The 72,089-nt window shown below is 33.5% G+C and overlaps 4 protein-coding genes and 2 long non-coding RNA genes across 6 annotated transcripts; 4 read left to right on the forward strand and 2 right to left on the reverse strand.

Annotated features, from left to right (window-relative positions):
- Positions 1-5,969: 5,969 nt before the first annotated feature.
- LOC107947407 (uncharacterized) lies at positions 5,970-7,243 on the forward strand. Its single transcript, XR_001697106.2, has 2 exons — positions 5,970-6,059; positions 6,988-7,243. It is a non-coding gene; the product is annotated as an uncharacterized lncRNA (long non-coding RNA).
- Positions 7,244-12,686: 5,443 nt separating this feature from the next.
- On the forward strand, positions 12,687-14,058 carry LOC121224641 (uncharacterized). Its single transcript, XR_005922261.1, has 2 exons — positions 12,687-12,851; positions 13,803-14,058. It is a non-coding gene; the product is annotated as an uncharacterized lncRNA (long non-coding RNA).
- Positions 14,059-34,154: 20,096 nt separating this feature from the next.
- LOC107945085 (coiled-coil domain-containing protein 124) lies at positions 34,155-35,581 on the forward strand. Its single transcript, XM_016878933.2, has 3 exons — positions 34,155-34,914; positions 35,049-35,168; positions 35,308-35,581. Exons 1-3 carry the CDS (start codon positions 34,357-34,359, stop codon positions 35,317-35,319), a joined length of 690 nt encoding a protein of 229 aa, XP_016734422.2. The 5' UTR covers positions 34,155-34,356; the 3' UTR covers positions 35,320-35,581.
- Positions 35,582-41,446: 5,865 nt separating this feature from the next.
- LOC107945086 (PTI1-like tyrosine-protein kinase 2) lies at positions 41,447-44,680 on the forward strand. Its single transcript, XM_016878934.2, has 6 exons — positions 41,447-42,356; positions 42,426-42,535; positions 42,615-43,509; positions 43,710-43,943; positions 44,024-44,173; positions 44,316-44,680. Exons 1-6 carry the CDS (start codon positions 42,114-42,116, stop codon positions 44,466-44,468), a joined length of 1,785 nt encoding a protein of 594 aa, XP_016734423.1. The 5' UTR covers positions 41,447-42,113; the 3' UTR covers positions 44,469-44,680.
- Positions 44,681-44,685: 5 nt separating this feature from the next.
- Positions 44,686-46,583, reverse strand: LOC107945087 (GDSL esterase/lipase At5g55050). Its single transcript, XM_016878935.2, has 5 exons — positions 46,308-46,583; positions 46,053-46,192; positions 45,730-45,963; positions 45,225-45,474; positions 44,686-45,134 (listed from the first exon to the last, which is right to left on the reverse strand). Exons 1-5 carry the CDS (start codon positions 46,540-46,542, stop codon positions 44,914-44,916), a joined length of 1,080 nt encoding a protein of 359 aa, XP_016734424.2. The 5' UTR covers positions 46,543-46,583; the 3' UTR covers positions 44,686-44,913.
- Positions 46,584-47,774: 1,191 nt separating this feature from the next.
- LOC107945088 (L-ascorbate oxidase homolog) lies at positions 47,775-50,371 on the reverse strand. The gene is made up of 8 exons (XM_041108296.1): positions 50,068-50,371; positions 49,881-49,990; positions 49,523-49,793; positions 49,332-49,434; positions 48,891-49,236; positions 48,436-48,801; positions 48,263-48,341; positions 47,775-48,176 (listed from the first exon to the last, which is right to left on the reverse strand). The coding sequence occupies exons 1-8, from the start codon at positions 50,209-50,211 to the stop codon at positions 47,964-47,966; spliced, it is 1,632 nt and encodes a 543-aa protein (XP_040964230.1). The 5' UTR covers positions 50,212-50,371; the 3' UTR covers positions 47,775-47,963.
- Positions 50,372-72,089: the final 21,718 nt, after the last annotated feature.

The following is a 72,089-nucleotide window of genomic DNA, read 5'->3' on the forward strand; positions in this document are numbered from 1 at the left end:
GACATTATTATGATCGGGACAACCAACTACATCTGGGAAAAGATTTTTCCATCAGATGTTTTAGACATTAGCTCCATGCATTCGGGCCTTTCCCTATTATAAGTCACTTGTGTAGGTTGATGGGACCTGGCTGTACGAGAAATATACGTAAATCCTTCTTATTGTTGTTGAACAAGACAAGAACCATAACTTGTTACCCATGGTGTTTGCCATCGTGGAGTTGGAGAACATGGAATCGTGGCAATTTTTCCTGATGAACTTGCGAAGGTATGTTGTTACACAAGACAAAATTTGTATCATTTTTTATAGATCAAAAGGGCTAGTTGTCGCGGTTAGGCATTCGGGTGTTCCGAAGAGATCTGCCTACTGCATTTGTCACGTTATGGTGAACTTTCACAAAGAATTCAACAATGTGGATTGGCACAAACAATTCATGAAAATGATTAATTATCAATTTCATTTTTTTAATATAGTTAAAGTTTGTGTAACGAAACGTAACATGTCATAACGGAATACATACGCAGGGCACAAGCTGAAACAACACCGTTTTAGATAGAGGCTGGCAAACCTTCAGGCTGATATGCAAGGTTTAATAAACACTACAATAAAACAGTGGTTTGGTAGCATAAAGCCCTGACAATGGGCTCAATGTTTCGATGACGAATCTCGATATGGTCATTTAACCACCAACCTAGCAGAGGTCGTTAACGTCGTATTGAAGCATACATGGCATCTTCCTTTTTCATATGTTTCTCAACTGCATTCTATAGGCTGGCAACTTTGATACTAAGAATGGGGCTGAAATAAGTAAATTAGAGGGATGCAAGATATGTGTATGTCGGGGAGGTTAGGAAGATGATGGAGGTCAACTCTCGGAGAGTGTGGTCGATGAACGTAGACTTATATTCTCAACATTTGGAAACTTTTCGGGTGACAGAGACCATTAGTCGTCGATCGAGTATCCCGCCTCTGTCATACAGAGTTGATCTCTAAAACAGGCGGTGCGGCTGTGAGAGTTCTAGACACTTCGGTACCAATGTGCGCATGCCGTTGCAGCATGTACTGATGCTTCGATCTATGTCGAACAATATATCGATAAGGTGTGCACATTGAATATTACTTTTAACACAAATCTAATCATTCAAACAAAAATATAATGTTCAATGTTATATCTTACAATATACAAATTATTATTACAAAAAAAAAACATACACTACCAAAACTATATTAATATTACTTTTAACACAATTCTAATCATTCAAACAAAAATATAATGTTTAAAGTTAACATACCTTAATAATAATCTAAAGTTCACACCGGTGCTGCTTGACATGTCTGCAGAACCATCACAAAAATATTTTTTTTGTCTTCGTACAAAAATACATGTATTTTTTTTGCCAATACAAATCGGTGCCGCCGATTGCTCAAGCGGCACCAAATAAATAATCATTTCGATAATGATCGGTGGCAGGTGAGGATGGTGTCACTGATTGCTAAGGCGACACCGTTAGATCATTGTTTGCTTTGCCTATTTTTGTAAATAATCTCTACCCTATCCTATTTCAGTAAATAATGATTTTTTTAATTATTTAGGTAAAAAACCACAAATAAAATAGTATTAATAATTGATAAATTAAATAAAAATAGTATGTTCAAGAAAAAAAAAGTGAAATATTGGCTCATGCAAATACTTTATAATTTTAGTGAAATATTATTTTAGTTTTAAAGAATTTTAATAATTTTTTATAATTTTATATAAACTTTCAGGATTAAATCGATTGAATATGTAAACATTAGAGGGCTAAATTTGTTATTAGACCAATAAAAAAACTCACGTCAACAGTTCCATCGAATTTCAAACAATGATAAAAAATTTGATTTTGAATGGCAATTTGAAGAGCGTAATTAGCTATTATTTTTGAATTAAGGGTTCAATTAATTGCACTTTTCAATCATGGACTCAATTGATTTCCAAATTATTTTCGAGAATGTTTTTTTAATACTTTAACTTAAAAAAAGACTTCACAAAAAAAAATTTGTTTTTTAAATGCTTTGAGCGGGCCAAGTGGGAATTCTATGTTATAAAATTTATGTGTTAATGTCAAATTCATATTCTTTTATTGGATTCTAATTATTGTTTTATGTGTTCGTTTCTTTCTAATTGTTGTAAACTATTGAAAACAAAAAGAAACAACAATGAAAATAATGACTACAAACTTACATTGGCATCCACTCAATTTTTTTTTAAAAAAAAAAAGCACAAATTTGATAAAAAAATTAAATAGGTGAAATTTTTTTTATTGTTTATTATATTATTAAATTTAAAATTACAAATAATTTATTAATATATTATTAATCAATATTAAATAATAAGAAAAGTAATATTATTTAGAAAAACTTAATTGAATATAAACTTTTAAATAAATAATATTGAATTAGGCTTTGTAGTTATATTCAAATCATATTTTTTATTCTAGATTAATCATAGCTTAATTAATTTTATAATTATATATTAAATAAAATTACTTTTTAATATTATAAATAGATACAAATTAATATTTTCATTCATGTAAAAGTCACCATTGTGATATGAATATGAGGCCCAAACTTCACACTAAAACATATTGGGCTTAACCTTTTACAATGCCTATTTGGCAACCCAAAAAATCACGAAATTTGAAGTCCCAACTTTGGATGTGATATTTTTGTTGATGGATAAAATTTATTAACTTAAATTTATCGAAGTTGTTGTTTTTCAACCTTAAAAGACCAATTGATTTGGGACGACTTTTTGGATGGGGTTCATACATTTTTGGATTGAAATGTTTTCATATCAATCGAAGAGTTATCTCTTAGTTTCAAAATATATTTTGAATCACTTGATTTTGAGTCCGAGAACTCAAGGAATGATCGTTTTAGGGAAAATTATGCGAACAAAATTTCTAGATGGTATTATTATAGGAAATTACGAATTTTGGGTCTTATTGCTTAAGTTTAATTATATATGAGTTAAATATTGTATTTATTAGATTTTATATATTTTTATTTTTTTATAACTTGATATAATAACCAAAAGTTTCACGATGCCAAAACATTTGAATTAATTATCAATAAAATATTTTTAGAAAATATGTATATCAATTGTTTTTCTTTGTTTTCTGGTCAAATATTTAATGCTGATTAGTATAGTTGACCCATGTGATGTGAGCACAACGAGGGGCCCTCGAATTCAACTTTCAATCCTTAGTGCAAGCTGGTTAAGCTCACATGAGCTTACTTTAGCTCGTTTAAGCTCAGTTTAAGTTTCTTTCAGCTCATTTATTTTAATGATTGAATAAATTAAGTATTTCATTAACTTAATTTAAATTACTACAGCTCATAATTATGTCTTGAATTATTACATGCTTTAAATGTGTCTTAGCCGAATTTAATATGTCTTGTTTAAGATTTTATTAAATTTGTCTAATTTAATTTATGTGTTAATTAGTGTGTCTAAATTATATTAATGTTTGATTCAGCTGAATTTTATATGATTTAATTTTGGTTCATGTGTTTTTGTAGGCGAGCCGAATTTGGAGAGTAATTAAACAAGGCTCATGCATGTTAGGTTCAATGTATGGGACGGTGCATGTAAGGCCTCTTTCAATGAATGGTGGCTGATCCATTTGGCTCTCCAAGGCACCTATTCGGCCAAAAGGTGTCCAGCAACTTAAAGCCCAAGCTTGGTCGATTGTCTTTCCAAGGCAACATCTAAGCCATTCATACCTTAATTTGACTAATCAACTTCTATACACGCATGGGTGGAGTCATGAAAGTCCAAAGGGGGGAAATAATACATTATTTCAGCAAATTGAATGAATAATGTGCATGCACAAAGGGGAGGACGAATTTACAAAGTTACATGCTACCTTTCATGAACCAGCCCATCATTAATGCTTCAATTAAGGCCTTGACATGAAGCTGCCTCATGAAGTCCCATTCAGCTGAATCTTCCTCCAGCTCCTTAATGGTTTATTCTAGATAATTCTAGCTCATTCTAGCTGAAATTGCTTACGCATTAAGCTTCTGAATTTTTCCATTTGGCTACCTCTAGTTAAGTAGTATAAATAGTTAGCTGATTTCAGTTGTAAAGGACTTTTGGTTAGACTTTTGAAATTTGACAAAAATTTTATGAACATTTTGTTCTAGAGTGAGTTTACCTCCTCTCTTATTTCGTACAAGTCTTGTTTGACTTATCTAGAGTTGCTAGTGGCATCTTCTCGACTTGTTTTGAACTGATCACCGTAACCGGTGTGGCGTTCATCCTATTATTCCCATTCGACCACCTTAACCATTTAAGAACCGAGGTGACACTTTCTTTAGTGTTGAATCGTTCTTGCATTAAATTCGCTTTCCATTTCCATCTTTCGAATTTCGTATCCCACCTTAAGCGATATAAGTCTCGGTGCAATACTGTTTATAGTATTGAATCATTCTTGAAGCTTGAGTTCACATATCTATTCCATCTTTCTATCCAATATTTACTCTCTCTTTTTTTCGTTCTTAAACCGAACCTACTATCCCTTATAATCCTACCATCACCTCAGCCAACTTTTAAAACTATTTTGAAAACTTCCGCAACCCTTAGCCTAAATTATCCCTTTCGACAACTCAATCTTCTCCTCGTCGATGATCGACAAAATAAAGTGACTCGACTCTACATCATCGAGTCGGATCACATCATTTGGTATCAGAGTTAGAAAACGAGGAGCGTCGAAGATCGAATCAAATCGGAGTAGGTTTGTAGAAAAAAATTCAAGTTGTAATTTATTTTCTCTTGTATTCAACATATTATTGTATTGAAGTATAAAAGAAAAAATTATAAAAATTACAAAATTATAAAAAAAAAGAAAAAAATACACGAGTAAAAATAATAATAATAATAAAGGTGTTAAAAGTTTGTGACTGTTTTTCATTTATTTCTACTCCGACCATCAAGTTCCCCTTCCTACCATTATTTTCCTAACACCAACGCCACACTCAAACCCCAAATTTTCTTTTGGTTCAGCCTACCTACACCGAAACATCTCATCCTTTGAAACCAATTTGAAACCGACCCCGAAGTAAGCAAATAGGTCTTTTAAGACGAAATAAGAAATTGTGAGACGAGGTCGAGTGGAAAAAGACAAAAAGAGTGTGAGCGCAAAAGAGTGCTAAGAAAAAGCCTTAAAACGAGCGTAAACACGAGAATGAGTGAACATCCTTATTTTCTTTCTGAGTGTCCTTGTGAGAGTTTTTTTTGGTGAGGTATTTAATTTTATGCTTTTGTTCTTTTAACATTTCCTCTTTTCAGTACATAATCATGTCTCGAGAAGAATTTTCAGCAGATGAATTTCAATATTTGTTGAAAGAAATGGAGAACATGCTCGACCGAAAAATTAAGCCCATTCAAAACAAGCTAGAACCTCGAGCAACATCCCAACGGAAGCAAATCCCACCAAGTCAGAAAACGGAGTCACAATCTGTAATAACTCGTTTTTGAGTCTAATCGGAACAGTGGTTTCGGGACCACTTAACTGAGTAAAAATGTTTATTATATTATTTTAATAAGTTTTACAGCATGATGGAATTATAGTATAAAAATTTCATTAAGAAATTTTACCGTTTAAATACTTAATTTAATTAAAAGGATTTAATCGCGTCAAATGCAAAATTTGAATGTTATATGTAAAGGTACCTATTTGTTATGACTTTTATTATGTAGAGTCCTTATGTGGTAATTTAATCATTAGAATATTGCATGGTCAAAAATAGACAGCCATTAGGTGTTTTGTAATTTTTAACTATTAAGGTTAATATGGTCATTATGTTAATAAGTTTTTCTTATAATAAAACAAAACATGAAAAATCAATGATCCATTCTTCTATACTGCCGAATTAATAAAGGAAAGAAAGCTTATGAGCAAAGTAGGGTTCGGCACTTTTGGTTGTTGATTAAGATCAAGATAAACAAATACCGGAACTTGATCAGGGGAAACAAAAGTTAGACGGGTAGACGAAAGTATTCGAGCAAATACGAGGTAAGTTCGTGTAGCTAGAATTGAATTATTAAATATTTGTAATTGTCAAAAAAATGTATGTAAGTTGAATGAATGATCCACTTGAATTTTAAATTACCGATATGCTATTATATTACTGTTTACATGAATGCAAATGAAATGTTACAAATACTATATACATTATATAGATTTGGTATAATAATAGGCATTGAATATTAAATTTTGAGTATTTAAATGTATGTTTTTAATTATATTAAATATATAAATACTCATATGAATTGAGGAATTGAGCTATTGATTTTTCATTTCTTAATTGATGAAATTGGATAATACTGAGCCCGTTTGAACTTTAGAAAATCGTCGGATATGAGTGGCTTGTCACTAGGGTTACCGTTTGGTCGAGCTCCTGCATTTGTTGCGGACTCACCACAGCTTGTATGAGCTTACCGTTTCAGCTCTACAGAGCTTACTGTTTCAGCTCGATAGAGCTTACCGTTTATCAACTCGGAATGAGCTTATCGATCATGGCTCGAAAGAGCGAAAATGACAATGAATTGACGAATTTCTGATAAATACACTTATAGTGTATCACCCGTGTATCCCTCGATGTTCTAATAGGTTCAACAGGCATAATTACTGTTACTGATCATATGAAAAAGTTATATAATTATTTGGATGAATTACAGGTTACACGATTAGGATGGAATTGATATAAATGCTATATGATTTACATGAATTATTTGTTTTATGAATATATGAATTATATGGACGACATGATATATTTAGCTATATGACTAACTCGTGGATGGTGATGTTAATAGACTATGTGGACAAATGAGTTGAATTTAATTGTTTAAAATGCTTAAATGTTAAATTGGCAAGTTTAATACTATATTATACGGCTTACTAAGCTTAATGCTTACTTCATTTATTTTCTTATGTTTTATAGACTTCGGAAGCTAGCTCGATGTTGGACTAGGTCGGAGATTTGCTATCACACTATCCAAGAAATTTTCGGTACTTTTGGACCTTTTGTAATTAATGTAAATATGGCATGTATAGTTAATTTTTTTGGTATGAATTTTGGGGTTTGATCAAGCAATGTGATATGGCTTGAGTTGGAAATGTTTAGTTTAGAATGGAAACATTATGTGTTATGTTCATTTTGGGTGCACTTTGATAAATGGTATTTTGGTATATTTGAATATATAAATGCCTTGGTTGAAATACTGGAATTGAGTTGGTTATATTTGAAATTTTGCAGGGGGTTTAATGTAAAAATAAGCTGGAATCCTGCCGAAATTTTTATAAAAAAAAATGAATGAATGAAATCAATTAGTAAAATTTATATGAATTATGATTTACTTTAATATGTTGGTTGTTTATTTTTAAATTATGTGTAAATTGTGTGATATGTCCGGTAATGCCTCATAAACCTGTTCCGGCGACGGTTTGGGGGTTAAGGGGTGTTACATTTAGTGGTATCAGAGCTACAGTTTAGTCGATTCTAGGACTACCGTAGTGTTTACGAGTCTAGCTATACATGCCATATTTAAACTGCGATAGTGTGATATCTCCTGACAGCTTCTGAATTATGTTTTATATAGTAAATTGATCCAAATCGAGTAATGGCCGACGATGTAGAAAGTAATATGCCAGCTTCCACTCAAGGAACTGTGCCTTCTGAATCGAGCCCTGCTACGGGCGGTCAGGGAGAAGCTAAACAAGCTTTCTTCCAAATGATGTTTGAATGGTTTTCTGAATTTGTTCGAGCAAACCCGGCTGCTCAACAACCTCAACCCCCTCCAGTTCCCCAACCAAACCCTGAAAATATATGAGGTATGGATCTTTTACGATTGAATAGACCTCCTGTTGATAAGATACGAAAATACGGGCCGAAGAATTCAGAGCCTCAGCTAGTGATGATACTGAGAGGGTTGAATTCTGGCTTAAAAATACGATCAGAGTTTTCTATGAATTAACCTGTACACCAGAAGAATGCTTAAAATGTGCTATTTCATTGTTGAGAGATGCAGCATATCAGTGGTGGAATACTCTAATATCAGTTGTTCCACGAGAAAGAGTTACATAGGATTTTTTCCAAACTGAATTTCGAAAGAAATATATTAGTCAGCGATTCGTCGACCAGAAAAGAAAAGAATTCCTTGATTTGAAATAGGGTCGTATGACGGTAAATGAATATGAAAGAGAATTCGTACGACTCAGCAAATATGCTCGTGAATGTATTTCTACTGAAGCTATCATGTGTAGAAGGTTCGAGGATGGGCTGAATGAAAATATTCAATTGTTAGTCAGAATTCTTGAATTGAAAGAGTTTGTTGTGCTGGTTGATAGGGCTTGTAAAGCTGAAGAACTTGCCAAAGAGAAACGAACAGCTGATTTTGAAGCAAGAGATTCTAGAAAGAGATTCGCGAGTAAACCGCATCAGTCTGGATCAAAGAAATCTAAAGACTTCAATTCTCGTTCCACTACTTCAGCGGGTATATCAATCAGAGAAAGAGATGCAAGATCATTCAATCCGAAGCCCCAAACGACATCCATTGCTAGTGTGGGTAGTGTGAGAAATACAGGACCTGATTGTAAACATTGTAACCGAAAGCACTATGGTGAATGCTGATTGAAAAATGGGGCATGTTTCAGATGCGGATCGTTAGATCATTTCTTACGAGATTGTCCGGAAAGATCTACTGCTGATAGAGAACAAACAGTTAAAGTGGGTAATACTATTACCCGGGGTAGACCACTCTGAAATGCAGGGAATCAAAGTGGAAACCGCAGTACTACACGAGATTCAAATGTGAGATCGGAGACCCGAGCACCTACCCGAGGAAGCCTCGTCACCTAATGTTATTACCGGTACTTTTTCTCTTTTTAACACTAATATAATTGCGTTGATAGATCCAGGATCAACTCATTCTTATATTTGTATGGAACTAGTGTTTAGAAAGAGTTTACATGTTGAGTCTACAGAATTTGTAGTTAAAGTATCGAATCCATTGGGCAAGTTAGTGTTAGTTGATAAAATTTGTAAGAAATGTCCATTGATGACTCGGGGATACTGTTTTCTGGCTGACTTGATGCTCCTACCATTTGACGAGTTTGATGTGATACTGGGCATGGATTGGTTGAATTTGCATGATGCAGTTGTAAATTGCAGACGAAAGAGTATAGAACTGAAATGTCAGAATGGTGAAATTCTTCAGATTGAATCTAATGATTTGAGGGAATTACCGGTTGTGATATCTTTTATGCGAGCTCAGAAATGTGTAAAAAGGGGCTGTGATGCGTATTTAGCATATGTATTGGATACTAAAATGTTAGAATTGAATATTGAATCGGTACCGGTTGTCAGTGATTTTCTAGATGTATTTCCAGAAGAACTACCGGGTTTACCACCGATCAGAGAAGTTGAATTTGGCATCGAATTGCTACCAGGAACAACACCGATATCGATAGCTCCGTATAGAATGGCACTTACAGAATTGAAAGAGTTAAAAGAACAGTTACAAGAGTTAACAGACAGAGGATTTGCAAGACCGAGCTTCTCACCATGGGGTGCTCCGGTGTTATTTGTTAAAAAGAAATATAGATCAATGAGAATGTGTATTGATTACAGGCAACTGAATAAAGTAACTATAAAGAATAAGTATCCTTTACCGCGAATCGACGACTTATTTGATCAGTTGAAAGGGGCTGCTGTATTTTCAAAGATTGATTTGAGATCAGGCTACTATCAGTTGCGAGTTAAAGATTCAGATATACCGAAGACTGCCTTCAAAACACGATACGGTCACTATGAATTTTTAGTTATGCCTTTTGGTTTGACTAACGCTCCTGCGGTATTTATGGATTTAATGAATCGAATATTCAGACCGTATTTAGACAGATTTGTTGTTGTGTTTATTGACGACATTCTGATCTATTCTCGTGATGAGACGGAGCATACTGAACATTTGAGAATTGTGTTACAGACTTTGAGAGATAAGAAGTTATATGCTAAATTCAGCAAATGTGAATTTTGGCTTCGGGAAGTCGGATTTCTGGGTCATATTGTTTCAGCGGAAGGCATCCGAGTTGATCCAAGCAAAATATCCGCAATTATAGACTGGAAACCACCGAAAAATGTATTTGAGATCAGAAGTTTCCTGGGATTAGCGGGATACTATCGGAGATTTGTAAAAGGATTCTCGATGATTGCAGTACCGTTAACTCGATTACTTCAAAAAGATGTAAAATTCGAGTGGACTGATAAGTGTCAACAGAGTTTTGAACAGTTGAAAGCACTGTTAACTGAGGCACCAGTTTTAGTTCAACCTGAATCGGGTAAAGAGTTTGTGATTTACAGTGATGCATCGTTAAACGGACTGGGTTGTGTATTGATGCAAGATGGAAAAGTTATAGCTTATGCTTCTCGACAGTTAAAACCACACGAGAAGAATTACCCGACACATGATCTTGAATTAGCTGCAATAGTATTCGCATTAAAGATTTGGCGACACTATCTGTACGGTGAGAAATGCCGAATATTTACAGATCATAAAAGCCTAAAGTATTTGATGTCACAAAGAGACTTGAATCTACGACAACGGAGGTGGCTCGAATTACTGAAAGATTACGAGTTTGTAATTGATTATCATCCGAGAAAAGCTAATGTTGTAGCTGACGCTTTGAGCCGTAAGTCTCTATTTACTTTGCGAGTAATGAACACTCGGATGATTTTATGTGATGACGGAGCCATTCTAGCTGAATTAGAAGCTAGACCGATATTTCTACATCAAATCTGCGAGGCTCAGAAAAATGATAGAGAGTTACAAGCCAGACGAATCCAATGTGAGTCTAATTCTGATTCTAAATTTAGTATTGGAATTGATGATTGTTTAATGTTCCGGAATAGAATTTGCATACCTAAAGATACTGAATTAATTCAGAGAGTTTTGAGCGAAGCACATAGTAGTCGCTTTTATGTTCATCCAGGTAGCACTAAAATGTATAATGACTTGAAATAGTTGTACTGGTGGTGGGGAATGAAACGAGATATATCAGATTTTGTATCGAAATGCTTAATCTGTCAACAAGTAAAAGCAGAACATCAAGTACCATCAGGTTTATTACAGCCGGTGATGATTCCGGAATGGAAATGGGACAGAGTTACTATGGATTTTGTATCGGCATTGCCTCTGACTCCGAAAAAGAAAGATGCAATCTGGGTTATCGTTGATCGATTAACAAAATCGGCTCATTTTATACCGGTATGTACAAATTATTCTCTGGATAGATTAGCTGAATTGTACTTATCTGAGATTGTACGATTACACGGTGTACCATTGTCTATTATCTCTAATAGAGATCCAAGATTCACATCGAGATTCTGAAAGAAATTACAAGAAGCTCTAGGAACAAATTTGAATTTCAGTACAGCCTTTCATCCTCAGACTGACGGTCAGTCCGAAAGAGTTATACAGATACTCGAGGATATGTTGCGTTGTTGCATACTTGAATTTGAAGGTAGCTGGGAAAAACACTTGCCTCTGATTGAATTTGCATATAACAATAGCTTCCAGACAAGTTTGAAAATGGCTCCGTATGAAGCTTTATATGGTCGTAAATGTCGGACACCATTATACTGGACAGAATTAAGTGAGAAAAAGATTTATGGGGTTGAATTGATTAGAGAAACTGAAGAAAAAGTGAAAGTAATTCGAGATAATTTAAAAGCAGCCTCAGATAGACAGAAATCATATGCGGATTTGAAACGTAAAGAAATAGAGTTTCAGGTTGGAGATCGAGTATTCTTGAAAGTGTCACCGTGGAAGAAAATTTTTCGTTTCGGCCGTAAAGGAAAGTTAAGTCCGCGATTTATCGGGCCGTATAAAATTGTTGAAAGAATAGGACCTGTAGCATATCGACTATCATTACCGTCTAAACTTGAAAAGATACACAATATTTTTCATGTTTCGATGTTACGTCGATACCGATCCGACCCCTCACATGTGATCTCTCCCGTTGATGTGGAAATACAGTCAGATTTATCATATAACGAAGAACCGATCAGAATTCTGGCCCGAGATAATAAAGAATTAAGAAGTAAACGTATAGCACTTGTGAAGGTTCTTTGGCATAAACACGGCATAAAGGAAGCTACGTGGGAACCCGAGGAAGCTATGCGAAAACAGTACCCTAATTTGTTTACTGGTAAGATTTTCGGGGACGAAAATCCCTAAAGGAGGGGAGAGTTGTAATAACTCGTTTTTGAGTCTAATCGGAACAGTGGTTTCGGGACCACTTAACCGAGTAAAAATATTTATTATATTATTTTAATAAGTTTTACAGCATGATGGAATTATAGTATAAAAATTTCATTAAGAAATTTTACCGTTTAAATACTTAATTTAATTAAAAGGATTTAATTGCGTCAAATGCAAAATTTGAATGTTATATGTAAAGGTACCTATTTGTTATGACTTTTATTATATAGAGTCCTTATGTGGTAATTTAATCATTAGAATATTGCATGGTCAAAAATAGACAACCATTAGGTGTTTTGTAATTTTTAACTATTAAGGTTAATATGGTCATTATGTTAATAAGTTTTTTTTTATAATAAAACAAAACATGAAAAATCAATGATCCATTCTTCTATACTGCCGAATTAACAAAGGAAAGAAAGCTTATGAGCAAAGTAGGGTTCGGCACTTTTGGTTGTTGATTAAGATCAAGATAAACAAATACCGGAACTTGATCGGGGGAAACAAAAGTTAGACGGGTAGACGAAAGTATTCGAGCAAATACGAGGTAAGTTCGTGTAGCTAGAATTGAATTATTAAATATTTGTAATTGTCAAAAAAATGTATGTAAGTTGAATGAATGATCCACTTGAATTTTAAATTACCGATATGCTATTATATTACTGTTTACATGAATGCAAATGAAATGTTACAAATACTATATACATTATATAGATTTGGTATAATAGTAGGCATTGAATATTAAATTTTGAGTATTTAAATGTATGTTTTTAATTATATTAAATATATAAATACGCATATGAATTGAGGAATTGAGCTATTGATTTTTCATTTCTTAATTGATGAAATTGGATAATACTGAGCCCGTTTGAACTTTAGAAAATTGTCGGATACGAGTGACTTGTCACTAGGGTTACCATTTGGTCGAGCTCCTGCATTTGTTGCGGACCCACCACAGCTTGTATGAGCTTACCGTTTCAGCTCTACAGAGCTTACCGTTTCAGCTCTACAGAGCTTACCGTTTCAGCTCGATAGAGCTTACCTTTTATCAGCTCGGAATGAGCTTACCGATCATGGCTCGAAAGAGCGAAAATGACAATGAATTGACGAATTTCTGATAAATACACTTATAGTGTATCACCCGTGTATCCCTCGATGTTCTAATAGGTTCAACGGGCATAATTACTGTTACTGATCATATGAAAAAGTTATATAATTATTTGGATGAATTACAGGTTACACGATTAGGATGGAATTGATATAAATGCTATATGATTTACATGAATTATTTGTTTTATGAATATATGAATTATATGGACGACATGATATATTTAGCTATATGACTAACTCGTGGATGGTGATGTTAATAGACTATGTGGACAAATGAGTTGAATTTAATTGTTTAAAATGCTTAAATGTTAAATTGGCAAGTTTAATACTATATTATGCGGCTTACTAAGCTTAATGCTTACTTCATTTATTTTCTTATGTTTTATAGACTTCGGAAGCTAGCTCGATGTTGGACTAGGTCGGAGATTTGCTATCACACTATCCAAGAAATTTTCGATACTTTTGGACCTTTTGTAATTAATGTAAATATGGCATGTATAGTTAATTTTTTTGGTATGAATTTTGGGGTTTGATCAAGCAATGTGATATGGCTTGAGTTGGAAATGTTTAGTTTAGAATGGAAACATTATGTGTTATGTTCATTTTGGGTGCACTTTGATAAATGGTATTTTGGTATATTTGAATATATAAATGCCTTGGTTGAAATACTGGAATTGAGTTGGTTATATTTGAAATTTTGCAGGGGGTTTAATGTAAAAATAAGCCGAAATCCTGCCGAAATTTTTATAAAAAAAATGAATGAATGAAATCAATTAGTAAAATTTATATGAATTATGATTTACTTTAATATGTTGGTTGTTTATTTTTAAATTATGTGTAAATTGTGTGATATGTCCGGTAATGCCTCATAAACCTGTTCCGGCGACGGTTTGGGGGTTAAGGGGTGTTACACGATCATCACGAAGACACATTTCCGATGACCATTCGAAAAGAGATTCTTATCGGGATTCCTACTCGTCAAGGAATTCGAGACATAGGGGAGAAAGCTTCGAGTCTGAAATCTTTCGAGATGACAAACAAAAAAGTACAAGTTATTCTTTGTATGCCTCAAAGAAGTTCTTTTCGGAGAATCGTTCACGAAGACTTGATCAAGATACCTAGGAGAATACTTTCTCTTTCTTTGAGCAAAACACTTATCTTTTTTATTCTTTTGTATCGTCCTCATGTTGTAATGAAAAAGAAAAAAAGAATGGAAAAGAGGGAAAAAATTGAAAGAGTGAAAAGAATCTAAAAAGATTATGAAAAAGAAAACGAAAAAGAAATTGAAAAAGAAAGTGAGAGTGAGAAAAAGAAAGACGAAGTTGAGATTGAACAAAAATGTGTAGAGAAAATTGAAAAAGAAAAAGAAACGAGAGAAAACGAGGCAAGCAAACAAGAAAAAGTCAGGACTCTGTTTACTAACCCAGATATGAAATTGTCTCGTTGTGTTTCTTTTCAGGTTTCCGAAAGATCGAAAACTAATTTTCAACTTCAATACCTTCCTGACGGGCGACGCTTTCGCATGACCGAAGAAGGTAAGGTTGAAGATGAAATCACACCACACAAGCCCAAAGGTAAGCAAGGTAAGGAAATTTTAATAACCGAGTCACGACAATCATGTTTGAAAGTTATCGATAACATTTTCGGTGACTTAGTTTTTAAAAGATTCCCTTATCTTCATCTGATTAGTTTCTATTCCTTGATTGTGGTTAATGAACTCGTTCCAAATAAAAGCACAATGAGTTTTACTCTTGATTGGCCTTGTGAAGGAAACTTTGTTGATGGTGTTCGGTCTAATCGACAAACCATGAATTTAATATTGCATGATAATGAGTTTTCACGAAAACATATAATTTGTTTGAATATGATATTAACATGTACCCACTAAAGTTTTTTGTGAAATCTTTGAATTTGTGCAAATCTGTTTCGATGATGGCAAAGAGTTTTGATTGTTTGTCCCTGTGTATGCAAAAATCCTTCCGGTTTGACATGTTTGATTTACTGAACCCTTTGCTACACTTTGGCATAAGTAATCAAACTCATGTTTTTAAACCCAGAATATGTTTTGATTCGTTTTGCGGGAAAAACAGGATCTTAGAGTTTGTGCGAATAATTTCTATTTTTTTGATACTTGGTTTTTGAATAAGGAAACGAGGATTGACGAATTTGATTTCAATTTAAATTCGTTCCTTACGCCATTTTTGTGGTTGTACATGAAGTTCGCATTCCGAAAAGGTTAACTCAACCACGAAGTTTCGACTACTCTATATCCCCGAGGAGCGAAGGTTTGTGTTGATCAAGCGAGATAAAAATGATCTTTATTTTCTTGCTCATAAAGGTAAGACACTTGAAAGTCTTGAAACATTTCTGTTCTCCTCGGATGGTGTTAAAAATCGTGTTGATGATTTAGCTTTTGTAAAACACTTAGATCGCGACGTGCTTAATTGTTCTATTTTGCTTGATGATGATCTATCTGTTTTTGTTGTTGATAAAAAGATTCTCGTTTTTGATCATCGTGATTTTGTTGGCAAGCATGTGATTAAATAAAATTTACAATGCCCAACTAAGTAAGACCATGGATCTTCTAATACTTTTCGTTTGCCTGTTTGTGATGCCTACATATATCTTTTGACTCATTACTCGCATCTAGGCTATGATTTGTCGAAACCAATTGAGATTTTTGAATGTCTTACAACATATCTATTTTTGTCTATATCGTTTGAAGAGACATTGACAAGTAAGATATTTTGTTGGCATGATTGCAAACGTGGTATTTTGCATCTGTCCATTCGCATACATTGCACTTGTTTTGTTTTGATTATGCTTGGACTGCAAGTTTGTTTGCATTGCTTTTTATTAACGCATGGCTATAAATTTCAGATCACTCGTTTGTCATTCGCCCCTTTCAACCAAGGCAAGTCTCTCAAACGCTTTCGAGTAAACCAACGACTCGACTTAAGGACAAGTTGTTCTGAAGAAAGGGGAATGATGTGAGCACGACCGGGGCGCCCGCGAATTCAACTTTCGATCCTCTCGAGCTCCCTAAAGGCCCCATAACTCAAGCCCGAGCCAAACAACTCCAAGAAGTTGTTTTGACTTTATTGATTCAATTTTAGACCGATACTAAGCTCGATAAAGATGGAAAAGATTGGGTCAACGTTTTAGAGAAACCTTGAACCTTAGTGCAAGCTGATTTCAGCTCGGTTCAGCTCACATGAGCTTACTTTAGCTCCTTTGAGCTCGGTTTAAGTTTCTTTCAGCTCATTTATTTTAATGTTTGAATAAATTAAGTATTTTATTAACTTAGTTTAAATTACTACAGCTCATAATTATGTCTTGAATTATTACATGCTTTAAATGTGTCTTAGCCGAATTTAATGTCTTGTTTAAGACTTTATTAAATTTGTCTAATTTAATTTATGTGTTAATTAGTGTGTCTAAATTATATTAATGTTTGATTCAGCTGAATTTTATGTGATTTAATTTTGGTTCATGTGTTTTTGTAGGTGAGCCGAATTTGTAAAGTAATTAAACAAGGTTCATGTATGTTAGGTTCAATGCATGGGACGGTGCATGTAAGGCTTCTTTCAATGAATGTTGGCTGATCCATTTGGCTCTCCAAGGCACCTATTCGGCCAAAAGGTGTCTAGCAACTTAAAGCCCAAGCTTGGTCGATTGTCTTCCCAAGGCAGCATCTAAGCCATTCACACCTTAATTTGACCAATCAGCTTCTATACATGCATGGGGTGGAGTCATGAAAGTCCAAAGGGGGAAATAATACCTTATTTCAGCACATTGAATGAATAATGTGCATGCACGAAGGGGAGGACAAATTTACAAAGGTACATGCTACCTTTCATGAACCAGCCCATCATCAAAACTTCAATTAAGGCCTTGGCTGAACCTAGACAAGTGCATTGCACTCTTCAAGCTTCCAAATTCATTCAAGTTCATTTGCTTAAGCATGAAGTTGCCTCTTGAAGTCCCATTCAGTCGAATCTTGCTCTATCTCCTTAATGGTTATTCTAGATAATTCTAGCTCATTCTAGCCGAAATTGCTTAAGCATTAAGCTTCTGAATTTGTCAATTCGGCTACCTTTAGCTAAGTAGTATAAATAGTTAGCTGATTTCAGTTGTAAAGGACTTTTGGTTAGACTTTTGAACTTTGACAAAAAATTTATGAACATTTTGTTCTAGAATGAGTTTACCTCCTCTCTTATTTTGTACAAGTCTTGTTTGACTTAACTAGCATTGCTAGTGGCATCTTCCCGACTTGTTTTGAACTTATCACCGTAACCGGTGTGGCGTTCATCCTATTATTCCTATTCGACCACCTTAACCATATAAGAACTGGGGTGACACTTTCTTTAGTGTTGAATCATTCTTGCGTTAAGTTCGCTTTCCATTTCCATCTTCCGAATTTCGTATCCCACCTTAAGCCATATAAGTCTGGGGGCAATACTCTTTATAGTATTGAATCGTTTTTGAAGCTTGAGTTCACATATTCGTTCCATCTTCTATCCAATATTTACTTTTTTTCATTCTTAAACTGAACCTACTATTCCTTATAAACCTACCATCACCTCAGCCAACTTTTAAAACCATTTTGAAAACTTCAGCAACCCTTAGCCTAAATTATCCCTTTCAACAACTCAATCTTCTCCTCGTCGACGATCGGCAAACTAAAGTGACTCGACTCTACATCATCGAGCCGGATCGCATCACCATGCTACACGTTGAGTTGACTATTTATTTGCATCAAATTATATAATAAAAATTTGAAGATTAAAATATAGTCTAAACAAAGTTTTTAGAGCTGGACCGGTGACCATACTAATCAAGCCATTGATTCATACGGTTGGATTAAAGAAATCATTAAAAAATCATAAAAGTAAGAAAATTTAGAAAATAAAAAAGCCACTTCAATCGAGTTTTTAAACTGATTTACGGTTCACAAATCAATTAGTCTAACGCTTTTCTCCGGATCAATACTTCAGTTGGTTCCCAATCTGACCGACCAACCCAATTCAAACAATCATGACTTTAAGTCTGTAGACTTTTTATATTTGGAATTTAGTCCTCTTACTTTTATTTTCAAAAATTTAATCCCTTTACTTTTTTTATTTAAAAATCTACTTTCAAATTACATATCCATGTAATATTTTAATTAAAAAATTAATAATATTAACTATTTGAACTAATCAATAATATTATAAAAATATGAAAATTAAATTATGTTAGGAATTAAAGTATAAGGATTAAATTTCAAATTTAAGCAAGGTTAAAACTGAAAATTAACCATTTAAAGAAAAATGGTATTTATATTGCCTTGTGTCAACATAAGGAAAGTACATATAAGTGTAAAAATTTTGAGCATAGTTTAAATACTAAAATTGAAATTGTTTTAAATATTTAAAAGAAAAGTGTTGGCTTTTAAACAGGTGCGGAGAGAAGAGATGTTTGAATACCACTTTGATATATATTAATCTACTAGTTGATTTTGAATATAAAATGGGGGATAATAATCACGTTCCTACCATGCTTTGCTAAAGCTGTCATCCACAAATGATCAGGTAATTGTTGCTCCTTATCTCCGCAATCATATATCTCCGTCCCTGACATCGTTAAATTTGGGTCAGTCTATGGTGCTTCTCTACCTTATCTTTATTGCTTTCTCTTACATTATGATCGGATTTTAATGTTTGCCACCGTTGAAATAAATGAAATTTTTTTTAGTTAATCGGGTTATTGAATTCAATCGAGTTAAATGAAATGATTTGAGTTAAATTAAAATTTTAAATATGTCAAATTAAAATTTTGTTATAACTAAATTCATGTTAGAACACATAATATTGTATATATTTAAAAACTTTTTCAAAGTAAAAAAAAAATAAAAATATATATACTGTAATGCCTAAATTTTACCCGGCCCATAATAAAAATAATAATGAAATGTCCAGTATTTTTACAAGTCCAAAACAAAACAAGGCCCAAAATACAAAAATAGAGGCCCAAATCTAGTCGCCCAAAGCAGTGGCAGAAACCCTAGGGTTTCTGAGGTAAGCTTCAGCCGCCGCAACTCAAATCTTCCCCAAAGGCCGAATCTCCACACGATCTTCACCTACAAACACAAGAAAGGAAAGAAAATCAAATATTTCGAAATCAAATCAAACAGATATTAGCAGATTTCTTTGTATATTTTACGATTGCTATAAAAGCAATCTGAACGTACTATAATGGGATCCGAATTTAGAAATCAATAAAAAAAACAAATACTTTTATAGCAAAAAAAAGAGCAGAATATCAAAGAGCAAAGATCAATCAAGATTAAAAGGTTGATTTTTTTTCCGTTTTGTTATTTTCTTTCTTTTACTTTTTTTTATTAAAATAAAATAAAACAAAATAAAAGGTGAAAAACTTATCTTTATTCGCTTCTGAAACGCCGTTGAGGCGGCCGGGGCTCGTCTCCGAGGATAGACGATCGGAAGCCGAAGAGTTTCTTGGGTATTTGGGGCATTTTGTTTATTTTTTTTGAAGATTTTAAGCCCGGATTCGGACTTAGAGGGGTTTAAAAGAGCAAATAGGGGGTTTTTTCCTTTTTTCGGCCACCGCAGACGGCGGTGCCGGCGTCGGAGATTAGCGGCTTTGAGAGTTTTTTTTGAGAGTTTTTTTTGTTTTTTTTTGAAAAAAAGGGTTAAAATGAATTTTTTTTGGATATTTAGTGGCTTAAATAGCCAACTAAAATGACGCCGTTTTGAGCATGGGTCGACCCGACTCCAACCCGACCCGGCCAAGGATCCGCGTGTTTCTGAGCGGAGGGGTGAATTGTGCTTTTAGCCCCTCCGCCTTTTAACATTTTTGTAATCGTTATTTTTTTAATTTACCCTTTTATTTATTTTCGTTTTCAATTTCGTCCTGATTGAACGACGCCGTTTAGAGGAGAAGGAAAAATTGCCCTTCCAGCCCCTCTGAATTATTAGCGTGTTCAATAAGGTCCTCCGATCTTCAATTATCTGTAAATTTGCCCCAATTTTTTATTTCACAATTCCATTTAGTTCCTTTTTTATTTTCTTTATTTTTTATTAATAAATAATGTAATTATTATTTTCATATATAATTATTTTCTTTCTATATATTTGTATATTTATTTTTATGTACCCATTTATTTCCATATATATATATGTATATTTTTTTATATAATGTAATTATTATTTAATTTATTTTTTACGTACATGTGTATATATTTATTTTTTTTAACGAGTGTTTTTTTATTTATATATATATATGAATATTTATTCTTTTTAAAAAATGCTCAAATATATATATTTTTAAACACCTATTTTATAATCTATATATATGTTTATATATTTTTCTTTTTTTTCATAAGTATATTATGTATTGTATATATATAAGTTCTATAACCCAAAAATTTATTTGTGAATCATATGTATATTTTTAATCTTCATAATTTCTATGTGTATATTATATATCTTCTTTTCTTTATTTATGTTACTTGCTTTCTTCATTCGTTATTTAATTTTGTTTACATTTATTCATTTAATATTTTGCATGTCATGGATTATTGTTTTTCATTTCGTTTATTTATTTGTTTGTATTATTTCTATGCCATTGTTGTATTTGTTATTGTGACATTTATGTATACATTTAATCACGTCATCTTTTTACTCAAATTTAAAAATAGAATTTTTCAAAATAGAGATAATACTCGTATTTAGGATTTTCAAGAAAGTTGAGCCCTAACGTATTGGGTTCTGATTTTCTTCGTTAAATCTAACAATCGAGAATTACTCTTTGATCAAAAATAAAATAAAAACTTATCATCGGAATTCAATATGTTGTGTCCTAACGTATTGGATGTGACGTGTTAATTTCTCGAAATAAAGATTTTTTAAAAAATAAAGGAAATATTCGATGTTTGGGATTTTAAGAAATCGTGCCCTAACGTATTGGGCTGCAATTTCTTCATAAATTTTAAACGATTAAATATTTTCTTAAATTTTATTACACGAGTTTTTTTGGACCCACTCATCTTGAAAGGAATGAAATATTGTGTCCTAACGCATTGGGTGTGATATATTCTTTTTTTTAATGAGAAAGTCTTAATAAATAATTTAATTTAATTAAGGATCGTATTTTTCAACTCTCGACATTAGGACATTAATTAATCAACTTGGTACCAATTTTTGGGCGTTACGGGGGTGCTAATCCTTCCTCGTACGTAACTGATTCCCGAACCTGTTTTTTCTAAAACTCGTAGACCAAAGTTGTTTTTAGGTGGTCCAATCACACCTTAATAAAAGATTGGTGGCGACTCCAAATTTTCATCGATAACTAATTTTGTTTTTTTTCAAAAATAAAATAGTTTCGACATATATGATAATTAATTTATTTATTTAGGTCTCAAGATTATTATTTTAGAAAATTTTAAAATTTTTTAATTTTCTTTATAAATACTTTACCTTTTTTAAAATATATATAATTTTCTAAAAATATATAAATTTCAGAATTTTTATAAATATTTTAATTTTGAAAATTATTCTTTTTTTGTAATTTTTGTTAAGAGAGACCAATTTGCCCATTTTCAAAATTGATAGGGACTAAAGGGATATTTACACCAATATGTTATTCAAATTACTCGAGTTATTCAAATTGTAAATTTCAACTCGACTCGAACTCAAAACTCGAATTACTAATTCAAGTTTACTCGAATAACTCCAACAACTCGATTACATTAACTCGAAATTCAATTTTTTTCGATTTTTTTGAATCAAATCAGGTTTTGTTCACCCTACTGTTTACTCTTTCTTTTTCTTTTTCTTTTTTCTTTTTTGTTACGAAGTGTGTGGATACAATGTATCTTCAAATTCGACTTTTTAAAAATAACCCTAATTAATTAATAAATTACGAAAATGACCTAAGTGAAAATTGATATACAAAAATGACCTGAAATCTACAGTGACCTTTGGTGCTGCCTGACACACTGGTGGCACCACCCCCTCATCATTAGCCAATCATTGACTTTTTAAAAATATTTTTTTTGGCTATTGTCACTGTGTCAAGCGGCACCAGTATGTATTTTCTAAATAGCTGTTAAAAATTCAATATTCAAGGAGAAAAAAAAAAGAAAAAAAATTAATGAGTGTTGCCCATCTGTCAAACGGCATCGGTGTTAGTCAAAAGAATTTTTTGTTTTGGTGCCGTCGATGTATCAAGTGGCGGCACTAGTGTCAAAAATTTTTGGTGTCACTGGTGTGTCAGGTGGCACCGGTGTTAGATTTAAAAATAAAATATTGTTTTGGTGTCACAAGTGTGTCAAGGGACACCGGTGTCAGTTTAATTTTTTTTATTTTTTTAGGTGCTGCCAATGTGTCAGGTGGCATCGGTGGTCATGCGATGCCAGATGACACAACCCAATATATATACTTCACCAGCTTGTCCTATAACTCCCCAAAAAATAGAGGACTAGATGAAATGAATAACCAAGAAATAAACCTTAAGCTTTATGGTTAAGTAGCTAGGATACTCCTAGGTTTAAACATCTCTCTCTCATTTATTTTCTTTTTAATTTCAACAACCTAGGATAAAAACCACACTATAATAAATATTAAATGGAGTAGAAAATAAACAAGTGTATGTAGCAACTTAATTGGTTAAGTAATTTCCCTTCCCCTTTTGATTCCCAAGTTTAAGTCACGCCAACCTCACCTCATTTCCCTTTTATTTTCGGCAAAAAAGGTAAATTACCTTGCAACCCCTTAAAAGTTTGAAAACCTAGCTACTTAGTTCCCTTTCCTAATTACATTAGAATTTTGATTTATTCATTCCCCTTTTCTTTTTCATATTCCCCTTTGCAAATAATTTTCCTCCATTGTTGAAAATTTTGTTTTGATCTCGAACTTGAAATCAATCTCCGTTCAACCGTTCGTCCTATCAGTTTAGCTAACATCGTTAAAATTTGTCTCTAACATTGCCAAGATCGACTTATTTTAGGTATCTTGAATCAGATTTGGACATGAGGATCGTCGTCCGAAACCCCGATGATAAATATTTATTATTTTATGAGAAAATCGAGGTAAAACCAAGCCTAGGATAGACCAAATAGGTGTGTGGCCCGCTTGTGGGGACCACAGGACCCCCTTACACAGCCATGTCCCCCTGTAACTCTAGGTTTTCACTTCTCACACAGCTCAGGACTGTAACAGCATATTTTTCAATGATGTCGAAAGTAGTGGCCTCGAAACCATGATTTCGACATGTTAGTTCATAAATATTTTTTATTTAATATTTACAATATTATGTGAGTGTTGTATTAAGATTTGGTTAGGTATTTTTTATGTTTGGCTAGTTAATTAAGGAAAAAAGAGTAAATCGTAAAAGATGTAAAAACTTAATCTCTATTGATTTCTATTAACTAAAAAGTAGGGTTAATTATTTTTAAAGGTTTTAAATGGTAAATATACAATTTTTAATAGTGTTGGACGGTTAGTGGGGTTTAAAAAGAATTAGTAAAGAAAGGAAAAAGAATTATTCTTTTATCTTCTTCATCTAGAACCGAATTCAAAAAGGGGAGAACACCTAACTCACAGCTACCTTATTCTTGCAAATAGGTAAGTCATTTTTTATCAATTTGTTATAAATTTTATGTTTTTGGAATCTCGAGAGCTTGATTTAGCTAACCCAAAGACTATTTCATGAAATTGTTAAAGTTTTTTAAAGTTGCCATTGATGTTTTATTGAAGCTTTTAGATGATGAATACGTGGGAACTATGATCACAATTTATTGCTCGATTGGGAACGTAAACACTGAACCAATTGAGTTATTTGCTGAGTTAACCGATGTAAAGCCTATCCAAAATGTTACTCCATTAAGTCAACAATATGAGTTTGACTTTGACCTCAATGTCGGATGGGCAGAACGGTTAGGTTATGGAAGAACATCGACATAGGCCGAAAATCCACACCATGGTAGGATTACATATAACAACCCTATTCCAGGTCCCCGTTTAAAGATACATTTTGAGGTGACGAGCACCAATGTAGGTGGTGAAGAAGGACCCGATAATAACGGTTATTCTCATCATGAGGGTGAAAATTTTAGTGACCTTGATCCGGATGAGGTCCTAGATGATATGACGGTGAAGGCATAAAAGAGGATGAAAATGTACACCCCATTTGGTCTGGAACTCGAGTCGTGGCATTGTTATACTATATGACCTTGGGGCCCATATGTTTAATGTAAACCCTGATACGACACATGCATCTGAGTTCTCTAAGTACCTAGATATAATAATTTCTAACCGAATGGAGGCAAATTCTGAAATGAAAGAGTTGTTCGTAGGACAACAATTAGTGAACAAGGAAGACTGCATATTTTTCATTAAGTGGTATAACATGAATGTGTCAGTAGACTACAAAGTCATAAAGTCTACACCAACATTATATGTTGGGGAATGTTGGAGGTTTAGAGAAGGGTGCATTTGGCAGGTTCAAGTTGCATTTATGCAGAGGACTTAATTGTGGATGATTTGAAATTTTAGAGGGCCCCATACAAGTACTATTGCACGTATGATGCAAGACCATTGCAAATTGGATGTGAAAACAATATGCAACTGCATTATGCCACTGGTGAAAGACATGCCCACTATTCCTGTATTGGTCCTAGTTGTCAACATGTAAGTCTGGTTCTAGTACAGGGTGTCATACATAAAAGCATGGTGGGCTAAACAAATAACCATGGAGCAGTTGTACGGAGACTGAGATGTGTCATACAACTAAATTTAAGGGTGATTAACCGCAATATAGGAGTACGTGCCAAGTACTATGGTCGACTTGCAAGTACTATCAGTGATGTCAAAGCAACGTAAATTGCCATTACCGTCTCAGCCACTTCAAGGCAAGACGACTTCAATCAAGCAAGCACTTGGTGCGATTTGGGGGGGCAAGGCCAGACGCAAAAATAGTGCTCCTCACTAACGAGCCCCATTTTCTTGTTTATTTTTTTTATTTTGACTTTTAAAAGAAAATATAAAGAACTAGTTTCTGACGGGATGATATTTAATTTCGTTCTTATGGTGTTTTATTTTACAATACATTAAGTAAATTATTAAACTTAAACTATTGAACAATGTTTTGAATTTATAAATTGTATTAGTTACAAATGTTTTTATATACATTTTACAGGCCATTTTACCAAAAAAGCCCTTTTTTTAAAAAAAATTTACCGAAATGGGCCACTTTTTTAATTATTTACCGGAATGGGCCATTTTTGTGAAATCGCTGCCACGTAAGCGCGATGTCAGGGTACGTGACAGATCATCGCGTCCACGTTAGCAGGTCGCGCTGACGTGGACGCGATGATCTGCCACGTAGCGCGTTTTTGAGGACGCGATTTTGACGTTAATTTTACGTTTTGGTTTTCTGGGTTTTAGGGTTTAGTGTGTAGGCTTTTTAGGGTTTAGGGGTCCCGGGAAAAATTATTTCGAGTTGACGTTTCTGGTCAAATGGTATAAAATCGCTTCTACCAGGATGCTATTAGAGAAGAAATTGTGAAATCGTGCCCTCGTGGACGCGATTTCGCTACAGTTGGTCATGTAAGAAATAAATTTTTTTGACGTTTTCTGAGCAACTAGTATAAAATCACTGATACCAGGATGCTATATGAGAAGAAATTGTGAAATCGCGCCCTCGTGGACGCGATTTCGCTACAATTGGTCATGTAGGAAATAATTATTTTTTGACGTTTCTGAGCAAATAGTGTCAAATCGCGCCCTCGTGGACGCGATTTTTCTACAGTAGCAAGTTTGGGCTAAGGCTATAAATTAGGTAGAAAATGTTCTTAGAATGCATAAGTCATAGCAGAAACATTTTAGAGAGGCTAAGAAAGTTAGAGTTTCAAAATGAGTGAACGTATTAGTGCTGTTATTTACTACGATGGTGAGGTTTGTCACACCGAGAATGGTGTTGTTTTTTTGTCGGAGAATACGGTGCGACTGTCATTTAGCCAAAACAAAGATTTGACAGAACTTCGTAAAAGAATTAGGCGTAAAATCTTCAGAACGACGCCAATGAAAGTTCTGTCAATCACGTATCGATTTTGTTCTTCTATTGATCCGGTGACATATGACTCGTTCGACATAAAAGGTGCTCGTAGCTTGGAGGCAATGGTGCAGACTCATCTTGCTAGCGGAGCAACTTATATTGAGTTATATGTACAATTTACGTCACCAACTGATGTACTTCCGTCCAATGTTCGTGATGTATACACGACCCCTGGCTGACACTCGGTTAGCGGGTTACAAAATACGGAACAGTTCATGTTCGGTAGCGGTGTCGAATACACATCCCCACCAAGACACTCTGTCGGTGGATGGTACATGTACGTCGGTTGCTCGACGTTTGACGCTGGAAATACGAGCTAGAAAACTGCATCAAGTTCTAGTGGATGGCAATCTACATCCAATTGGGGACGTTATTAAATGCCCAGAAGAAGGGATGACGTACTACCTACGACATCAACCGGTGAGGGGACGTCGTACGCTGCAGATGATTGTAGGTTAGAAGATGAGTCCGATGTGGATCCACCTCGAGAGCCCGGGCCGGATGGTGCAAAGGTGGGATTATTTTCTGAACCGGAGCCTATTCCAACAGAAGGTGAAGATGGTGATAGGAGTTCAGATGATGAAGAAAATCCACGATTCAGAGCATACTCACCTCCAGCCCACATGCATAATGTCGATCTGTCAGCAGATGATGCTTTAGAGTTTCCAGATCTACCACACTAGTTGCGCTATCGTACAAGTTCGGGGGTAGATCTTGGTGAACTTGAAGTTGGTAATCAGTTTACCAATAAGGATAGTTTTATTGGTGTTTTGAAACAGCATAGCATCAAAAACGGCGTTAATTACCACGTCATTAAATCAAAATCTGATAAGTTTGAGGCAAAGTGTGCGGTGCAAGACGGCACATGTTCATGAAAAATCGTCGCCTCGTTAAGGAAGAGGACAGGGTTGTGGAAGATCAAAAAGTACAAAGATCCACATACATGTGCTGCAGGTACAGTATTGAATGTGTCTGAATAATATTTTTATTTTCCAATGTTGCATTATTTAATGTACTCCCTCCCTCTGTAGGTGTTTCAGAAGATCATCCGAAAATGGATTCAGCTATTTTGGCTAGCTTGATACTGCCCACAATAAAAGTAGATCCTAGGACTTCAGTGCCAGTGATAATTGCCAATATCCGTAGCCAAATGGGGTACACGACCTCTTACCGTAAGGCTTGGATAGCTAAGCAAAAGGCATTGGAGAAGATGCATAGTGGGTGAGACGCCTCATATAATGAAATATGGCAATGGTGTCAAGTGCTAGAGAGATACGTGTGATGGGTACAATTGCAGTGGCATAGGACGGCGGTGGGAGAATTCTTCCAATTGCATTTGCAATAACACTGGGGGAGTCGTCTGATGACTGAGATTTCTTTCTCTCTAGGTTAAGAAGGCATGTGTGCCCCCAACCTGATATCTGTGTTATTTCAGATCGGGGCACCGGTACACTAGCTGCATTTGATCGAGAGGAAAGCTTGTGACAGCGTACACACTATAGATATTGCCTGAGACACGTTGCTTCGAACTACTACAGGCAATTTCCATCTAAGACCGAACGACGACAAGTGATCAACATGGGTATTTACTATATAACTGTATTATTTCGTTTGTCATTTTGAATTAGTTTTATTGGTAGAAGTGGTATAAAATATTCGCTATGTTCTTATATTAGTAGGGTATGAAATGCATAAAGATCGTTTTCACGAGATGTTGGCAATCTTACGATCCCAAAACGGAGAAGGGGCGGACTACCTTTGCAACATACGTTTCGAACAGTGGGCACAAGCATACGACGGAGGCTACGATATGGCCATATGACGTCGAACCTGGCAGAATGCATAAATTCTATTCTTAAAGGAACACGCCATCTACCGATAACAGCGGTTGTGCGAGAGACATATTTCTATTTGGCGGCGCTATTTCCAAAGCGAGCGGCAACTTATGCAGGCCAGATGCAGGGTGGGCATGTATGGTGCAGTAAGGTAGTTCAAGAAATTAACAAGGCGAACGCGAGGGTAAACATCATGCACGCAGTGTGTCACGATCGAGACAATTTATGGTTTTGCGTGACGGAGTTTGACAGACCGCACCAAGGTGTTGTTGGCGGGCAATATCGTGTACACTTGCGGAACAGGACTTGTGACTGTAGGAAGTTCGATGCACTTCGTTATCCATGCGCTCATGCTATTGCAGCCTGTCAGAAACTCCGCCTGGATCCGCTGAGTTATGTGGACGAAGTGTACAAATTAGAAAACATGTACCACGTATGGAGAAACATTTTCCCACCGGTCCCAGATGAACGTAAGTGGCCGCCCGTATCTCTTGCTCCTTTTAAGCTGTTACCGGATAGAGAATTGCGTCGCAAGCCGAAAGGTCGACCTTGCTCCACTAGAATACGGAACAATATGGATATCCGAGAAAGAACCAATCAACAGAATTTGTGCGGTTGGTGTAGGAACCCAGGCCATACAAGTCGATCATGCCCTAATTGCAATAGTTGAATGTAATTTTAGATGCAATTACATTTTATTCAATTACTATTTGATAATTGTATTGATTTTTAGTAAAATTATCAAATTACTACAATTTCTTAAATGTTAGTACCAGTCAAAACATTTTACGAAATCCAACATAACTTGTAAAACTGTGTAAAATTATTGTGCCCAAAAACTTTTGTTAATGGTTAGGGTTTTTAATTAAATTAAATTAGGGTTAGGGTTTTTAATTAAATTAAATTAGGGTTAGGGTTTTTAATTAAATTAAATTAGGGTTAGGGTTTTTAATTAAATTAAATTAGGGTTAGGGTTTTTAATTAAAATGGGTTAGGGTTAGGGTTTAGGGTTCTTAATTAAATTAAATTAGGGTTAGGGTTTTTAATTAAAATGGGTTAGGGTTAGGGTTTTTAATTTAATTAGGTTAGGATTTAGGGTTTTTAATTAAAATGGGTTAGGGTTTAAGGTTTTTAATTAAAATGGGTTAGGGTTAGGGTTTTTAATTAAATTAAGTTTAGGTTAGGGTTTTTAATTAAAATGGGTTAGGGTTAGGGTTTTTAATTAATTTAAATTAGGTTAGGGTTTTTAATTAAATTAGGTTAGGGTTTTTAATTAATTTAAATTAGGTTAGGGTTTTTAATTAAAATGGGTTAGGGTTAGGGTTTTTAATTTAATTAGGTTAGGGTTTAGGGTTTTTAATTAAATTAGGTTAGGGTTTTTAATTAAATTAAATTAGGTTAGGGTTTTTAATTAAAATGGGTTAGGGGTTTTAATTAATTTAAATTAGGTTAGGGTTTTTAATTAAATTAGGTTAGGGTTTTTAATTAAATTAAATTAGGGTTGGGTTTTTAAACAAATTATATCAAAATAACTTGGAAAAATTTCCATGTGTATTACATCGTCATAAACTTGTATTTCATTACATCAAATGATAAATTTTAATACGGTAATCAATGTCTATGACTGGGGGATTCGGTTCCACATGGCGGCCGTCGACGGTTACGCGCTAGATTTCTCCTTCCTCTAGCTTCCGGCGGCGGTTGTTCTTCCTCCGGTGGTAATTGTTGTTCTTCTGATTCGACATCTGGTTGTCGGACTTGGGACGATGATCCACCTTCAAAGAGTAGTGTATGTGGAGGTGTTTGCATCATGAACGGCAACGGTGTTTGCATCATGAACGGCGACGGAGTTTGAAAGCCATGCGTTGCTGGCGATTGGTAAAAAGGAGAGCTCCCCGACGGCCTCCCTTGCGACCCCTCCTGCGTCGCTGGCCTAGTTATCGGTGGTCCGCTCGGCATTACAGGAAATGGAGCTGATCCGGGCATTTGGCTCCAACCTGCCATAGGATTCGGAAAAGGATACATGTATGGGTTAGGGTACATATAAAGGCTAGGAAACATACCTGGAATCATAGGGAAAGGCGAATGCGTGGGTATCATCTGTTGAATTGCTGCGTCAGGTGACTGCGTCGGTGCTCTCGTTGGGGACGGTGATTGCATGGCTGCTGATGATGAACCGGGTGAATGTCTGGGCCTCGTTGAGGAGCTGCCCTCGTAGTCTTGTCCCCTTGGATTTAGAGGCCCGCGCCTTTCCTTTCCGACACGTATTTGCCGCAGCCTCTCCTCTGGCGTAAGTAAATACGGCTTTCCATGGATCCTAAACCATGGCATGTATTCTGGAACGCACGCTAACTCGGGAACGATGATTTGTTCCCGAGTTGGTAGATATTCATGCCGATTTTCCCACATTTCTGTGTACTCTTACCAGTATCTAGTCCAATCCGTACCTAATAGCCGAAGGTCAATTTTGTGGTGCTCGTCAAACACCTCAGGGTCCTCAGGGATCGGTTGTCTACATCCAAACTGTCGTAGGACTCTGTCTGTCTGGTGGGGCTCCACGGTTGCATAGTTGATCAACACCACTTTCACGTGCCAAGCGTTCGGATTTTGTAAAAACTCTTCCGGGATTACTGCCCGGACTGTTGGATCCTCGTATGGTGTCCATTGAAACTACATGAACATGATAGAAATATTACTTATATACATAATACTAAATACTAAATACTAAACATCAATCCACTAGCGAATGTATGGAAATATCTATTTGCAATAATACTTACTTCTGCTTCTGACCGTTGCTCCAATAGAAGCCGTATATCTTCAAGTTCAGACGGTAATCCACGATAACTTGCCGGATGGTTCCACCTAATTAAATAAATTTTTAGCATACTTTTATTCTTACAAAATTTACATAACAATTTCAAAATGTAATATAAAATTTACCTCGTTACGAGTGGGAATGTATATGGGTGGTTCACTCGAGGACGTAGAAATGGAAAGCGAAACCGTGCCCATGATTGCAGTAGTGACAGGCAACCTCCGATTTTTGCTCTCCTCGGTTTGGTCGCCCCGCACATCTCCCGATATAATGTTGCCAAGACGGCAGACCCTCAACTTAATTCACCGGCTGCTCTAAAATCAACGAGTTTTAGCAGCCACCTTAGATGTACACGGCTCCGTGACGTGTCGGCCATCAGATAGCCTCCAATTATTTGAAGAATGTATGCTCGAGCATATCGGATTCTTTCAATTTAGGTTGAATCTGCATTCAGATCGAGAAAGGTGGCACGTAACCAGCCCATCTCCACCTTACCTCCATCCATTTTATCCGGAACAGCGCCCAAAAGCTCGTAGCACACCGCCTCCCAATTGCTAGATTGGGCAGACCCGGTGACTGGGTGCCCGTCCACCGGTAATCCCAAATGCAGATGGACATCTTCTAGAGTGATAGTGCACTCTCCACATGGAAGATGAAATGTGTGCGTCTCGGGTCTCCACCTCTCGATTAACGCACTTATCAGTTTCGGCTTCAACTTGTATCCCCGGCCTACCGTCGCCACGTGCCAAAATCCCACTTCCCGCAGGTAGTTCTCTACTAACGGTGATGGAGGACCATGCATATTCCGAATATTGCATTCCAATACCCGATCTTTAGACTTTTATAACAAAAAATAAATTATTAATTATCTAAAAATATATAAATAAAAATGTCTTAAATAAAATTTAAAATTTAAAATTAATACTTACCATTTTCATTTGCTCCACCGATATGTGATTCCTATCAAGACAAATTAATGATCCGGCCATTGTTGAAAATATTAAAAATTTTAAAATTATTTTAAAAAAATAAAAATATTTAAAATTTTCTTTAAAAATGAAATTGAATGGAAAAAGAAATTTAATATGGATTTGAGAGATTTTTTGAAGGAAATTGAGAGAATTTTGAAAAGAATTTGAGAGAATTTTGGAAGGAAATTGAGAGAATTTTGGTTTGTGAAAAAATAAAGGGTAGGGGGGTTTTATAGGCTCCCTTAAACCTGTCTCTCTCTGCCGCAGTTTCAGGAACTCTTTCACTAAGGCTGCATATGGTTTTTCAAGTTTCCAATCAGATTCCTCCTTAACACTGTTTCTTCTCATACGCTGGAGTTGATGTTTTAAAAGGACTATTCGTGTTAAATTATCGATTATCAAAATAGTATATATTATAATCATTTTATTATTTTATTAACAATATTTTTATTTAATGTACAAGGATATGCATAAGTTTCCATTTGGTTCCTCTCACTTACTGTCTCGTTTCATAAAACATAAATCGATCTCAAATTATTACTTTAAATATAGTCAACTATCATTTATAATTCACGTTCCTTTTATTATTTCAACCCCTATTAATTGATTTGGACTTGAGGATGGATATGCAGGTCATACCAAAATATGCAAAATACGTTCGTACTTTCAAGGTATTTGAGCTTCTGATATGTTCTAGACTCTTAAGGTATTACAAAATTAGTTAATTAATTCACTTTTTAATTTAGTCCTTGTACTATTTATATCATAACTTAATAAAATTTATTACTAGCTAATTTCATTTATCTATCCAGTATTCAACTTGTATCTTTCTCATTTTGACATTCTAGATGGCTCGACTTAACCAATTTGATATTAACATTGACTTTTCCGACATTGATGAAAATCAGATAATTACAAAAAAAAGTTTTAAAAATAGTAAAAATGTATCTTGAAATAAAGTATAATTTTGCTAATCACATCTAAAATATTAAAAATTTAATATAAAATTTTTAGAAAACTACATTTTATAAAATTTATGTATTTTAAAATATTAAAAATTTGATATAATTTTTTATTTAATTAAAAATACAATCAATTTTTATAAAACTATATTTTAGAAATTTGAATATATCAAATTTTTAATATTTTAGAATACATGAATTTTTAGTTCTTTTTTAGTGTTACTAACAACATGTTTATGGGACTTGGACCCCTATTTAATATCTAGAGTAAGCTTTCTTCATCTATTAAAATGTAGATGCTCTTTTTGTTCTATGCTAGAATTCTTTAGAATAATCGACCACTCGGCAATTGTGATGGACTTTAGGAGAACGATGACATATATGGACATTTGTGGCATTTGATTTGAAATTGTGATCATAAAGATTCAAAAAAATATTTATATTTTAATATTTTAAGGTAACATATGAGTATATTAATATTTGGATATCCACTCCATTTAAAAAAAATATTTGTAAATTAAGATATTAGTCTAAAAGAAATAATTTGTCTTGATGTAATAAAAATATTATTGGTTATAAATAAATAGATAGAGAGTAACAAACAAAGAAAATGGGAGAGGAAAAGAAAACGTATTTTATTGATTAATAGAAATATATACAAAGCTTCTTTAAAATTCTCTATTTATAGGCATAATAAGTATAAATGAAGTAGAAATATATTTCTAATGACTACTAGAATTTAAAGTATATCGAAATTTATTTTGATCTTGATGGACATCCTCTTAATAAGATATTCACAACATTATTTAAATTATCATTTGAATTGAAAAATATTATTTTTTATTATTTAAATAATTTGAAAAAATAATTTATATAAATTTATCACTTAAAAGAAAGACCTAATTTCATTTACAAAATTTTAAAAATATTTTTTTATTTTTAAAAATTAGTAATTTTTTTTGTTATTTCTATACTTTTAAATTTATTATTTTTGTAATTTTAAAAAAAAATTGTGATTTTTTAGTTTTTCAGCCTAAAAAATAATAGTAAAATTCAGAAGTTGGTTCCGAACTGCAACCGCTTGGCACTCATCAGAGGTTCTTCTATTTAAGACCCAAAATCAAACCGCGGTGATCAGCAATCCTCTCCAATATTTTCACTTCTTTTTTTTTTTTTTTTGCAATTAATTTCTCAAAAAGAAACTGAAAACCTAAGTGACTCCGAAATTTACTACAAGATGCCGAAGAAGATGGGTGTAAACAGCAAAGCCGAGGCGGCGCGTGCGCGCAAGAGCGCCACCGAATCCGATCGGAAAGAGCGTGAATCCCGGGAGAAAGAAGAGAATTACTGGCGCGAAGCCGAGGGTCCCAAATCCAAGGCGGCCAAGAAACGCGAGGAAGACGCAGAGAAACGAGCTGAAGCCGCTGCTCGCCGTGCGGAGGCGCGTCGTCAAGCGGAGATGGAGGAGAAAGAGATAGATAAAGCGATGAAGAAACCAGATAAGAAGGCGAACCGTGTGGCAATTCCCGTCCCTAAGGTGACGGAAGCGCAACTGCAGAAAAGGGAGGAGGAGGAGCAAGCGGAGATGGCGAAGAAAGCGGAGGAGGTCAAGAAGAAGCAGAGTCGGACGGCGGCGGAAGAAGAGTATGAGAGGATGGTATTAGTGACGAATACGAATAGGGATGATTCGCTGATTGAAGCAAGGAGTGTGGAGGAGGCGATTGCGCAGATGGCAGTGGCCGATAACCTCCCCGCCGATCGCCATCCTGAGAGGCGGCTTAAGGCTTCCTTTAAGGTTCAGTACACGCCGCATTGTTGCTTTTCTGGATTTTCAACTACTCTCCCAATTAGATTATTGTTTATAGGATACTATGTTTTGGTGTCTTAATCTGACTGCATAGCAATAAATTCATTGATGAGTGAATGTAGGCATTTGAAGAAGTTGAACTTCCTAGGCTTAAGGAAGAGAAGCCGGGTCTTACTCACACCCAATACAAGGATTTGATATGGAAACTATGGAAGAAATCTCCAGACAATCCTCTAAACCAGGCAAGTTTATAGCCAATTGTCTTAGCCCTCTGATAACTGGAAATGATCTGATGGGTTGGTTTGGTTAGGTTTAGTTCACTACCAATGAACATTGCTAATGGTCCTAGTGGTTAAAATCATTTTTATTTTTCACATGCAGATGTCCGAGTGATCGATACAAAATTTTCCTCAGGTGTGTGGGGGGTTATCTGATAAACTTTATGTGCAGTGTCTGCTAAGTGCTGAAAACTAAATAAAAAATTATTTGTAGAATAATACTGGCTATCTATTATTACTGTTCAAGATCCTATATATGTGTTTAGTTAGTTTAACTTGGTTTGTTGCCCACTTTCATAAAAGATTGACTGATGTACGCACAGAGGAATAGTGCAAATTACTGATTAATTTTCTATTATAATGAAGTTTTTACATTATATGCATGTGATTAAAAATCACCTTAGGCTTGCTTCTGAACCTTGCTTCTGAACTAGCCTAAGTTATCTATGTAACAGGTCAATTTTGACCTGGGTCTAAAGACCCAAAACAAATAAAAATAAAGTCCATGTACAACAGGCCTAAACGGCCCAAATCTAAAACCCTAAATGGCCCAATAGGGCCCAAAAATTAAACAGCATCATGGAACCCTAGGGTTCCCTCCCTCTCTCGCGCCGCAGCTGCCCCATGTGTGCCCTCGGCACGCACCACGCCCGATGACGATGCCTCCACCAAAATTTGCACCAAAACGGCAAGTTGACCTTGCCACAGACCTGCAAACAGGGAAAACAAACACAGGAACAGCAACGCAAGTAACAGAGAAATAAACAGTAGTAAAAAATGTAAAACAGTGGCTATAAAGCCACAACAATCAGTTTTGTAATGGTGACACATAGAATCGAATACTTAGAGAGAACTCAAAATCAATAGAAAAATTCCGAAAGGTTTACATCTACTGCTATTTCTTTAAATTTTTGTTTCATTTTTTGTCTACTGCCATTTTATTTTTATCATATTTACACATATGAAAGTAAAAAGAAAAAAAACTGACCTAGATTCTGGTCTTCGCCACCGAGGACGACCGAGGGAGCCACCTTTGATGATAGGTGGCCGAAAACCGAAAGGTTTCTTGAGATTTGGGGCCTTTTTGTTAATATTTTATAGATTTTTTGGGGTAGATTCGGGTTTAAGGGCTTTAAAGGACTCAGACCGAAAATTTTAGCCTTTTTCGGCCGCATGCGGCAGCGCCGTCGCTGGCGGCTGGAGGCCAACGCGGTGGCCGGTGACCGGAGCTGTAGCCGGACCAAGGCCGGATTGAGGGGCTGGGGGAGAGAATTTTTTTGAGTCTTTCTTCTTCTTCTTTTTTTTTGTGAAGGGTTAAAAATGAATTTTTTTTGAAATTTTGGGGCTTTTATAGGGTAACAAAATGGTATCGTTTTGATGTTGCCCCCAGATGCCTAAAACGACACCATTTTGCCCCATCCGACCCGTGCGGTGACCCGACCCAGGGGAAGGATCCGACTGTTTTTGAGATTAGGGTTATTTACCCTTTTAGTCCTTCCGCCTTTTAGTGATTTTTCAATTAAATGTTTTGGTTGTTTTCAATTGTACCCCACAATTTGTTGCGCTTTCAATTTGGCCCTTATCTGAACGACGTCTTTTTGGGGGAAAGAAAAAATTATCCTTTTAGTCCCTCCAAGCTACGCGCGTGTTCAGATTGGTCATTCTCTTTTTTTTTTATTTGGATTTTGCCCCCAATCTTTGTCTTAGTTTCAAAATTAGTCTCTTTTTTTGTTATTTTGTTATTTTATTAATTAATTCGGTTATATTTTATTTGTTTATTCCTCACTATTACGTTATTATATTGTGCTATTATTTTTGTATTAATATTGTTATTATTGTTATTATTGTTATTTTATTCATTTATCTAAGTTTAAATATCTTTTTAATCTTGTATTATTATTATTATTATTATTTACTTATTTATACCATTTAATTTTAGATTTAATCACATATATACATATATATCTTTTATTTATATACATATTTACTTATATTTTTTTACGTACTTTATAATTTATTTATACATACATACATTTTTATAATATATATATATGCATATACACGTACATATTTTGTAACCTATATATATATATGCATGCTTATATTATATATATATATCTTATAACTTATATACATATGTATATATATCTACATGCATATGTCACTTTCATATATATATTCTTTATATTTTATAATATACCCCTTTTTTACACATGTTTTTTTATATTTTATAATTCATATATACATACTTATTTTTCGTATATTTTACAATTTATATATATACATATATATGTCTACATATATATATCCATATATTTTTATAGTTTTGTTCATTTCTTTAATTTATTTATTTACGTTTTCATTATTATTTAAAAAAAGAATGTTTTAATTTTATTTGCTCATATACTTATTATTTTGTATAATTGATTTGTCCTTTTATTTATTTATTTATTTTGGTTGTTGTTGTTGCTCATATTATTTATGTGTACACCATCGTATTCATTTTTATTTTGTTACAAATATTGACACTGTGTTTCATTTCTACTATTTCGTGTTAGATTAATTTATTTCAAGGCATAAATTACGATTTTTGAATAAGCAAAATATTGTGTTTAGATTCGAGAAGGTCGTACTCTAACTTACTAGGTTTCGATTTTCACTATAAGTCTAAATACACGAATCCTTTCAAACTCAAGTTTTAAACGATCTCGGGAATTAAGAGGAAATCGTATCCTAACTTACTGGGCATGATCCTTTTTTTTTGAGAGATGGCTAAATATCTTTTAAATAAGTAAATTTTTGGCATTCATTCGCGCATCGAGAATTCAAGACATTGTGTCCTAACTTACTGGATATAATTTTCTTTCTCAATTAACGTGAAATATGCCATTTTCTCGAAAATTTTCAACATTTCAATAAAGGATCGCATTTTAAATCTTCTTTAAAGTTTTCAATCTTCGACGCTAAGACATTAATTAATCAACTAGGTACCAATTTTGGGCGTTACGAGGGTGCTAATCCTTCCTCGTACGTAACCGACTCCAGAACTCGTTTTTCTGAATTTCGTGGACCAAAATCGTTGTTTTAATAAAATCAAATTATTTATTAAAAACAACCACTTTTCAAGGTGACCCGATCACACCTTATCAAAAAAGATTGGTGGCGACTCCCGTATCCATTCTTATTTTTAAAATCCAAGTCGACCCCGTTTTCACAAAAAAATAGTGTCAACAATCTAACTCTAGGATTGGAATCTGGATTAAATAAGAAATTTTGATGCTTCAAATCTGTGAAATGTTATTTATCTTGCTGTGCAACAATTAGATTTTGATGCATCTATTCAGATCTTGTAAGTGTATTCTTGTGGTTAAATGCTGAACATTGTGGAGCTTTTTGGCACGAGCTTATTGAAAATGCTTTACTGAAAATACCATTTGATTTCTATCGATCAAAGACCATAATGCCTTAGATCCAGTAGGGCCAAGTTACTAGTCGTTGGGCAACAGGCATTAGCTCATAGTGTGCTTTAATTGCTTTCTTTTAATGACCATACCAGGCAAAGTCTGTTAGTTGATTGGCAGTTTCTTACCTATGTGATTAAGTTCCCGTTTTGCCTTTCAAGGATGAGCTAACCAAGAAGACTCGTTACGTTTTAAGTACTATTGATACTTGGACATGGGTGTGAGACTCGAATACAGTATGTTTACATGAAGAGTTGGATTTTCAGTGGTCTTAGACGAATTCACCTCAAAATTATGTTTGATCTGCATATGATACAACAAACTCTTGTTTTTCTGACTTAGAAATCTGTACCTATTTAGGATATCTTTGAAAAACATGTTTCGTGAGTTTGACATGGATTAAGATCCTGTAATGTTATATCGATTTGCTTCTTTAAAATGCAGATATATGATTGTTGGTGGCTACTTATGTTGCTATGTTCCTTCTCTGCAATTTTGGAAATAGTGTAAAAGAAGTCTGTTGAATAAATTCGAGTTTGTCCAAGGATCTCAAGAACAATTAAGGGAAAACAAAAAGAATAAAGAAATCTAGTAATGAATAAAGAAAAAGCTTTACACCCAAAAAATGATTGATTTTATTGCATTTGTTTTGGGTTGAAATTTGCTTTTGAAACTAGAGTTGCCTTTTGTTTGATTTTTTTTTTATTATCTTTCTAGTTACATGGAGTTACCTAAACTTAGCTATTCGGTACTTAAACGTAGTACTTAAATTTAGAAATAATTAATCAATATTTTTTTTACCTAACTATCACAGTTAAAATATAATGATGTGAGTCATTAGTATAACAACATTTGACAGTCTCATATTTTGACATGTAATTTTTTTATTTATAAATTTTAAATTTTTTACCACTTGTCAAAATTTTATGTTATCATATGTTATTATGCTATTAATTTTTAGTGTCACATCAATGTATTTTAACGGTAATAGTTAGGTATCTAAAAAATATATTAAATTGGTTTCTAAATTTAGGTACCAGTAAAATTGAAAAAAGATATGTTTAAATATCAAGTAGGGGGATAAATAGTCAGATTTAGTACCTCCATATATACCAATCTTAAAATAAACCCACACAAGAGGTTCTCGAGTTGCAATTAGTCGAAGTTATAAGTCTAATAAATGTTAGATGGGATTAGTAAATTTACAATTTGATTATTCAATAATTTATAATTTAATCACTCAATTATTAGTAAATTTATAACTTGATCACTCCCATGTTTCATTAAATAAAATGTGATATTAAGTCATTTTATATCCTCTCAACCAAATAGAAATCTTAGATTTTTTTTCTTTAATTTTTTTTGCTTTAATCCAACTAATTAAATAAAAAGTATATTGTGAAAAGAAGGGTTGATGAACTTTATTAATGAAATAATAAGTGTTTAATTACAAGATAATCTAGTAGTACATCTCTTTAATTGTTTTTTTTTTTTGGTTGAATAGAAGCAGGAACAAAGGATGTACTTTTGGCTATCTAACCAATGACAATTATCTAATAATAGCAGCCTCAAAATCTCATGAGGAGGATTATCGTAAGTTTTTAAACACTAGCCGACCCTTAGAAATTGCAGCTAGCCATCAGCTACTGTGTTCCCTCTCTCTGTACATGTTGCACTTTAACTATCCAGTCCCTTTTGAGCATTTCCTTGGCAGCGCGCAAAAATCCACTTCCCCGATTCTCTGCCTCGCATCCTAGGAGCATCTGGACAGCAGTTGCACTATCAATTTCCAACACCACTCGTCGATCGCCCATTTGCCAAGCCTGCACCAAGCCATCGTAGACATCCCAAGCTTTTGTTTCCATCACCGAACATATCTCGATACTCCTGGAATAACCCCGCAACTATTGTCCATGAGAATCTCGAATAACCCCGCCACTAGCTGCTATCCCATCCCCAGTTCGGAGGGCTCCATTCGAGTTCACCTTGTACCATCCATCTGCTGGCCTTTCCTCCACCCTACGGTCTCCCCTCCTGGTGATAGAATTCAAGCTATTAGTCCCACATCTCATCACTTCTTCCTTCAATCTGTAACTCCGGCTCAGAACCCCCTCATGGTCTTTGTAGTCTAAGTCAAACAGCATCCCATTTCTCTGTTTCCAAAGGTGCCAACAGACCGCTCCAAAGATCACCTCCTAGTCCTGTGAAGCCTCATCTGACATTTTTTAAGATTATTTTTTATATAAAAATAAATTTAAAAAATATAATACTCCAACTACAATAAAAACATTACAATAAATATTTTTTAATAAATTAACAATAAATTATAGTAAAATTAACAATAAAATAAAATTTATATAATATAATAATAGAATGATAGCAAAATAACAATAAAACAACAACAAAATAAAAGATTTGGTCGGGCCAAAAATTTTTACATGAGGCTTGGTCCATCTAAAAAATGGGTTTTCTTTTATCTAAATTCATTTTTCGAGCCTATAAATTTACTCAGATCTCTCTTACTTTTTGAATAAAACTTCGAGTTTGAACGAATAATTCTATTCATGATCAAATTTAAGTTAAAAATGATTAAATTATAAATTTAGAGTGATGAAGTTACAAATTTGCTCGTTCCCACATCTAACTTTAGTTAAAGTAACTTTTGTAAATAACTTACTAATAATTTAGTCCTTTTTAAGTACTCCCTCCTTCAAATGGTGTTTTGAGTGAGATTAGCTATATAGCTTGCTTTTTATTTGATCATTTGTGTTTTTTATTTCTGGGTTTATGGTTTTCGATGACGATGAGTCTAGAAACTCCACACATCCAGGGGTGGTTCAACTCAAGAGATAAACTATTTAGCTCCTCCTCCTCTTTGTTCAAATTCCGTAGAGAGAACCCTCAAATGGGCTTTCAGATGTCAAGCTCTTTCATGGAACAATGCAATAGATGTTTGAGCTATGAGCCATTAGAAAGCAGGGAAACTGTGAAAAGTGCTGCCTGTGATAAAAAAAAAAGCACGAACGGTCTTTGCATTTAGACAAGTGAAAGGATATACATATTTTATTTACAATTTTTAATGATTTTTAAGAATTTGTTTACTTTAGTCCCCTGAAGTACACATTAAGCCTTTGGATTTAGGGATATTGAAGTTGTAAAATATTAATTGGAGGGTTTTTCTTTTTTGAGTTGAATTGAGGCTAGTTAGGAGCTTAAGCGTGGGCACTTGATATCTTGTTGTAACCACTTCACCAAACTGAAGTAATTACTTTGCCAATTGGGAGAATGTGTACACATACCACTGCCCACTAATTGATTTAAAGCTCTGTCCTCGTCCTCCCCAATCAAACGTCAAATTCCAAAACCCTAAAATCTGAAAAAAATAAAAATAAAGGACCTCGTTATGAAATGGAATGGTGGCTGAAGCTTGTTAGATATAATCTGAATCATGGGTGGAAATGCAAAGATCAATTGCAGAATTATGTCTTATCTGAGTGGCAAGACAGTGAAGAACAAAACCGTAATAGTTGGTCTAAAATCTGATAACTGCAGCCGAGAAATGCTGCTCCAGTTACTCTGCGTGCTTGTCAAGCCGGGTGACAATGTTTTAGCCGTACATGTCCAACAAATGAATGATGCTTTCGATCCCAACACTTTCCACATCCATGAAGATCTCTGTAAATCCAAACAGGTAAAAGTATGATTTAAGATAATCACATTACGGAACTGGACTTCTTATTTATCTATTTTCCGGATGCAGGTTGATTTTCTTGTTAAAATCTGTACTGGAAACTCCTATATCTCAGTGCTATCTCATCAAGTTCGAGAACATTATGCTACAATCCTTGCAATTGGATGCAACATTTCAGGGTAATGAGAAGACTGTTTAATGTTTAATGAATCTCCATGTGTTTCTATCTGATATTTCCATGGTTTTTGTTTTCTGTAGGCCAAAGAATTTGGCTGTAAGCACTTGTCTTAAAAGTTTGCCACCCACATGCACCCTTTTGGTGATGGACGGTGCTGGGAGAATTGTAATCCGACAGCAGGGAACTTCCCAGCAAGGTTCTGCAGGTGTACCTTTTCAACCTTGTTTATCATCTTCCCAGGCAAACTCTGTGGTTGATCAATCGACAAGCTCCCGTCAGTTACAAAAGTCGTTGACGGTACCATTGTCTTCAGCATCACCGCCAACATGTCGAATTGATAGCGAAGGACATTACATTCTCAAGAAGAAAGTTCCTGAAGATCAGTTTAAAAAGTCATTCACTATGCCATCTTCTTCTGCATCATCGTCATCCACATGGCAAACCAGTGGTGGAGGCCAGCAGAATCTGAAGAAAAATGTGAATGTGACGAGGAGGTTTTATAGGATGGCATCCCAAGAAGCAGTGCGGTCCTGCAGACGGTTTAGACTGGAAGAGCTCAGTGTTGCCACGGATAATTTCAGCCCCACCATGGTGATTGGGAAGGGAGGAAATGCTATGGTGTATCAAGCTAATCTCGAGGACGGTCATGCTGCAGCTGTGAAAGTCCTCAAAACCACACGTTGGTCTGCAAAGGATCTTCTTCGAGAAGTAGAGACATTATCCAGCATAAATCATGAGAACATAGTTGAGATAATTGGGTACTGTGATAGCAAAGAATTGCATGCAATTGTTTATAATCTTCTAAATGGAAGCTTGAAACAATGTTTAAAACAACTCAAGTGGGCTGAGAGGATGACTATTGCAATTGGTGTAGCCAAGGCCCTGGACTACCTTCACCATTCTTGTGATCCTCCCATCATTCATAGAAATGTGAATCCATCTAACATTCTTCTCTCTGATAATTGGCAACCGCAAGTAAGTATACACTGATGTTCAAATGTCTTTGATGCTTAATAGACAGTTTCTCTTTCAATTCGGCTTCTACTCTTAATACCGCCAACATTAGAACCTTAAATTTGAAGTGTATGCTGAGATATATGCATCTACTTCAAGATGCATTTTATAAAGCGAAATAACTTTCCCTACTCGCAACTTATGCTGGATATCTTTTGTAGCTCTCAGGTTTTGGAGCAGCTGTAGTGCATAATCAATCTTATCAAGTCTCAGCAAACACAAAGCCAATTGACATTGTTAGGACATTTGGATACTTGGCACCAGAGTACATGGTGTGTGGAAAGATTGATGAAAAGATAGATGTTTATTCCTATGGGGTTGTGCTACTGGAACTTATTACAGGGAAAGACGCAATTCAAAGCAACCAGAGAAACCATGAAAGCTTGGTGCTTTGGGTAATATATTGACATGTTATACCATAAATCAAGTTTTTATGTCTAAAAGCTTTAAGTTTTACGGTCTAACTATCTTTCAGGCAAGATCTTTACTACGGTTTGGCCTATGTGAGCATCTAGTTGATCCTTTCTTGAACCAAAATTACAAGAAGGAAGAGATGGAAGTAATGATGTTTATAGCACGCCTCTGCCTCGTGCATTCATCTTCCCAAAGGCCAACAATGAAGATGGTGAAATTTCTTTTTTTTTTTAGATAAATTTTGCTTTTCAATCACTTCGGTCATCATCTATCATCTTTGAATTCTACCATAATCAATTAATATAGAGCTGTACCGATCAATGAGGATCATGTTATTTGCTTTGTTTGGACAGATACGAAGGTTATTTGAGGACTCAGAGTACTGGCTAGAGATGCAAAGGGAGAAAGATCAACTCCTAAATGGACTTGGTTCCATAGGTGAAACAGATATGTTGAGACGATATGAGTTATCAAGTGTTGGAACCATGGCATTGGACAATACCTAGATAAGTCATAAAAATTTCCTATCTTTTTCCTAACTAAACTGGATCTGCTCATGCAAAATAGATGACCATACAACCAAATTTGATCTCTTTTAACCTATCCGGCCTGTAAATATAGATCAATTATAGGCTAGAATGAGCTAATTTTCTACAGCTTTCTCGCCCATGTCTATGACTTCATTTATGCAGCAATATAAAACCTATTCTATTTTGCATCTATTCTGGCTTCCAGCTTTGTGCTGTAACATCTTTTATTCATTAGAATCTGTTTCTTATATCCATAAATTCCAGTTAGAAATCCTGGTTATAAGATTACATTGGCAACCTGCCTATTTTCTAGATACTAGATTCTTGTTTTGGCAAAATGCAAGTAAACCGATCTCTTACTGTTCTGCTACAAGCAGATAAATTTTTATATGGTTCATTAAGTTTTAAGGCACTCTATGTGTTAAGCATCTGGCAGCTGGGAAAAATTGATAGGGGATACGAATCTTGGTTCACCACCGTAGAGTGTAAAAGCTGCCAACTTTGAAGCAGTTTGTGTCGGGTGGAACGAATCCCAGAACAAATATTCATTGCGATTTGAGCAAAGATCAGATATGGGAGTACAAGAGCCTTGTGCATTCAATGTGCCGCTTCCACAACATGCGGTTTTCACATATTTAAAATCTGGGAAAACAAATGAAAGTTGAAATGAAGATCATTAGATCATGTTTACACCGTCTATTAATATTATCATTCTGACTGCGAAAAGCTTACTGAATGCTAGAGCGTTATCGATGACATTCAGTGTCATATCAACTGTATTTCCAAGAGAATACTTTATGTCCTTGTATTCTAAACGGAGGTTGCCCAAAAGGAGCTTCATTGTTGAAAAGAAAGCCCTTGCTTGGTTGTTCAACTCCTCCAAACATTCACCGTTAGCTTGATAAATCCTTTGAGATGGGCAACACCCAAGTGCTGGAACACTTACTATGCCAAACTTCCTTGCCCCAAGACTGATTAGGTTCTGCATGGACAAATATTATTTCTTGTTAAGCATGACATAGTTGTTCCTTTTAAGCTATGTTACTTGGACTTCAGGTACGTTTCCTGCATATACTCAAATTTTCGAAGCTTTTCACATATCATACTCATATATGTGTTAGACGTGGTTAAGTTTGGGGAAATGAAGAATCCAGGTAAGATACATTTTTGTGATTATACCTTAGGATCTCTTAAGTGATGGTGATGATAATTCAAACAAGAAAGAATGAACTCTCACCCTCAAATGTTTCTCATATACGAGTCCTAATTTGGGTATGAAGTATTCCTTTGGTATCGGGTTGCTTGAATAGTAATTATTCATAATGTCATTGCTACCAATGCTGATGAAGAACAGAGACTTGGAGAGAAACTTCTCGGTTTCTAATGGACCTTTGAAAGCCAAGAGATCATTGTGAACTGTAGAGAATTGGAGCAACTGTTCCCCCATTGTGACAACATTCTTTTGCAGTGGCTATGGAATCAATATAGGAAATGTTAATTGACAATAAATATTGAGCAACCAATGTTAGTTCATGCTTTGCAGAAATTAAGAGGACTTACTGTTGTTTGTCCGGTCGAGCCAAGAAGGCCAGAACCTGCGGATGAGAAGTTTATACCTCTGAACTTACGTATCTTAATCGAAAATTTTACGTTTTGAGAAAAAAATGGTGGTGGGCTTTTCTTGAAACCAAATAGTTTAGCTGACAATGAAACCATCAGACAAGACAAAGCGGGGTTAATGTGATGATGAATGATCACATGTTAAAGCATATCTATATCAGGGAAGGCCTGAGGAGTAGTAAATAGTATACTAACCAAGATAATCAGCAGTATTGAAGCCATTGCTGAATCTGCCAGTTGGTATGGCAAAAGGGAAATCGACCCCATGGTGTGGGAAGTTAGCTTTTATGGTACTTTGAGGCAAATAATTGTTGGTTCCAACATCAGATGTGGAGTCTCCTAGTACGAAGATGGCTGGCACCTCTGCATTTACTGATTGAACAACACCTATGGCCAATGAGAATACTACAAACACAAACCTTTTTTCCATGGGAAATCGAGGACCGTTTTCTTTATATTTTGGTAATATAACCTTCATTTCACCACCTTATACGCAAACTAGTCATAGGAAATACCGTCAAGGTAGTCAAAATTACGACATTATATATTTATATTATTATATATTTATATTATTGTATTGTGGGTAAAAGTACCATAAAACCCTTTACACTATATCTTAGATTGCATTTTAGTCCCTAGGCAAATTAGTCCCTCTCTGCTAGATGAGTGAGCAAATAGTATTTCCGTTAAAATTGCACGTTAAATATTTGTTTTGGTGATTACATAGCCTTCAAACTTTATACATTTATTCAATTTAATATCTACTTTTTAATTAGAAGTAAATTAGAAAATTTTTAAACTAAGGCTAAAGGGTCAAAAAGGAATTAATAACAAACTAAAATAAAATAAAATCAATTGAGCCCTTTTAAAATTTAAAAATTATTAAAAAGATCATAAAAATTATAAACAAAATTTTGCTCACTCATTTAAATCATAGGGAGTCTAATCAGCAGCAAAGCCAGGATGTTAATCTTTGGGGGCCAAGCTAAAGTTTTTTTGTTCTTTTCTTGCTAAGCACCAATATGAAGAAGAAAGATGATAAAAATCTGGTCATCTTTTCTTTTCTTTTCTTTATATATATATATATTACTTATAAAATATTATTATTTTAAGTAAAATATTAAATAAATATTAAATTATTATTTAACAAAAAATATCATTCAAAAGTCATTATGAGTGATTTAACTTCTTCAAGAAGATTTTCTCCTTGTTTTTATTAAGAATAAATTTTTTAATATTTTTTAAATACTATAAAAATATTGGAGGGAACTACTTATATTGTTAGGAGAGTCATAGCATATTTACAAAAAAATTATATTGAAAAAATATTAAACTTTGGGGGGCCATAGCCCCCTGGCCTCTACTTGGTTTCGTCTTTAGGTCTAATTTATCTATTTTTTCGGTAAAAGAACTAAAATGCAATGCAGGACGAGTTTTTCTTGTACTTATTCCTTGTATTGTGCCATTGGGTGGAATGTAAGATTCCATGGCCGGATTGACCTTTTCTTCAACCCTTCTTTCTCATCATTGAGCTATTTGGCTTTTCTTAAGATAAAAATAAGCATAAATTTCATTTGTTTACAAATATCTCTATATTTTGATGCAGAGTTGTTTATGCTAACATTTGATGTTTCACAATAGTGTCTGCAAATACACTGCTTATTTATCACAGAAATTGAGCCTTGTATTATTTCCTCAGCAAAAGGAATGTTTTAATTTAATACAATTATTTTCATTTCTTTAGTTACAAAACCAAATACAGATTCTGGTGAAACAAAAAAAGAAAAGAATTGAGGCATTTTATAATTGAATAATGGTTGATTATCAACAATTTCGGCTACTGGAAATGTTTCAAAGAGGCCTTGTGCTTCTTCCTTGGGCTCTGCCACAAAGCAAAGCATTCTTTGGAATGAGATATTCATCCCTGAGTGAGTTCACAGCTGTATAAACTCTCAAGTAAAATTGCTGCCCAAGATATTGCCTTGCCCAAAACTCACTTCTCACATTCCACATTCCAACATTATCAAGAGCCATGTAAATAGCAGTCCATGATTTAGGATATACCTGCAAACAAACACCCATTCTTTTAGTTTCCTGAAATATGATGGAAATGGTTGAGTAAAAACGTAATAATCTATCAAGTTTCTAACCTGTGTGGTGGATCGTGAAACCGCATCTCTTAAATTGTATTCTTCACGACTGTTTGGAGTCCACACTCCTCCATTCATGCTGCCATTGACAAGTAACGTTAAGTTGAGTGAAAAAAAAACATGGGATTTGCATAAGAGAAACATAGGATTTTGACTAGTATTCAAGTTCTTACCCAACAACCCAAAAGGCATATCCATCAATATGCCATGTCTGGACAATGTTTTCATGGTTCTCAAACACAATTTCCACAAAAGCTCGATAATCAGCACCCATAACCGATGTGTCAAGGTACATGTTTTGACCGGTTGGGTTATCTGGGATGCTTCCAACTCGAAAAACACCTCCAATCTTGAAGTAATCGGCTAGCTTCAGAGGGGTATCAGTTGGAACAAAAGACACACTGTTAACAGCGTATCTTTGCTTCCCCTTGACTTGAGCAGCTGAGCTCACTAGCTTGATTGTTCTAGTAATGTTAATGAGACCATAGTGGTATGAACCCTGCGGATTCGGCCTTGGTCCACTTGCGGTCAGGTTGGTCCTGAAATGCACCAAAATGGAAAAGTATAAGATTAAGATCATCAAAAAAAAAGGGGGGGGGGTCAAATATGTATGAAATGAAGTTTTTACCTGATGGATCGAGCCTGGTTAAGAGACCAATCGATTTGGTCGGTTGGTCCAGCAGGAATAGGGCCAGACACTGCCTTGTTGGAGTTACTGTAATGAAGGGTGGCAGTGGTGGAAAGGATGTTGTCAGTGAAACGAGTTGAGGCCACGATGTAGAAATCCTGGGCAGCTTGATCCATAGTAACAAGCACAGAATAGGACTGACCCACGTGGACATCAAGTGATTCATAGATGGTCTGAACAGTGTGGGTTCCCTCTACTTCCACCAGCTTCATTTTGTGACCCTGAATGCGGAAATTCAACGAATTTTGAAGCCCAACATTTGATATCCGAAACCTGTAAGTTTTGCCTGTCAAGAATATAAACACCAATTGTTGTTCATCATCTTTGCAATGCAAAAAAGCAAATCGAAACTTTTCAAATGTGCAGGGAAAAGTGCACCACCTTGTTCAACTGTGAAAGAAGCACCATTAAGCCCATGACCATTTATTAGAATACCATCAGGGAAGGGAAGCTTATGACCACCATCTAGCATTGCTTTCAATTGCTGCAATAAAATTACTTTGATTAAGAACAAGATATATGAAAACAATGAAAGTTGTTTTCATGAGATGGTAAGTTTATGTTGTAATTACCCTGTGGTCATTTTTGAACCAGTCGCCAATAAGAAGGGTGAAATCGCCAGCAGGGTCAGGGAAAGGGACTGGGATTCTGGGCCTACTGAGGACCCTGATGCCTCCAAAGCCGCCAGCCGCTTTGTGGAAAGCAAGAGAAGGGAAATAGAAAAAGCTACCGATTTGATCTTTCACTTGTAAAATGTAAGTGAAATTCTTGCCTGGTGGAATGGGGCATGTAGTTCCATACACTCCATCCTCGTACGAGTTTCTCCTTTGTTGCAACCCATTCCTGTTTCATATAATTAAAACCCAATCTCAGATACAAACAAAGAATGTTTCCAACATATGAATGATGTTCATTTGGTAAATTGCATACCATGATAGAAGAAAAGGTTCATCCAGGTTGTTCTGGACGTTAATAATGAGATTGTCATTGGTAACTGAATAGATATCAGGCCCCGGAAATTGTCCATTAATGAGAATTCCCTGAAAAAACGTCCCTTTCAGCATATTGAAACAAGGAAACAAATGGATGAATAACTTCTAGCTGCAGAATAACATACCTGCTGGCGAACCCCAAGTGGGAAAATATCACCGTAAGTAACATTCCAGTCAATGAACCTGTAAGGACTCTCAGCCTTAACAACAACAGCAAGAGCCAACAGGACAACATATCCTTGCCAAAAGCTCCATCCTTTACGCACCATTATGTGATGTCTCTGATTGTGAATAAGATTTAATTGCACAACAAGAAGGTTACAAGTTCCAAGTTGGCGAACAGCAAATAATGAATAAAAGAATTAACCCAAAGAAACACAGAAGAAGCAATGAATGGAATGGGATGGGATGGTTTGTTGTTGTGTTGGAGAATTTATTCATTCATGTTTTTATAGTGGTGCAAAGTGTCCAGTAGAGAGGAGTGAGGTGTCCAATAGGGAATGGACACGTAGGATACTTGTGTATGGAAACGAAAGCAGGAAATCACGAGGAAAGAGTGTAGCATCAGGGGCTTGAATTGATAGATATGATTGAGCTGTGGGACGCGATTTGTGCAATAGACATACACGCCATTTCCACCTTAGGGAAGATCCGACGGCTGGTAACGCAATCTAAGTTGGATGGATGATGACTGTAACGCGGAGAAAGTAATGAAATATGGGTTTTTTGACAGAATGATGACAGTGAGCTTCATATTTGTGGTTTAGTTGACTAAATGAGTAGTCAAAATATTCATACATACCTTCCCAATAATATTCAATTTTTTATATGTAAAGTCGAGTATTTCACTCAATATTACCAAAATGAATTTGCTGTATTTGATTAAAATAATGAGTTGAAGATTAGAATAGGAAAATATATGATTGGAATGTGGAACATGGTTTCATCGTTTTGTCATTTAAAAATGATTAGTGGAGACATTTGCTTAAACAAATCTAAATCTCAGGCTTTGTATCCATCTTCACACGCTTTTAGTAATCATTGCATTCAAATTATCACTTCTGTTTCAAGCAATTTATTCATAAAATTTTTATATTTTATATTAAAAATTTTATCCATTTTTACCGAGCAAGTAAGTTGTGTACCTCATATTGACATATTATTTTATCACGTCAACAAATATTTCAAAAATAAAAAATCTCTAAAAATAAATAAATTTATTATAATTATTTAAAAAACCACATCTAAGGTAAACCGAGACAAATGATGTGATTTTTCAAATAATTATAATAAATTATTTAAAAATAATTAAGAATTATAAAAAAATGGTAAAAAAATATTAAAATTTAATTATTTTTTAAAAATTGCAATAAATATTCAAATTGCAAACTAATTATCATCAAGTTAAATTTTATTTAAATATTTAATAATTATTATGATAAATTACTATAAATATAAATAAAATAACAAATAACAAATAACTAGAAAAATAATTAGGGATGGCAAAAAAACCCCAAATCTGACGAGTTTCGACTCGACCCAATTCGTTAAGGCCATATTTTATTTTATTTTTTTAGAAAACCAAGTTTGGGGTGGATCAGGTAGGATGTAATTAGAAAAGTAGTTGTGTCGGGTTGGGTTTGAGGTAAATCCACTCTGCCTCGCCTTGAGATATTTATAAAAATGCCTCTATTATATATACATATATTAAGTTTTTACTTTAAAAAAATAAATATATAAATAACATATATATATTAAGTTTTAAGTCTATACTCAAAAAAGTTAATTTTATTTGCTTAAAAATTAAAAAATAAAACAATTAAACTAAATTTGAGTTCGACTGAGTTAGGGCTGAATTGAGTTTGCTATTAAATTTTAGGTTTGGGCCAGATTTTTTTCTTAAGAACTGAGATCGGGGAAGGGTCAGGGTGGATTAATCAAGCTTCGTGTAGGGATCAGAGCGGGCAAAAATCCACCCCGCCCCACCCCGCCCTATTTCCATCCCTAAAAATAATGTAAAATTTCATGTAAGTGGATGGTTTTAAGCAATTTTTATCCAACAGTTTAGCAAGTATGTTATCGACTCCCTATAATTATTACAAAAAAAATTATACCTATAATATAATTTAATGGAAATATAGTCTAAAACGTTAAATTTTTAAATATGGCAAGCCACGTGTACTTCATGCTATTTATTTATTATTATTTTTTTGAATTTTTAAAATTTTTTGAATGTTCTTATAATTTTTACATTATTTGTTGACGTGACATATAAGACAAATAATATTATGTCAGCATGAAGTACATGTGGACTATCACGCAAGTTGTCACGCCAACATCGTTAATAAATTAATATTTGAGTCAATATTTCTATTAAAGAAAGGATAAATCTCAAAACCATACATGGACTTTAGTCTAATATGCAATTTTATACATGAACTTTAATATTGTGCAATTTTATACATAAGCTTTTGAGTTGATCCAAATCTCACAAATTATTAACACGGTTATTGATATAGCATCATTTTATGTTTATAGATTACATACACGTATAATTATATTTATCTAATATAAAATTAAATTGACGTATTTATTTCTTTAAATGTGTATGATTGAATCAAAATTAAAGTTTCATGTATATATTTGAACTACAATCAAAGTTTATGTGTATAATTGCACCAAATCAAAATTCATGTATCAAATTCCATATTGAATCAAAGTTTATGTATAATTTTGAAATTTATCCTTAAAGAAAAGTGATTTAACTCTTTTTAAAAGGTTAATCGCCAAATTTAACTAAAAAATAATAAATTTCAAATTTAACAAAAAAAAAATATAAACATTGAAGGGCAATATTTACGATTCTACATTTAAAATAAAATTGTGGTTATTAGTATAATAAAAAAAATTATACAATAACTAAAAATATAATTTTAATAAGAAAAATGAATACCATAGTAAAGCCTAATGTATACAAAACAACTACTAATATATATATTGATATCAAATATATATTATTTAAACCTCTAATTGAATTGGTGTCATGAGTCAATTTGGCATCAACTTGGTTAAGAAAATTACTAAAATATCCTTCATATTTAAAATAAGTTATATTATTATAGGATACTTTAATCTTTTTATTTAAAAAATACGCATCTGATGGAATTTTGAATCTATGCTAATTAGATTAAAAAATCTTAAATTTATCATTCAACTAAAGTTTTATTTTAATATATTTTAATTCTATTATGCACACTTTATTACATCTATCAAATGTATATATCTATATTATTATTTAAATCTCTGACCGAGTTGGTGTCAAAAGTCAACGAAGCACCAACTCGGTTAGAAAAATTACTAAAATGTCCTTTTATGTTTAAAATAAGTTAAGTTATTCAAGGATACTTTAGTTTTTTATTTAAAAAGAATAAAAATATACACAAGATATTTGAATTCATGCCAATTGCACTAGGAAAGCCTTAAATTTATCACTTAACCAAAGTTTTACTTTAATATTTTATTACACATTTTATCTATACTATTATTTAAACCTCTGACTGAGTTGTTGGTGTCATAAGCCAACCAGGCACCAACTCGATTAGAAAAATTACTAAAATATCCTTTCATATTTAAAATAAGTTATGTTATTTGAAGATACTTTGGTTTTTTATTATTGAAAAACAATAAAAAATATACATATGATAGGATTTGAATTCATGCCAATTACATTAGAAAAATCTTAAATTTACCACTCAATCAAAGCTTTGTTTTGATATTATTATACATTACAATTTTATTATACACACTTTTATTACCTTCATCAATTGTATATTTATTTATATTATTATTTAAACCCTTGACTGAATTGGTATTATGAGTCAACCAAGCACTAATTTGATTAGGTAGATTACTAAAATATCCTCTCGTATTTAAAATAAGTTATATTATTAAACGGTACTTTAATCTTTTTATTTTTAAAAACAATAAAAATATGCATATTATGATATTTAAATCCATGCCAATTGTATTAGAAAATCTTAAAGTTACCATTCAACCACAACTTTATTTTGATAACTTTTTAAACATTTTAATTTTACTATTCACACTTTATTACATCATCAAATCTATATATCTATATTATTATTTAAATTCTTGGGTGAGTTGGTGTCACGAGTCAACCGGACACCAACTTGATTAGAGAAATTACTAAAATATCATTTCATATTTAAAATAAATTATATTCTTTGAGGCTATTTTAATATTTTAATTTAAAATAATAATAAAAAATATACATTTGATGAGATATGAATTCATACCAATTGCATTAGAAAAACCTTAAATTTATCGTTCAACCAAAGCTTTATTTTAATATTTTTTACACATTTTATATATATTATTATTTAAACCCATAACTGATTTGGTGTGATAAGTCAACCTAGCACCAATTAGGTTAGCAAAATTACTAAAGTGTCTTTTCGCATTTAAAATAAGTTACATTATTTGAGGGTATTTTAATATTTATAAAAGATATGTGCATAGGATGAGATTTGAATCCATGCTAACCGCATTAAAAAAACCTTAAATTTACCACTTAGCCAAAGTTTTATTTTGATATTGTTTATATATTTTAATTTTATTATGCACACTTTACCCCCATCAACTGTATATCTATCTATACTCACTATTATTTGAACCCCTAACTGAGTTTGTATCACAAGTCAACTCAGCACCAACTCGATTAAGTAAATTACTAAAATGTCCTCTTGAATTTAAAACAAGTTATATTATTAGAGGGTAATTTAGTCTTTTTTATTAAAAAATAATAAAAAAATGTACATATGATGAAGTTTTAAATCCATGGCAATTGCATTAGAAAACTTTAAATTTAACATTCAATCAAAGTTTTATTTTGATATTTTTTATACATTTTAATTTTATTTGCACCCTTTATTACATTCATCAATTGTATATATCTAAACTATTATTTAAACCCTTGACTGAGATGGTGTCATGAGTCAAACGAGCACCAACTTGGTTAGAAAAATTACGAATATGTCCTTCCGTATTTAAAAGAAGTTATATTATTTTAGGGTATGTTGGGGATAAACCCGGTTAAGCAACGAACAAGTAAAATAACGAAGAAATTGAAAAGATCAAACACAAATATTTTACGTGGAAAAACCCCTCCAAAGAGGATAAAAAATCACTGGCAAAGATAATTTCACTAAGTGTACAAAAGATGGAGATAAAACTAAACCCCGAAACCCAAAATAAGAACTCTCAAAACGTAAACACAAAATTCTCTGAAAGCATGTAAAAATTAATACCTAAATGTATTATGAGTTATTTTTCTAGGGTAGAAAAATGACATATTTATAGGCTAAATTTGTAAGTCAAAGTCTTTTTATCTAAAAAAAAAACCAATAAATAATTTGCATATGGTGGAATTTGAACTTATGATATTTAGGTCGATAAAACTTTAACTTTGCCATTCAACCAAAGCATTGTTTTAAATTTTTTTTGTACATTTTAATTCTATTATGCACACATTATTACTTTCTTCAATTATATATATTGAGAATGTTATTAATTGAGTTGGTGTCACAAGTTAACTCGATGTAAACTCAAGATTAATGAAAATACAATGATAAACAATTTTAATGTGTTTATTATTCTAAATATGATGTATTTACATGTTGAAATTTTTTTTACTCCCAATTTAATCTAATTTTTTTATTTTAATATCGTACATATTGCATATGTTATTATAAATTAGTTTCAAACTTACGTTTCATTATTTATTGTATGTTATTTTTAAACACACCCCCTGTGTTCTAAATACATAGTTTCCACATGCATATGCATGTGACAGAATTTCTAGTGTTAATAATTTTGTTGATTGATTTGGTGTCATAAATTAACTCAACACTAACCTAAAATTGATAACAATACCATAATAAATAATTTTATTCATTTAGTATAATTAATATGTTGTATTTATGTGTTCAAATTCCATTTTACTCACAATTTAATCTCTTTTTTTTCATTTTAATATCGTACATATTTCGTTTATTATTATTAATTAGTTGCAAATCATATGTTTCATTATTTATTATATTTTTAAACACACCTCTATGTTCTAAACATATGGTTTCCACACACATATGTGCGAGGTAAAATTTTTAATATTAATAATGTTGTTGATTGAGTAGGTGTCACAAATTAACTCAACACCAACTTATAATTGATGACAACACCATGATGTCGAAATTTAGTGCAACTTACTACTACTCAAATTGGTCAAGATATTTATTTATTAGGATTCAGTTAACAGTTTTGGTCCTTTTTTTGTGCAAATAAAATATGAGTCATTAACTACTCTAAATCAAATTAGTTGAGATATTTTAGGAGGTATTTTTGTTTATACAGATGTCTTAATCTTAGTCAAGTTGCAACATTTCAGATTTCTATTTTCTTGTATTATCTCGATTGAGTAATAATAATTTTCTTCTTATTTCTATTTCTATTGTTTGTATTTGTGTCAACTGGTATCAGAGCTAGGTTATTACTAAGTGTTTAATATTATTACTTAACCAACATAAATAGTGGAAGTGCTTCTTCGAGAACTGTTGTAGAAAAGCTTGTTGGTAATAATTACAATTACTGGAAGTTATGTATGGAAGTTTTTCTACAGGGGCAGAATTTGTGGGATCTCATTGAAGGTGATGAAACATCGATCCCAGCAGATACTCTGCAGAATGTCGAATTATAGCGAAAATAGGAGATCAAGTATGAGAAAGCTTTTTTTGCTTTGTGGATGTCGATCAGCAAGGAATACATTGACCATTTTCGTGATTTAAACTCACCAAAGCAAGTGTGGCAAACTATTCAAAATTTGTTTATTAAGAAAAATACAGCTCGGTTACAATTTCTTGAGAATGAACTAGTTTCAGTAACTCAAGGTAATTTGTCCATTGAAGAATAGTTCTTAAATGTGAAGAACTTGAGTTCTGAAATTTCAGAATTGGATACGGAGGAGCCAGTCAGTGATGTACATTTGCGTCACTATCTTATTCATGGAATGCAAAATGACCTTATGCCCTTTGTTTCTTCAATTCTAGGGTAGGTGAATCAGCCTTCAATTATTGAATTAGAAAATCTTCTTTCTAATCAAGAAGCTTTGATAAAGCAAATGACAAGCAATAATAAGCTTTCTCCCAAATCAAAAGATGTGTTGTTTGTCAAAGATCAAAGGAGAAAGAATTTCTGCTCGAAGTCTTCATCGAGTGATAGAAACCAGTCCAAAAGTGAGGAGTAGTCTAAGAGATCTTTCAAAGCTTGTTACAGGAGCAGAAAACTTGAAGATCTTAAACGAGATTGTCAAGTGAAAGTAGTATGTGATCGATACGGGAGTCAGGCTATATTAAGGCAAATTACCAAGTCAAAATGCAAGAAATAGAAGAAAATGTTGTACACGACAACAATGAGTTCCAATAACCAACTTGGAGCAATGTTTATCCATTGAGTTTCTTGATTAACCAATGAATGTGACTTCTGCTGTGTGCCAAGATGATGTGTCTACAGATGTTCTTAACTACAACAAGGAATGGATTGTTGATTCTGGTTGTTTTCATCATGCTACCGGGAATGATACTCTTTTATCAGATATTTGTCTGCATCATAAGAAGAAGGTCATTGTGACAGCTGATTTTTTGTTGAAGCAATGGTCAGCATGCAGCAACCAAGACTGTCGAGGGCACTACATGCAGAAGCTGCAAGTTCATCAAGCCAGCAAGCTGTGTTTTCACTTATTTTGTATTTTTAAGTTAATGCAATGTAACTTAGTTGTATTTCAACTATGTTAGGTTTATATTTGATGTAAAACTGATGGTGATTGAGCTGATTAATCAGCTTTGTTGATTTGTACAAGTTAATTAGCTCAAGTTACTAAGTTTGTTAGTGGTAGTAGGTGAAGTTTAGGTTAACCTACTGTTTTGTCAAGTTGTAAGCTTGTTTATGTATTGGCTTTGAGCCATATTCAGTTTTTTGAATGAATTCAACAAGTTTTCATCCATATGCTCTCCATTTTTAGTTTTGCTTCAAAATCTATTTGAGTTTTCTGCTTTGTTTCTGCTGCAAGTCACGAGACTTGCTCGACAAGCATTCTGTTGAAGCTTGCTGCTGTAGCACTTAGATCCAACAATTGGTATCTAGAGCCATATTCTTAGAGGACCTGTTGTAGTTCAGTATCAAAACCATGGCATCATCAGGTTTTTCACCAGCTTCACCACCTGTCTTCAATGGAGAGGGCTTCAACATTTGGGCAGTTAAGATGAGGACTTACCTGCAGGCATTCGACCTATGGGAAGTTGTTAACTCAGATGCTGAGCCAACACCTCTTCGAGCTAATCCAACAGTTGCTCAAATAAGGCAACACACTGGTGAAAGAACAAAAAGGCACAAGGCCATGTCATGCATACAGAATTGTGTGACAGATGTGATCTTTATGAGGATCATGGCCTGTGAAACACCAAAGGAGGCTTGGGACAAGCTGAAAAAAGAATTTTAGGGGACTGAGAGAACAAGGCAACAACAGCTGCTCAACTTGAGAAGAGATTTCGAAAATCTCAAAATGAAAGAGGAAGAAACAGTTAAGCAGTACTCAGATCGGATTATGGCTGTTGTAAACAGCATAAGGCTCCTAGGAGAGCAATTCAGTGAAGCTAGAATAGTTGAGAAAGTCATGTCCACTCTACCAGAGAGGTATGAAGCTAAAATTTCATCCCTCGAAGACTCAATGGACTTGACAACTATCTCCTTAACTGAGCTAATCAATGCCTTGTATGCACAAGAGAAAAGAAGAGCCAGCAGACAAGAGGAGCACCAGGAATGGGCTTTTCAAGCCAAAGAAGCCTCGAGCATCAAAACTCACAAAGGCAAAAAGTTCTGGAAAAACAGGCCTAAGCCTGATGCTGCTAGGAGCAGTGACCAACTCTGCAGACATTGTAAAAAAGCTGGTCATCCAGAAGATAGATGCTGGTTTAGACCAGATGCAGTATGCCAACACTGCAAGAAAAAAGGCCATGTTGGAAAAGTTTGCAAGAATAGAAGCAAACCAAGACAGAATCAATTTCAGCAACAAAAGGTAGAAGCTCGAGTAGCTGAAGAAAGCAGTGATCAAGAAGAACATGTTTTTGCTGTGTCATGTCTAGCAAATCAGAAGAAGGGTTCAAAGGGCTGGCTTCTAGACAGTGGGTGCACAAACCACATGTCGCCAGATGCAACTATCTTCAAAACCCTGGACAGAACCTGCAAAACCAAGGTAAAAATTGGAAATGGTCAGTTGATTAATGCTGAAGGAAGAGGAGATGTGCTGATTCATACCTCTACAGGTGGAAAAATTATTTCAAATGTACTTTTGGTACCTGAAATCGATAGGAACCTTCTCAGTATAACTCAACTACTTGAGAAAGGTTACTCAGTTGTGTTCAAGGAGAAAGAATGTCAAATTTTTTATCCAAGTGGATCAAACCTCATAACAGTCACCATGACTGATAAATGTTTTGAAGTAGACTGGCCAAATGACTTACATTCAGCCTGCATAGCCTCCACTGATGACTCTAGACTCTGGCATCAGAGGCTTGGACATACAAACTACAAATCCATAGCCCGCATGGTCAATGAAGGTCTGGCAGAAAATTTCATCGATTCAGTGAAGAATGATGAGCTTTGTGAGATATGTCAGCAAGGAAAATTGGCAAGATTGCCATTTCCAACAAGCACAACATGGAGAGCATCAGAGAAGCTCCAGCTTGTGCATATAGATGTGTGTGGACCAATGAAAACTGAGTCTCTCAAAGGAAGCATGTACTTTATTCTATTTATTGATGACTTTACAAGATACTGCTGGATTTATTTTCTAAAACAGAAATCAGAAGTTCCATCTGTGTTCCTGAAGTATAAAGCTGCTGTTGAAACTGAGTCTGGTTGCAAACTTAGAGCAATGAGGTCAGATAATGGAACTGAGTACACCTCAGCTCAGTTCCAAGCCTACTGTGAAGAAGCATGTATCAAACACCAATTGACTAATGTGTATACACCCCAACAGAATGGGGTCAGTGAAAGGAAAAATAGAAGCTTGATGAACATGGTAAGATGTCTTCTGTTTGAGAAGAATTTGCCCAAAACTCTATGGGCTGAAGCTGTTAACACAGCAGTTTATCTCCAAAACAGGCTCCCAACCAAGGCTCTGGCTGAGAAGACTCCATTTGAAGCCTGGTTTGGGTTTAAGCCATCACTGGCTCATCTCAGAACCTTTGGTTGTCTGTGCTACACTCAAGTTCCAGCTGAGAAGAGAAGCAAGCTAGATAAAAGAGCTCAAGCAAGGATCCTGATCGGCTATAGCTTGGTTAAAAAGGGCTACAGAATCCTAGAACCTGCTACAAACAAGATATTGGTTAGCAAGGATGTTGTTTTCAATGAAAAAGGACACTGGAATTGGGAGAAGGCTGAACCAGAGGCAGTGGCTGAAGATCTGGCATTGGACCAAGTTGAAAATGATGAAAACACACCTGAAATAGATGTAGATGATGTTCCAATCAGAGGCACTCGATCACCGGCTGATGTTTATGAAAGAGCACAAGTGGCTACTGTTGAACCAAGTTGCTTTGAAGAAGCAGAAAGCCAGGAGGACTGGAAGCAAGCAATGATTGAAGAAATCAGGATGATTGAAAAGAATCAGACCTGGAGTCTGGTTGATAGACCAACAAATAGGAAGATTATTGGTGTCAAATGGGTTTATCGAGTCAAGAACAATGCTGATGGTAGCCTAAACAAGTTAAAGGCTAGATTGGTTGTGAAAGGCTTCAGTCAAAGGTATGGATCAGACTACCTGGAAACCTTTGCACCAGTGGCCAGGCTAGACACCATCAGACTGCTAGTTGCCTTAGCAGCACAAAAACAATGGCTGATACACCAACTTGATGTAAAATCAGCATTTCTGAATGGATTCCTTGAAGAGGAGATTTATGTGGAGCAACCTCAAGGTTTCAAGGTGTCTGGCAAGGAAGAAATGGTGTACAAACTCAACAAAGCCTTGTATGGCTTGAAACAGGCTCCAAGGGCCTGGTATAGTAGAATTGATGGATATCTGACCAGTTTGGGATTCGAGAGAAGTCTAAGTGAGCCAACTCTCTATGTTAAATTGACTAGTACTGAAATTCAGCTCATTGTGTCAATATATGTCGATGACTTACTGGTGACAGGAGGAGATCGAGAGATGCTAAGCAGCTTTAAAGCTAAAATGCAACAGCACTTTGAGATGTCTGACTTGGGATTGATGTCTTACTTCTTAGGCATGGAAGTAACTCAAGCTGAAAATGGAATTTGGCTTAGTCAAAAGACCTTTGCTATGAAGGTTCTCAACAAATTCTCAATGGAGAATTGCAAAGCAACCAGCACACCAATTGCTGTTGGAGAAAAACTCTCGAGCCAAGATAAACATGAAAAGGTCTGTGAAACAACCTATCGAAGTCTAGTTGGATGTTTGTTGTATTTGACTGCTACCAGACCTGATATAATGTATGCTGTGAGTCTACTCTCAAGGTTCATGCATTGCTCAAATGAAAGTCACTTTAGAGCTGCAAAAAGAGTTCTAAGATACATCAAGGGAACTTTGTCCTATGGAATGCAATTTACCAAGGCTGAGAACTTAAAGTTAGTTGGCTATTGTGATAGTGATTGGGCAGGTTCTTTGGATGATATGAAGAGCACAACAGGTTATACATTCAACCTAGGCTCTGGTATGATTTGCTGGAGTTCAAAGAAACAGGCAGTAGTAGCACAATCTACTGCAGAGACTGAATATATAGCTGCTGCTGCAGCAGTTAATCAAGCCATATGGCTTAGAAAAATCTTAGCTGATCTTAACCATGAGCAAAAGGAAGCAACAGAGATAATGTGTGACAACCTATCTGTTGTTGCAATTGCAAAGAACCCTGTCTTTCATGGAAGGACCAAGCATTTCAACATCAAACTTCATGCAGTTCGAGAAATGGAGCAAGCTCATGTTATCAAATTAGTTCATTGTAGTTCTGAAGAGCAAACTGTTGACATTTTGACAAAGACACTCAGTGTTTCCAAGTTTCAACACCTAAGAACTAAGATGGGAGTTTGCAACATGCTAACCAAGGAGGAGTGTTGAAGCAATGGTCAGCATGCAGCAACCAAGACTGTCGAGGGCACTACATGCAGAAGCTGCAAGTTCATCAAGCCAGCAAGCTGTGTTTTCACTTATTTTGTATTTTTAAGTTAATGCAATGTAACTTAGTTGTATTTCAACTATGTTAGGTTTATATTTGATGTAAAACTGATGGTGATTGAGCTGATTAATCAGCTTTGTTGATTTGTACAAGTTAATTAGCTCAAGTTACTAAGTTTGTTAGTGGTAGTAGGTGAAGTTTAGGTTAACCTACTGTTTTGTCAAGTTGTGAGCTTGTTTATGTATTGGCTTTGAGCCATATTCAGTTTTTTGAATGAATTCAACAAGTTTTCATCCATATGCTCTCCATTTTTAGTTTTACTTCAAAATCTATTTGAGTTTTCTGCTTTGTTTCTGCTGCAAGTCACGAGACTTGCTCGACAAGCATTCTGTTGAAGCTTGCTGCTGTAGCACTTAGATCCAACATTTTTTTACTACATTTTGTAACGAAAGAATGGGATTTGAATGACAAAGATGTTCTTCTCAAGGATGTTTATCATTAGCCGTGCGTAACCTTTACTAGCTGCTAAAGAAATGATTTAGAACCCACGGATAATGGATTTTTTTAGAGAGCATGGAATTCAGCGTCAAATGACTTGTCTAGAAACCCTACAACAAAAAGGGGTTGTTGAGCGCAAAATTAGCTCATTTTACATCAATTTGTTTTTCTTGGCTACACGCGAAGATTCTTCCAAGAGAACTATGGGCAACATCTTTTCAAACTGCTTGTCATGTCGTAAATTGGCTGCCTCCATGGCCAGGGGTAAAACCATCAGCCTTTGAGCTGCTATATTGTCGTAAACCCAATTTGAGTTATTTTCGAATTTTTGGGTCTATTTGTTATGTTCATGTGTTGAAACACAACCGAATTAAGCTTTACCCAAAGGCCAAGAAATGCATTTTTGTTAGCTATGATACTCATAAGAAGGGTTAGAGATGTATGGATTTGGAAACAAAAAAAGGTTATTTTTTTCTCGTGATGTAGTGTTCGATGAAGTGTCATATCATAAACATGATGCAAATGGCAGCAAAGGTACAACAAGTCTTACACTTTTTCCTGATGATTTTTTATTAGGAAGAAATATTTCTTCAATTGAGGGATGCATTCAATCTAAGGAAAATATAGAGGCCACCACAAGTAGTGAGACTATCATAAGCAAAAATCTTTCGAGACAGAAAAGGTTGCTAAGCCATTTATCTGATTATATATTTGAGATAAATCTTTTTTTGTTTTGTTTTATCTTACTTTTTCATGGAAGAGTCATGTGAAAATGAGCCCAAACTGTACAATGAAGCTAAAGAAGTTCCGGAATGGGAAAATGCAATGGTAAAAGAGATTTCAGCACTCAACAAGAATAGCACGTGGGAGCTTGTACCAAAGCCATTTGATGTCGATTTAATTACTTACAAGTGAGTTTATAGGTTGAAGAAAAAGGCAGATGGTACGATTGACAGATACAAAGCTCGTTTTATTGCTTGTGGGTTCTCTCAACAATACGATCGAGATTATGATGAGACTTTTAGTCCTGTTGCAAGGATGACAATAGTTCGAGCAGTCATTTCTTTAGTTGCTAGTAAAGGCTGGAAATATGGCAACTAGATGTGAAAAATGCTTTCCTTTATGGAAAGTTGGATCGCGATATTTTTATAGAACAACTGCAAGGATTTATATTTGAGTATCCTGATCATATTTGCAGACTTAAAAAGGCGTTATCTGGTCTCAAGCAAGCTCCTTATGCTTGGTTCGATAAGATTGCTCAATATCTTGATTTTTGTGGTTTTAAATCTTCAAGTGTTGAACCAAGCATATTTATTAAGAAAACACCCATTGTGTACACTTTGCTCTTGCTTTATGTGGATGATATGATTATTACGGGTGATGATAGTGCTAAAATTAACAGTCTTCAAGATGCTTTGATGGTTCGTTTTGAAATGAAAAGTTTGGGTGAAGTTGGTTGTTTTATTGGTCTGGAAATTAAAAAATGTGATGGTTATTTTGTCTCTCAAAAAGGATATGCAACAAGTTTATTGCAAAGGTTTTGCATGGAGGATTTAAAAGAAAAAAAAAACTAATCCTATGGAATCGAATATCAAGTTAGCTAGAAATGAAGGAAAGCCATTGGAAAATGCAACACTTTTCCGTCAACTTGTTGGTATTTTATTTTATTTAACTATCACAAGACCTAATATTACATTTTTCGTGGGAGTTATTTCTTAATTTATGGATAAACCATGTGAGATTCATTTAATTGCAGCAAAGAGGATTCTTTATTACATCAAGGGTACTCTAAGTTATGGATTAATGTATGAGCAATCTAGGCCATTTTCTTTGAGTGGTTTTGTAGATGTAAATTGGGTAGGTGATGTGAATGACAGGTGCTCTACAATAAGTTTTTGTTTTACAATAGGTTCTACTAGGATTTTGTGGTGTAGTAAAAAACATACTACTGTGGCTCTCTCAAGTTGTGAAGCAGAAAATGTAGCAACTACAATGGCTACTCAAGAATGTTTGTGGCTAAGGAGACTTATTCAAGAAATGGTGACTACTCTCAATCATCCAATTCAGATTTATTGTGATAATGAGAGAGTGTTATAAAGCTTGCTGGGAATCTGATGTTTCATGCTCGTTTGAAACACATTAAAACTCATTACCATTTTGTTCGAGAGAAAGTGTTATCTCAAGATATTAAGTTGCAGAAAGTACGAACCGATGAACAAGTTGCAGACATATTTACTAAGGCACTTGCCAAGTTTGAATGCTTTCGTGAAGCTCTTGGCATTATTGACAACAAGTTTGCACTAAGGGGGGCTGTCGAAATTTAGTGCAACTTATTGCTACTTGAATTGGTCAAGATATTTATTTCTATTAGGAGTCAGTCAACAAATTTGGTAATTTATTTGTGCAAATAAAAAAGGAGCACGTTAATTACCTTAAATCAAATTAGTTGAGATATTTTAGGAGGTAATTTTGTTTAAATAAATGTCTTACTCTTATTCAAGTTGCAGCACTTCAAATTTCTGTTTTCTTGTATTATTTTGATTGAGTAATAATAATTTTCTTCTTATTTCCATTTTTACTGTCTGTATTTGTGTCACATGATAAAAAAAAGGTTTATTTACTTAGCCTTCTTAATATATTTAAATTTCATTTTACTCACAATTTATTTTTTTCATTTTAATGTTGTACACATTCCATTTGTTAATCTATACAGTTTATAAATTATTATATGCCATTTTTAAACATATAATATCTGCATGGGATAGAATTTCTAATTTTATATTATTCCATTCAAACTTTTAAGAACAAAATGTTATAGACAGCATCCTCGAAAAACAAATGTAATATATTGCATAAATAATGATGACAAAAAGTAGTATACAAGTTGTTAAACTGAAACTTCTAAGGTTTATATTGTTAAACGAATATATATATAAGCTTTGATTTTATTATAGAAATAATAACCAAATTAATATATTGGTTTATATCTAAATGCGTGGAAAACCAAGGTTTTGAGCTTTGGCCCGCTTTCTTGATATAGACTGAAGGAGAGGGAAAAAGGTTGTGGACTATGGAGTTTAACTGTTTTTATTTTGGTTTAATTTATGATTTCACCTTAAAATATACCTTTTTTCTTTTCTTTTTTTTTTTTGGTATCTAAAATGTTTTTAGCCCAAAGCATGCATTTGGAGCTTTTTACATTAATAATACGAAAAAATAATTATGAAACTGAGATGAAAACTAAAGCATTTACTAGAATAGTAAAAGGTGATGTTGCTATAAGAATAATAAATATATATATTTGAATTTAAAAGGGCGTGCCAACCAAGGGAGTGGCACCCCATTTTCAACTGCTATTTACTTTTTTATTATTATATATTATTAGTTTTATATTTATATTTTATAGTTTTTATAATTTTATTTTTTAATAAAAATAGTTAAGTTGTTTTAATTTCATAATTTTATAAATTTTTAATATTTTATAAATATAAATTTTTTAATATTTAGAATAATGATTAAATTGATAATTTTCTGATAAAATTGACATAAAAATATTAGGGTAAACTATCAAAATAATCACTCAAGTTTTTTAGTAAGTTACTATTTTGGTCATCAATAGTTTTAATATTTATAAAAAAAATGGTTGAGTTGTTTTATTTTTAATTTTTTTAATATTTTATAATTATATTTTTTTGAATATTTAGAGTAATGATCAAGTTGATAATGTGTAAACGTTGAGAAAAAAATGTATAAATTTTTTTAGAAATGGAATCAACTTGATAGAATGTGAAAAATATTAGGGGCTAAATTTGTTATTATACTAATCAAAGGAAGCCTACATCGACTTTCTATTTGATGACCAAATATATTTTAATAGTAGAGTGACTAGAATTGAAAATTCACCTAAAAAGAGTCACGAAATTAAAAAAAAAAACTCCTACGACTAAAAATCTTAATTCGATTAAAAGCTTGAGTGACTATTTAAGTCGTTTACCCTAATGTATTTTATCTCAATTTTATCAAAAATTTATCAATTTGTTCATTATTCTAAATATTCAAAAAATTATAATTTTAAAATATTAAAAAATTATAGAATTATGAAACTAAAAACTTAGCCATTTTTCATTAAATAAAATAAAGTTATAAAAACTAATAAAATATAAAAATTGTTTAAAAAAATATAAAATAAAATTAAAGTAAAAAGTAACTGAAAAAGGGCGCCGTCCCTAGTTCGAGACACCCCTTTTAAATTCAAATATTATTTTTTTATTTTTATTTTATTTATTTTTATTAAAATATTATTTTTACACTTAATATACCATTTGATATTTGAACTTGACATTTTTTTCTAGTTTGGTACCTAAATTTTTTTAGCCGAGTTTGGTATTTGAACTTGACACATTTTCTTAATTTGGTACCTAATTTTTTTTTTGTCTCAATTTGGTAATTGAATTTGATATATTTTTTAAAAATTCGGTACCTAAGCTTTTTTTTAAGATCAATTTGGTCCAAAAGTTCAAGTCCAAGATTAGGAAAAGTGTCAAGTTTAAGTACCAAATATTATATTAAGCTTATTTTTTTATAGGTAGTGTTGCCTGACATATTAGCAACACCACCTTTTACTATTCAAAACGATCCATTCTCGTAAATAATCTACTTTCCTTCCCATTTTTATAATTATTATTTTTATGTATTATTAATGTAAAAAAAAACCATGCATTTCTTATGTTTTTAGTCCATTTTGTAATGGACTCTAAAAAAAACTGTTTGATAACTTCGGCCGAAGAAAAACCACCATTTGGCATGTTTGGTCAATGAGAAAATGTCACATGAAACTATCTTATAAAATATATAAAACTTTAAAAACATTATAAAATTGAAATAAATATATAAAATTTAAAATTAAAATATATAAAAATTATAATATAAAGTCTAAAATATATAAGAAAATATACATATAATTTCTAAACAATTATTTTAAATATTTTATTTTCCTTTTCTATTTTTTCTCTCTATTGTTCACCTCTCTTTCTCAACTCTTCTTATCTTTCTTCTCTAGTTCTCCTAATGTTTTTGCTGCCACAATGCCCTTAAAATTCTGCAACTTTTCCTTGTCCTACTATAACTTTTTTGTTTTTTTGAAAATTAGCTGGATTTTATTATTGAAGATAAAACAAAGCCCAAAGCAGAAAATCCAAAATACAAAGTGGCCAATTCCTAAAGACCGGCCCAAACCCAACAAAAGATAGGAGTGTGTTCTAGAAACTTTTGCTATCAACAACATTAAACATAAACACGACTCCTGAGATAACACTAGTTAAAATATCTCATAAATTCTCACAGCTTTCAAATCCTCTTCCCCAAGCTTCAGCAAGACAGAAAATAGAACAACACCCATTAGCAGATTTACCCACTCCTTAGACGATCTCTTTCCACCATCTCCACGGCGTAACCAAGTACTCCTCCATTTTTCATCCTTTTGTTCTCCATTTCTTAGCCCTTCTGTCGCTAGCAGATTTGCAACTTCATTCTTTGTCCTTTTGCCATGTAAGAACTTGCATATCTGAAAAGCTTTACTTAGCCAAAGACAGTCTCTAATGATAACACTGATCTCCAATTTATCATCCTCATCCTTTTGTAGTTTTTTTTTTATTACTGATAAAGCATCACTCTCGACCTCTACTGCCATGACCCCTAGATCCAACCACATTTGAAGCGCTTGGGCGCATGCAATAGCCTCTGCAGCAAAAACTGAAGAAACCCACACATTTTGAACAACTCTAGACCCGAATACCTTCCCTTTCGAATCCCTTCCAACAATCCCAGAACAAGACCTGTGCTCATCCTTTTTAAATGCATCATCAAAGTTGATTTTCACAAAGGGGCTCTCCAGTGGTTTCCACCTCTCTTCCACCCTCGACTTGACAGGTAAAAGAATTTTTAGCCCATCCAATTCGCTCAAGTAATTTCTTACGAAATTTGCAGTTTCTAACGTCGTTATCTTTTTGCTTTCATGCACCCATCTATTTTTTGCTGTCCATATCGCCCACAAGCCACAAACAAAAATACAGCACTGATTCTAGGAATTATTCTCAAACAACCAGGTATCCCAACTCAAAAAATCCATATCTTCAATTAAGTTTGGCCACTTACAGTTTAATTCTTGCCAAAATTGTTTTGTCACTGAACATTCCCGAAAGATATGTTCTCTGGACTCCACCGCATCCGCACAAATAGGACAGAGGGCATTTGTTGTTAATCTCCTGTATTGTAGATTACTTAGCATAGGAATAAAATTCATGAAGCATCTCCATACTATAATCTTCAATTTTTAGGGGAGATTGACTCCTCATAGTTTCTTGTAAAATTCCCTGAAATATGTCTAGTTGTAAAATTGATTAGCCACCCTTAATTGTTGCATCAAAAGCTTGTAAACATTACGAACTGAAAAAGTTGAAAATACAACTAGGATTTTTGGTAATAAAACCGAAAATATAGCTACAAATGATATAAAATCCAAAATATAGCTACAAATGATATAAAATCTGAATATACAAGAGAAACATCTAGTCAACCTATTCAACAAATAATAGATGATTTAAATAAAAGAAATGTTGCTCAAGGAAAAATATATTTATACTTAACTAATATTCCTATATTAGACTATGAAAAAATCATTATTTATTGGGCATAGTCTATGACTATAGTTGTAAACAACAATATGTGGTCAAAAGAAAAATTTGAAATTACTTTGTTGGAACATTTCATGGAGATGTTCTACAATTTCTCAGACAATGGGAAGAATTTGAGAAAAGAAAAGAACAAAAATCATAGTTAATCAACTAGATAGGAACTCCAAAGATCTTTTAAAAGGATTAACTTTTATTCTAAAAATAGATTTCTGGTTATTTTGATAAAAAAAGATCAAGATAGTATATCTAGTTATATTCTGTCAAAAATTAAATTATGCGATATTAGATATTTAGAAGAATTTTCTAAATAATTTCTTCATTAATATCAAAAATATAAAAATGAAAATATAGAATTTTGAAAAAATTAATATTTTCATAAGTTACCTCCACCATGTGATGAGATATGTATAAAAAAATATGTTTTTTTATTCAGAAAAACATAATAATATGTTTGGTTTACTATCAGAAAATATAGAAACCATAGGGAATAGGATAACTTTTGCAAAAAAAAAGAAAGAATAATTTTACACTTTTTGCAAAGTAAAGTTGTTAAACAAGTTAAGCATAAATTAAGTACTAATTATTGTACAAAAATTCTAGAAAATGAATGGGAATTTGGATGTAAACCAAAACGTCCTAATAAGAAAAATAGAAAGTATAAGCTAGTTAGATGAAAACCAGGAAATAAAAAATATATTGGTAAAAGATTTGTTAGGAAAAAAACTTCTAAAAAATCTAAAAATAAGATTTGTAAATGTTTTATATGTGATGAATGTCACAGCAACAAATTGTCCTAACAAGGGAAAAAATGCAAAGAAAATGATTAAAACTTTTGAAGAACAATACTTAGAGATATGTTTCGAAAAACATAGAAAACATTTAAATACTATTTCTCAAGAATTCCTAAAACATGGAATCATAATAATCCTTAAAAAGATAGAGCTGGAGAAAACAGAAATAGAATTTTTAGGTCTAAAACTATCCGCAAATGGTCTTAAACTACAAGATCATATTATTATAAAAATAAAAGAATTTCCTGAAAATATTGAAGATAAAAAACAGCTTCAACAATTTTTAGGAATTGTTAATTATGGTAGAAGTTTCTTTCCTAACTTATCTAAAAAAATAGGTAAGTTATATGAAAAATTAAAAAAATGATAAACATTTTATCTGGTCTAAAACGGATTCAGAAATTATAAAAAAACTAAAATCTGAAATAAACCAGAGTCCAAAAGTTTATTTATCTAAACAAGGTAATAAATTAATTCTAGAAAATGATGCATCACAAAACTATTGGGATGTATTTTAAAAGCTAAAACAACAAACAATGAAAAATTAATATGTGGATATAGTTCAGGAAAATTTAAACCAAATGAAATTAATTATGTTATATATGAAAAAGAATTATTAGCAATAAAAAAAGGAATTAAAAATTTTCTTATATATTTAGCACCTGAAAAATTTATCATAAAAACTGATAATCAGGTAGTTAAACAATTCCTTACTAACAAAATTATGGAAACTGTACCTAGAAGGATTAAATGGTATAATGAATTATGTAAGTTTAATTTTGAAGTATTATATGTAAAAGGTTCTGATAATATTATTGCTAATTATCTTAACAGGCCTTATGGATAGAGGTAAAAAACCTCTACAAGCTGGTGAATGGACTATCGTTCTCAAAGAGCCCAATAAAAGGAAAGCAGCAACAAATTCCAAACAAAAAATTGTACTTGCTCAAATACCATTCTATCCTAATGAGGGATATTATTTGTCATATCCAATGGTAAAATAACCAGTGAGAACAAATGTTTTATCATATCCAATGGCAAACCAACCAGTTGGAACTTCTTTTCCATTGACCCCAAAAAAGGTGAGTCAATTACAATGGTCTCAAGATCCAAATTCGGCATTTCAAGCCAGTTATGCTGAAACTATCAATGGAGTATAGAATTTGTTGAAACAACAATAAATTCAAGATATAAAAGATCTTTCAAAAATAAAATATTTTTATAATCTTAAAATAAAAGAATTTTTATAATCTTGGTTTATCACCAGATTTATATAATTTTATTAATGAAATATGAAAAAACCATATTTCTGATTAAAGAGTAAATTTTAGAAGAGCTCTTACTAGATGTTCACAATTTTTAGTTGAAAAAAAAAACTAAGGAAAGTGTATCTAAAGATTTATTATTAAAATCAATCTTATACAAGGATTGGGATGAATTTCAAATGGAATTTATGGATATTAAGGAGATAAACAATCTTCTTGATATACTTTAATATTTTATTCATAAAGGGAAAAATAATTCTATTATGAATAAGATATTTAGAATATTTTTATATAACAAATCTAGACAGATTTTACTTGTCGAAATATTTACAAAAATAAATAGAATTATCTGCAACCAACAGATACAATTTTAAAAATCTTTTTCTGAATATTTTCTACAATCTTATGTTTTTACTAATTTTATAGGTGAAAGTTTCCCAACTATAAAATATAGATTGGATCATGAACTATTTGATATAACAAGTATTGAATAGGGTTTTGTAAAAGAAATAGTTGTACAAAAATTTCTTTTCATCTTTTAAAGGATTTTCCCGCCGTGGTAAAATCTAAATTACAAAACATCATAAACAATGATGACTTTTTCTACTATTTTCTTATTGAAATATGTAGCCTAATTGGTA

Source organism: Gossypium hirsutum, chromosome D12, assembly GCF_007990345.1.
Source record: "Gossypium hirsutum isolate 1008001.06 chromosome D12, Gossypium_hirsutum_v2.1, whole genome shotgun sequence".
In the NCBI taxonomy this organism is placed as follows: domain Eukaryota; kingdom Viridiplantae; phylum Streptophyta; class Magnoliopsida; order Malvales; family Malvaceae; genus Gossypium; species Gossypium hirsutum.

Excerpts from the sequence above, each read along its gene's own strand:
- LOC107945085 (XM_016878933.2), top strand. The coding sequence starts at position 34,357 with ATGCCGAAGAAGATGGGTGTAAACAGCAAAGCCGAGGCGGCGCGTGCG. Across the intron at positions 34,915-35,048 it reads GGCTTAAGGCTTCCTTTAAG|GCATTTGAAGAAGTTGAACT; the intron begins GTTCAGTACACG and ends GAGTGAATGTAG.
- LOC107945086 (XM_016878934.2), top strand. The coding sequence starts at position 42,114 with ATGGGTGGAAATGCAAAGATCAATTGCAGAATTATGTCTTATCTGAGT. Across the intron at positions 42,357-42,425 it reads ATCTCTGTAAATCCAAACAG|GTTGATTTTCTTGTTAAAAT; the intron begins GTAAAAGTATGA and ends TTCCGGATGCAG. Across the intron at positions 44,174-44,315 it reads AAAGGCCAACAATGAAGATG|ATACGAAGGTTATTTGAGGA; the intron begins GTGAAATTTCTT and ends TTGTTTGGACAG.
- LOC107945087 (XM_016878935.2), bottom strand. The coding sequence starts at position 46,542 with ATGGAAAAAAGGTTTGTGTTTGTAGTATTCTCATTGGCCATAGGTGTT. Across the intron at positions 46,193-46,307 it reads CAATACTGCTGATTATCTTG|CTAAACTATTTGGTTTCAAG; the intron begins GTTAGTATACTA and ends TTTCATTGTCAG. Across the intron at positions 45,475-45,729 it reads TATATGAGAAACATTTGAGG|AACCTAATCAGTCTTGGGGC; the intron begins GTGAGAGTTCAT and ends TTGTCCATGCAG.
- LOC107945088 (XM_041108296.1), bottom strand. The coding sequence starts at position 50,211 with ATGGTGCGTAAAGGATGGAGCTTTTGGCAAGGATATGTTGTCCTGTTG. Across the intron at positions 49,991-50,067 it reads CACTTGGGGTTCGCCAGCAG|GGAATTCTCATTAATGGACA; the intron begins GTATGTTATTCT and ends ACGTTTTTTCAG. Across the intron at positions 49,237-49,331 it reads TTCTTTCACAGTTGAACAAG|GCAAAACTTACAGGTTTCGG; the intron begins GTGGTGCACTTT and ends TATTCTTGACAG.